This window comes from Vicia villosa, unplaced genomic scaffold, assembly GCF_029867415.1.
Source record: "Vicia villosa cultivar HV-30 ecotype Madison, WI unplaced genomic scaffold, Vvil1.0 ctg.001450F_1_1, whole genome shotgun sequence".
In the NCBI taxonomy this organism is placed as follows: domain Eukaryota; kingdom Viridiplantae; phylum Streptophyta; class Magnoliopsida; order Fabales; family Fabaceae; genus Vicia; species Vicia villosa.
In genome coordinates this window covers 284,050-356,138 of record NW_026705621.1, presented here as the reverse complement: position 1 = coordinate 356,138, position 72,089 = coordinate 284,050, and the positions used below count along the sequence as shown (strand labels likewise).

Genomic DNA, 72,089 nt, shown 5'->3' with positions numbered 1-72,089 from the left:
TTATTTGAATGGTATTGTATATGTTTTGTTGAACTAACTCTTTATGAATAGCAAGCATGAAACATTTATACATATTGATTTAGTTAATCAATTTTGTATTTTTCGAAAGATAAAAATTTAAAATCGAATTAGATCCAGTTTTGTCACTTCCGTTTAAAACCTGAATCAACCATATAGATTTTTTTTGATTGAATTTTGTTAAAATTTTGTATTTAGTCGGTTTTGTCTAAGAGTTTAAAGGTAGAGCACTGTAATTATAAAACTATTTTATACATAAAACTTAAAATCTCACATTTGTCCTGTCATATCCATATTTTAAAAATAAAAATATATTTTATTGTGATACATGTTTTTCATTGGTTGACACTGTTTACAGTATTAATACATTTTTTTTCATTGTCTAATCCATTTACACTCGAACTATGTTTGATTCAAATGTTAAATTAGAACCACTCGTTTAATTAGATGTATACATAATATTAGAGCTTTTGGACGTGAAATGGGCAAACAATAAGAAAATATAGCTATGGAATATTCCTTCATTTTAGTGATTCTTTAATTTCTTTACGAATCTTTGAGTTTGGCCATTCAAATGGGATCAATCTCGACGCAATCATGTCTTGAAAAGTTAGTGCTACAAGATATTGTCTTTGACTGCACAGCAACTTGAGGACTACCATTAATTTTTAATCCTTTATTCTTATTTTACTCCATCCTTGATATATGTTTTTTTATGTGTTGTCGTAGTGGTTATGGAAACATCATAGTTTAGTGATGAGAACGATAATAAGAAGCAACAACGTTGCTATAGTGTTGATAGTAATGATGGTAGTTGCATTTATAGTGTTAACTAATAGCGACATATACTCTTCCTTTTTTTTTTTTTTTTTTACACAAATGACATATATATTGGAAAATTCAAATAAAGTATATGTTGAATAGTGACATATATTCAATTAATTTTGATGATAAGAGAGAAAAAAAATTATCATCTAATAGTTATTTAAGTATGAAAATAAAAAAATTCAAGTGCCCCAAACAAAACCTCTAATTGTTTTATATTTTTGTCATAATCTTAGAAAATATTATATTATAGAATTAGATTTCTTGGTGAATTGATAAGGTGAATTATCGATATCGCGATGTATATCTCAGATGCGGTAGCGTGGGGTGAACTTATAAAGTTAATAATTCAACAGTCAAGTGAGTGAATGTAAAGGGATAATGTGGGGTGGACCTACAAAGTTAGTACTCCAATGGCCAAGTCAATGAGTGAATGTAAAAAAGTAGAATGAATTATGATTAGAATCGTACATTTCACTGCAGATGTTGTGATTTATATATTGCGGGAAGTTGCTGGCTTGTGCAGTATTGCTTTGCGGCTGGTCCAGAATAGTTTTTCCCAAGGCTTGTCATGGCATGACATTCGGGAAGTCGTTCAAGAAACTAGGTCGGACTCTCTATGTCAGAATCGTTATGTGGAGAAGCAGAAGAGATATGGAGAACAAGCGCATTAAATGCTAGTCTCATTTGTGAGAAGTTTTGCAGAATTTCCTTACATGTGGCCCTAGGTTCGTAAGCTAGGGTGTGGCGTTTTCCTAGGATTCTCGAGTGCACTAAAGTGTCATTGTATTTTTAAGGCGAAATCTGACAGTTGTTTTTCATCTTTCCATTTTCTCTCATTCTGGATCATTGATTTATCCACCTTGCTCCACTATATAAAGATTATTTTTCTTTTAAAAAAAAAACTTCGCTCCTTCTTACAATTGAGACTTACCTTTCTTCTCACAAATCATTCCTCCTTCCTTGAGCTTCATTGATCTTTGATTTCGCCACCTTCTCTTTGTATTTGGGTTGTGTGTTTCATGACGCACCATCATCTTTGAGTTTCACTTGTTGTAATACGGTGAACTAACTATTTTTGAAATGTGCGCATAGCAAAAGTTGCCACCGACTTTTATTTTATCCAATTTAAAGAAAGGCTAAAAGAACAGGAAAAAAAACCTTTTTGAAAGAGATTGAGTTCGGGAGGTAAATTATACAAATGGAAAGTGTAAGGCACCCTTTGCATCCATGGTTTTCCATGGGCTCTTAATTGCTTAGCTCACTTTGTTTTCAAAATATTTGAATTGTTTGAAAAGTAGTGTGTGAATAGAAATTTGAATAAGAACTTTAGCTTGTAAATAAGCGTAGTCTTTTTGAAAGGATTCTTTAAAAAGAAGTGGGAAAAGATTTTGATTTTTGAATTTGAAAAAGAGCAAGCAATTAAAAAGCAATTACCCTTAAGTTTAAGAATTTTATTCTTTTAGACTTTAATGGGAAAGGGATATCCATACCATAAAGAGGGTAGGAAGTCCTTTCATTGGATGTTGAAGGGTCATCGAGATATCGTTTGCCATAAAACTGTCCCTACCATGTAGAGGTAGGTAGTCTTTAGGGGGATAGAATAGTCATTAATCTTTTTAGGCATCATGCGAGGATACCTTAGCAATGGGGACAAATAATCATTTACCGAGTCTTTAGGGGGATAGAATAGTCATTAATCTTTTTAGGCATCATGCGAGGATACCTTAGCAATGGGGACAAATCATCATTTACCGAGGCTACATCGAGGGACAAAATTGATGATGAATGAACTGAGGACAACATTTGCTTTAGGTATCCTCAAAATCGAGGGACTTGACTATTTTAAAGGAATAATTAGTAAGGCAACATGCAACAAGAGAGGTTACCATAAAGGTGTATGGGTGCACAATCATGTGGTTTAATTCAATTATATTATCTTATAATTAGTGATTCTAGGTTAATTCAAGGTTTTCACTCCCTATATTACTAACCACAGCAATTAATATTATACAGAATTAAAGGCAGAAATTAAAAGTTCCTACGCTATTACAATAAACACCTGTGGGCAGAAAAATAAAATAAAAGGGCAAAAATTAAAAGGCAAAAATAAACCCTAGTTAAACTATTACATCCTGTGAGCAGTTACATAATATGGTAAAAACTTACTGAAAAATTAAAAGAAATAATTAAGTAGATAATGCACCCTGGCACACAGCAGTAATAATAAAATAAAGACAAGATTATAAACAATAGGGTAAAAATACTAAAGGCAAATAAAAGGCAAAATTATAAGGTTAAAAGGAAATGCAAACCCTAACACTAAACCCCTAAGGTTGATTAAGAAAACTTGTTGTGACCTAAATAAGGTTTGAACAGAGTGCGTTAATGGACAAAGTCTACCTCTTAAGGTTTCTAGAGTTTGTGAACATAAGGTTAAAGACCTAAAATTAATTAGTGGTTAAAATTATTAATAAACATAAAATTAGATTAATAATCCTAAAAATAATTATAAACCTAAAATAACATCAAGGTTGAATTACTAATTAAAATCAAAACCTAATTTTTGTATTTTTATGATTACACTAAATTAATTAAATAAAATAATTATGTGAAAAAAGTGGGTTTAAAAACCTAATCCTAATTACTAAGTTTTATATTTATTTTTCAAAATTAAACTTAATTTTCAAAAGGAAAAATCAATGAGTTATATAAATAAATAAATAAAAATTTAAAAGACCTGGCACCGATTGTGTGTGGAGCGCCCTGGAAAGTCCATGGTAGTCTTGCAGGTTGAGGAGCGTTAGATCTGCTCGCTGGGGGATCCAATGGCAGATGAGTGAGGATGCATTGTAGGTACGCATGGACATGATTCGCTGGAACCGTGGAGCAGCATAGCACAACAAATGAGAAAAAAACTTATATGTAACCCCAGGAATCGAACCCATGTTCATAGGGTTACACACCACAGGCTTGCCAACTGGTCAGTTTTTATATGTTGATAATAATATACATCAGAGATATTAAATAAATAAACGAAACATTAAGTTGGAATTCAAACGCAACAGTCAACGCCGGACCCACGTAATCCTGGATGGGCCAATTACGAGGGGAGAGAAGACTTTGGACCTTTTGACCATCCAATGGGAGTGCCCCACGCGTGGAAGAGGAATCAAGACCTTTGACCAGCGAACCACCACCAGCCACGCGTGCCACTCAAATCCAAACTACTGTTCATCTTCTTCCTTGGGATTACCTGCGGATTTAGCTTTGGAATTTGTTGCGATTTTACCTGCGGAAATTCCTTGGAATTCTGCAAACAACGAAAACGCATTGAATCAATGTTAGCCAAATAAAAAGAGTGCCCAGATCCACATAAAAACTTCCCCTGAGTTCATTGGTGTGGTTGTTTTGTTCATTAGGTGACTGTATCATGCAAACCGAACCCTACAAAATCCATGCCCTAGCCATGGTGTTTCTTACTCCCTGCGTCAAAGCTTGGCTCCATCGATCCAGACCTCTTCTAAATGTCCCCATGAACTCGTATACATACACAAATTACGTTAAAAAGCAGGGGAAAGTGCAATACGAAATTCACAAAATATGAATGAATATGTGAAGATTAGAATACATGTTATTGTTGTTATGGAAGCTTAATAAACATGCATACTTACTCCATGTTACCTTAGAGATTGAATGGAATGGATGGAAAGCCTTGAAACTCTTTGAAACAAAAATTCACGCTTGCACTTGTTTTTTGAGAAATTTTGCCAACTTTGTGAACCCTATTTTCTCTCCTTTTTCCTCTTAATTTCGTGCCCCCTCTGTACTGATGATTGAATATATATATATATATATATATATATATATATATATATATATATATATATATATATATATATATATATATATATATATATATATATATATATATATATATATATATATATATATATATATATATATATATATATATATATATATATATATATATATATATATATGGGAGGATAAATTAGGGTTGAGAGATTGGAAATAAATCAAGCTTTGATGGAAGAAAATTTGATTGGAAATTTGATGTCAATCTTACTAATTTGGTCCGATCTATTTTAAATCCTTTTGCCACAAATCTTCAATCAAATATTATGAGTATATTCTTAATATTTGATCACAAAATAAGCTTAACACAAAATCTTTGATTTTTCATTATTTATTTTAGTTAAAATTGAATTTAAATTAATTAAATCCAACAATAAATAAAATAAATAAAAGGAAATCTTGTGGTTGTGCTTAGAGGTCGTGGATATGCTTAAGGTCATGATTCAAAACCAAAGTTTAGGCCCATGAGTCCAAAACAACAAAATTCATCACTTTGTGTTTCATGCATTTTCTCAAAATTGATCAACTTGTGAAAGCCATAACTCCTTCAATATCTGTCATATGAAGATGTTATAGGACTTTTTGGAAAGCCCAAGATGTCCTCTATAATCCACTTTAGAACATTTTTTGCATTTGAATATTTTATCTAGATGATACGCTTCCTGACAAAAAACAGCTTTTTGCGAGCTTCTAGAAGGACTTGTAATGTTTTGGCTTATATCTCTCAAATGGGGCATTTTTAGCCTTGGCATGTGAGATACAAAGTTGTAGAGAATTCAATTTAATTCAAAATGAGCTTTGGATGGGAAATTTCTGATGTTTCATGTGAGAGTTATGGCTGGTCAAAATTTAGTTGACTTTTAGGTCCAAAACCCTAATTTAGAAAGTTTAAGTTTTGATGATTTTAGAGCTTTCCTTGATGAATCATGATCAATCCTTGATCAAATGATGAATGATACTTCAAAATATTGATGTTGACCAAAAATCAGGAGTTTTGACTGTGATTTGACCATAGTTGACTTTTAGGTCAAACTGGTCGACTGTTAACCATTTGAACTGTTGACTGAGCAATCTTATGGATCAAAGCTTGAAACTTGGCATGAGAATCCTTTGAAGTATATGATAGGCCATGGAGTCCACTTGAGACATTAGAAGTTTATTTCTCCTTGAGAAAAGAGAAAACCCTAGTTGGAGGCTTGTTGCTTAGGAGACAGGTAAGTGAGCCTAATCCTCAGTGCTTGAGAATTTTAAAGTCAGATGGATCGAAATATCTTGAAATATGATGGGCAAATTTTGGGGTATGACACTTGACTTTAACCATTTCTTTGCTTCGCCTATTTATTCAAGTACTATTTCTAGCCCTTTTCCTTACATTATGTTGCTTTATTTTCTTTTCTTTGCCATGGTCAATATAGAAAATATGTCTACGAACAAGATAAACAACCCTAATGGTGGGGATTCTTCATCATGTGTAATATTTAAAAACCAATATATTTTAAATGTTGACCCTTCAGGGTTTGTCGAGGGTTCTATAGAAAATGATGACATACTCTTTAGCGTCTATACTAAGGAGGGTACTGACGAATATTCTAAATAAGATAAAGAGATGAGCTTCGGTAACCTTGATGTGAAGGATGTGGCAGTCTGTCTTTTTTTCTCTATCAGAGCTCTTACAGATTCAAATGTTGTTATAGCAGCTGAAAATAAGCGGTTGACTCGCTATTTTGCTATAACTTTTAGGGTGGTGCTTAGCCGAGATCCTAACGATATAGAAATTAGGGATCACATTAATTTTTGGAGCCAATGTTTAGTATTTTACCAACATTATATTTTTTATAATAATTAGACGAATGTGGCTCGATGGGAGCGTTATTGTTTGGTGGAGCCGACAGATGCTGATCAGTATTGTGATAAGTGTCAAATTATAGTTGTTTTGAGTGTGAATAATTGACACTTGTTGGCTTGATTCTTTGATTTTACTAGTGAAAACCTCGACTTTAGTGTGAATAAGTAGTTGTTTAGCATCAATATAAACATCTAGGTTGTGTCGTATTTGTTTTGAGAACACCACATCCATGAGTATTTAATGAGTGGAGCTTGCATTCTAATCCTAAAGGGCGTGATGTTATAGTGATAGTTACCATGATTAGATAAGAATGTTGTCTTGGGCGTGTAACACCCCAATTTTTTATTTATTTATTTTATTAATTATTATATGATATAGTAATTAATTAATTGTGTGGTTTTGTGAACATATATGTTATGTGTGCTGGGTTATTGGGTGTGGAAATGATTAAATGAGAAATTGGGTCTAATAGTACGTTAGGAAGAGTAAAAGTGGGGAGTAAGAGTTAGTAAGCCCATTAAGAGAGTTACGTTAGTAATGATTTAACAAAACAATAGAAAATAGAAAGTTAGGAAGAGAAGTGAAGAAAAGAGGAAAATAGAAGAAAGGAGAGAAAGGAAGAAAAGAGAAGAACTTCATTTAAGGTAAGGGTAGGTTTTTCATATGATTATGGGGTATATGGTGTATATAATGGGTAGTATCATGTGTAGGATTTGGGGATTTCAATTTCTAGTTTTGACATGTTAGGTTTTGATGTAGAATCCATGAAATTGATGATTGAATTATTTTTTGATGTTATATGATGAATATATGATATTATGCTTTTAATCCATGAACTATGGCTCTTTGGATGTGTTTTGTGGAAGAAAATCGTGGGAAAATAGAATTGTCCCGTAGCAGATTTTTCTGGTTTTTCGTGAGCGGGCATAGCGCGGTCTAGGGCACTTAGCGCGGTCTGACATGAAAAGTTTTATATTTTTATGAACTGAACTGGATCATGTATGCTATTAACTTATCATGAATTTTCTGAATATGTTTGGATGGTTTTTGAGGAAATTCTTTGTATGAACATAATACTTGAATTTTGTGTATATGTATGTTGTGAATTGCAATTAGTTGGGATTAACATTATTGAGTTTGCTTTGCTACATGCTAACTGTGATGTGTTAGATTGGTGAATGTTATGAATGTGTTTCATATGTGATTGATGACGTGATATATGTATGTTTGTGCAAAATGGTGAAGTAATTCATATATGATGAATGGTGAAATATATGCTTGTATGATTAAGATTTGGAGATAGTCTTAATTGCATATAACTGTTGGTGTTTGCACAGGCATTCATTCGGTGTGGAAGAGGCAATGTTTGTTGGTTTCGTGGAAAATAGTGACTTGTCCCAAACCTTGTAGATGGGTTTGAAGCTTAGGGGACGGGCTTATTTTTGGTGGTCATTTGTCTTGGAGATGGACGTGGTGATACCGCTAAGGATAACAATTAGTACCACATGCATATTGCATTGAGTCGCATTGGAGTCTCATGTGTCGATGTGAAATATTATTTTGGCGTCCTTGTGTGATAAATGTTGAGCTATGTTGTACATGTAAACATGTGAATTGTATTTAAAAAATATTGAATACATGAATGTGTGAAGTGTGATAAATTCTATTGATGTATGTTGCTATGCATTACTTGTTATTATATATTTCTATAATGATATGAATTATCACCCTTCTGTTGGAATGATGTTTTGTACAACATCGCTCAGGTACCAAGGAGTAGTGGTGCTTTGCTTGCAAGGATTAGTTGTGGAGCTAGTTCCTTATTTATCGTTATTCTAGGTAGTGAGTCATGCTCTGGTTATGTAAAACAGGGAAAGTTTTGAACTCATGTTTGATGGGAGATGTTTGTTATACTCTCTTTTATATTTTTTTATGTATTTGAGATTTTGTGATGATTGGCCTTGGTGCCTATGCTTTAATGCATGATTTCTATTTTGAGATTTCAATTAATGGTATCGTTTTGAGATGATTAATTATTCCTTTTGAGATGATTAATTATTCCGCTGTGATGTGCATATGAAACATGAATTTAAATTTGTGTTATGAACATGACCAAATGTATATGTGTTGTACTTGTATTTAGTTTTTCAATACATGTGACACTCTCTTTGGTATGCATGTTAATTTACTCTGATTATGCAATATATTTTTCGTGGGGTTTAGAGGATGTTGCAAGGTGCATCCACATGTTCTATATTAGTGTGGTTGTATCTGGATTAGGTGTTCATGAAACTCAGTGTCTTATAGCCTGAAGACATGTCAATCAGACGATCTATATTAGGTAAAGGGTAAGGTTTCTTTAGGAATGCAACACTAAGGTCAATGAAATCGACGCACATTCGCAACTTGCTCGATGTCTTCCTTAACAAGACCATGTTAGCTAGCTAGGATTTATATTTTACCTCTGTTATGATGTTGGTGCTTGTCAGTTTTTGCACTTCCTCATCAATAGCTACCCTTTTTCCTCGTCAACCTTGCGCTTCCTTTGAGATACTAATTTGACAATAGGGTTAATGGTGAGTGGATGGCACACCACACTAGAATCTATGCCTGACATATTTAAAGGTACTCAGGAAAACAAGTCAATGTTCCTCTTGAGCATGGCGGCCACCTTTTGCTCTTCAAACTTAGATAAGGAGTTGCCCTGTTTTGTGACTTGGTGATCCAAAAGGCCAATCTCGTCCTCTTTTGAGTCTTCTGTTGGGGTAACCCTTTCATTTTCTACCCTCAACCTAGGGTACCAACTTGCTATATCAGTGTCACGTGCGTTTGGATAAGGGGTGTCGCCTAGGGACACATGTTCCCTTCTCATTTCTAGACTACTATGATAATATTCCTAGGCGACCTCCTGGTCCTCCCTTACTATGTCGACCTACCCATCAAGTAATGGTTATTTAATGCTTGAATGAAGGGTGGACGAGACTTCCCCTAGTAAGTTTAGGGAAAGTTTTCCCAGGATAGTGTTGTAAGGGGACAAGACGTATACCACGAGATACTTTACTTCAATTGTCTTGGCGCTCACCTTTGATTTGAATGTCATTTTAAGAGTTATTTTTACCTTTACATGTACCAGTTTTCCTAAAAACTCAGTCAAATAACCTTGGAATTCTCAATGATGTCGGGATCAAGTTGGAGCCTCTAGAAGGCGCTCTATAACATGACTTCTTTTGAGCTACCAGGGTCAACTAATACTCACTTTACGTCCCAATTATTATACTGAATTGTGACGACCGTGGGGCCATTGTTGTGAGGAATAACACCAACAACATCTTTACTCAAGAAGGTGATTATGGATTCTCATTCCTTCCCTAGGATTCTGGAAGCATTAGCAAGTATAAAGTTTGCTGTAAAAACTCGTCAGGCATATTTTCTCCGAAAGGAATTAAATCTCTACCGCCGGCGAACCCTTTGACGATGGTGTTGACGGTGATATTTAAGCTTTTCTTACGCTTCCTCATGAGAAGACGGTGAAAGCTACGGTGAGTAACAATGAGTGTGGCCCAGGTCAGTTTTATCGGGTCCCACATTGGACGCCAATTATACTTGCTAAAAATTACAATACGTGACAACCCCTCGTGATTAGGGTTATCAAAGGTTTAAAGGTATGTTTAGGGGTTGAGAGCTACCTCGTGTAGGGGTGAAAAGCTTTGAATATGTGGGTTCTTCTATGAGAGTCAGATTATCCTTCTCAACTCCAATATTGAGGTATTTATAGCGGTCCTGGACCTAGATCCTAGACCCTTTAGGAATAGCAACTACTACTAAGAGGATGCATAAGTGGACGCTTAATCCACTGTTATTTCCAAGAACATGGTCAAATGACCCTTTCTTTATCGTTATGGAATGGGACATGTCATTTCCCCCACTTTCCCGTATTGGATGACTATTCACAAAGGAAGGTGACATGTTCAATAAAAAGGCGCGACACATCTAGTAAACATCTGTTTGAATTAGAAGACGGGCGACTGGAGAAACGCCATGAACTTCACCCATGTCCTTTGTCTCGTCGCCCCTTATGGGCTATTTTTAGATATACCAATACAAATCTTAATTTGACATAAATAAGAACTCCAATCTCTTTAATAAAGGATTCAAAATAGAATCTTTTCTAAATAAACATGTTCTATATGAAATCTTTGATTGAAACAAAAAGAAAATAAATCTTATAAAAGCAAAATTCAATCATTTAAAACATTGCGAGACAGAATGTCTCGCATACAAACAGAGCATCTTATTTAACTTACCATGTTACTTAAAAAAAAATTGTCAACTAATTAAATATAATAACACTAAAAGTATCAGCTTTTGACCATTGAATTAGAACTTGCTGATTATTGTTGATCATTTTTTACCACCCATAGAGCAATTTATAGTACATTAAGATGATTTTCAATCATGTATGTCAATCATTTATTAGTATTAGTATTTGTTATATGTAAAATTTAATTTTTGAATTTGAAGAATAGATGATTCTACCTCCGGTCCCATTTATAAGAAAAGATTCTCTTTCTAGATACATTGAATAAATAATGTATCTAGACAATATGTTGTCCAGATACATTATTTATTCAATGTATCTAAAAAGGAAATCTTTTCTTATAAATAGGACCAAATGGAATACAATGAAAGAGTTTTTTGAGTCAATGACTTCTCATTCGATGATAAGAGTCATAGTGTTTATCTTCTTGAAGATAAGAGGTGACAAAATTTATAAAGCACTTTTTTTTTATCAAAGTTTCAAATTATGTTGATTCTAATCCAAAACGGTTAAGGGAAGTTTATGAATTCAAAAGAAAGTTTTTTAAAAATAAAATCAAAATAATCATATACAAGATGCTTCAAGAGGACAAATAGTCACGTGTCACGCATTTGCAATAGGATAATTATTTAGTAGCTTTTTTATTTTCCTACATATAAAGAAATCTCTCCATTTATATAGAATTTCATTTTTTTATTTCTAAAATTTATTTAAATAGATTGCACATTCTCATATACATGTAAATGATACCAAGATCTCACTGACGATAATTGGAATGATATATGAAACTTCAATTCATTATCAGTAATACAATTTTTTTTTTTTACTTTCTTACTTTTATTACATTCATTTATTAATGTTCTACTATTTTACATTTCATATTCTTAATGGTTATAAGTTAATGGAATACTAAAAACATACAAACTAAAAATTTCAAAAAAGTCTAACTTGATGAATCATAGAATGATTATTTACTTAAGTTGTTGGAAGTGATAAAATTTTCGATATACAATATAATTTACATATTCAATTTATGAATTATAATTTATTTTAACACCTCTAAGATTAAACTAGAGTTACTAGACATTGTTTTTGTTGTCTTCTTTTGTCCTTTTCACACGTGTGCTAGACACTTTCCTGCATGTACGTATCATCAGTCTTGTTCTGAACACCACGTTCCACGTGGGATGTTATTGTACAAGTCATATTCAAATGTCATAAATATTTTTAGAATAGCATAGAAAGAAATTAAAGAAGAAATACAAGAATATATATAAGAATGTATATATGTTATTATTTTAGAATATAATTATTAATTTATTTTAAATTTAGCTTTTTAATTAATTGGGATTATGGGATGGTGGTGATAATAAAAGGTTGAGATTATTTTTGTCTTTCTTTTTTTCACATTTTCTTAATAATAAATATTTTTCATATTTTTAAAGGTTTGGTCGAAATTGAACGCTTTTAAAGAAAAATCAAAATTAATATTGGTTGAATTTATCAAATTATCATAAGGAAATAATTCAAATGTGAGTCTTTATAGTTCTTTAAATTCAAAAGGTCAATTTTCAGCTTTCACGTAAAAACCATTTTTGGTTAGTTTTTCAAATAGGTATGCGAAAGTTTTTAATCTCACAAAATAATTTTATTATTTATTTTTACTATTTATTAAAAAATATATTGTTCATTATCATTTTGCGGAAGTTTTATTTTTTTTATTAATAACCTATGTTATATGTTATATGCTTTGAAAAAAAATTAAAAAATTATCGAAATTATATAATCGCTCAAATGAGAGATTTATTAAAGTCTTTTACCATAAACAGTGCCAATTTTTCAATATTTGATTGTTCGGAACCACGGTTAATTTAGTAGATGTAACCTAAATTCGAGGTCATCAAAAAGCTATAATAAGTGATTTTTGAATTTCCACATCCTAAAGTCTAGGTATACAAAAATTAAGAGACAAACGCTTAATCCAAACACATACTATATTTATCATTAAGGTTTTCAGACATGTGAATGTGTAATAAGAAGGAATTAATAGATCATAAAACAAAGAACCCTTTAGATTGAAGTGGAGTTAATAGAATATAAAAATTGGTTAACATTTAATTTGTTAGTTAAATTATTTTTATAAATTAGTTTGTTTGTTATTGTCTAACTCGATATATAGAATATTTCATATAATCACTTATTATTTTTTTGTTTCTAATTTAGTATAAATTATGAGAACTATCCCTTGGTTTTTACGAATATTTTTGTAAATCGAAAGTCGTGAAAAGAATCTTTTTGTAAAAAATCGTACTTCTTGAATAGTACACTTAACATTATCATTTGTTCCTTTGTTTGTTTGTTTTTTTAGGTTTTGTATTTGAGTAATATTATTCCTACACTAGATTTGACTCCTACACCGTATGTTTGTACGGTTTTATTTCTTTAAAATGTTTAATAATTATTTTTTTCACTTTTTCTAACACATGCAAACAGTTACATATGTTGTATTTTATGTGGTGTAAGTATTTGTGTATGGTTTTTAGTGTAAAGATAGCAGTCCTCTTTGTATTTCAAACTAATATTAAGATTCTTCTTACCATGAGTTTGTGAGAAATTAAAAGAATATAAAAGTTGGCTTATTTTTAAATTTCAAACTTATGTTAAAAATTATCTTACTATGAATTTGTGAGAGGCTAATAGAATATAGAAATTGATTAATATTTAATTGTTAGTTAAAATTTATTATAAATCGATTAGTTTGTTATAAATCGGTTAGTTTGTTACTAGTATCTAACATGCTTTTTATACAGAGCATTTCATATAATTATTTACTATTTTTTTTAATTTTTATTCAACATTATTAGGAGAATTAGGAGAGTAGTGCAAGTTAGGTCATGATATTTTAGCATGAGATGTTTTACGCCATGCATTTGTATATATGTTTAAGATTTTTTAAGTATAGATTATTATGCAGGTGTAAATTGAACTCTCTTTGCATGAGAACTCCATGCATGAATCTCTATAAGTGAGAGTATCTTGTCTTATAAGCTTCAACTTATTAATGCACAATGCTAAATAAAGTTTGCACACATTTAATCATTGTATCATTCACCTTGTTCGATCCTTTCCGTTCTCTAACTAACTCTTATTCGATTGTAACTAATTTTCAATTACAATCTTCACAAGTTCCAAGAACTAAAACTTCATCTTCTTCCTTGCAATCGTTTCCAAGAACTTAATCATCTATAATTGCAACGGTTGAAAGTTTGGCTCAGAAATCTCAAGAAATCACTACAAATACCTCTAATTCATCTTCTTCGCATCATTTTGCTCCAAAACTCTTTATCAAACTTCAAAACGACAATGACCTCATGTGAAATTAGAAAGTTGAAGGAGTCTTCCTCACTCAAAGAGTGCACGAGATATTGATGAATCCTCAAATTTAATAGAAGTCCGAATCAGAACAAGATTGTGTCGAAGATAAAGTGTCTGAAGAATACAAAGCCTGGATTGTGAAGGACCGAGTTATGTTTATCTAGCTTTTATCTGCCATATATGAATTTGTGTTGCCTCGAATATTGTCTTATAAGCATGCATTTGAAGTATGGGACAAGATTCACCCGTATTTCTATGCTCATATAAAGGCGTGAGTTAGGCAACCTTGTGTTTAGTTGAAGTTCGTGAAGAAAGAAAATTGATCCATTATTGAATATGTTTTATGTATTACAGTCATTGCAAATTCATTACTTGTTGTTGGAGATTCAATCCAAGAGCAAGATTAAATTGATTCTATTATGGGTCGGTCAAAGGCCCAATACAGGCGGGACCCAAAAGTTAAATCGAATGATGCAAAGCTTGTTAAAGTTCTCCATCATATATAATTAAAACATGTGAGACATAAGGTACACTTTCTAGTTTGATACTTTCAGTCCATACATCGTGGACTCTATAATTAACTTGGGCGTTGGAGAACTAACCTTGCAAATCCACCCCCGCGCCCTTGTATTGAAGATGCGTACCACTGTATCAGGAGTTCATCATCATCAATCAACCACAATTATGGTCTCATTATGGAACATAATCCATCCTTGATGGCTTACCATAGGAGAATAACTTGTTTGTTATGCAAATGTATGGAAATCCTGAGCCTATAACACTCTTTAATGTTGAAGCACTTTCCTGTATTCAGGAAGAATCTCTTCTCAATGAACTTGCTACGACATTCCATTCTCCTACTCTTCTTTGTGACAACCTAAGTGTAGTGTTTTTGTCACATTACCTAATCCTTCATGCTAGGACAAAGCATATTGAGGTAGACATCCACTTTATTCGTGAAAGAGTGATTGCAAAGACGATGATGGTTCAACATGTTTCTAGTGGTGTGCAAGTAGCAGACACTCTTATAAAATCGTTTGGCACAATTGCTTTTCAAGATCTTCAAACCAATTTCAAGGTCACGACTTACATCCCTCCTTGGTCTTGTGGAGAGTATTCCGAGAGTTATGTAAGTTATGTCATGATGTTTTAGAATTAGATGTATTAGATCGTGCATTTGAATGTTTAAGATTGTGTAAGCATAGATCACCATGAACATATATAGAAGAATGTTGTTGCATGAATCTATAAATATAAATATGAGAGTGTCATGTTTTGTAAATTTTAAATCATTAATACACAATACTAAATGAAGTTTTCACACACATTTTATTAAAAAAAATTAAAAAAATCATTTATATTAAATTCTAAAACCTACTTCTTATATAAAATTGATGTTAACTTTTTTAATGTCCAAATTTATAATAGAAATTAACATTGAAAAACAATTGTAGCGAATTGTGAGGTAAATTGGGGTACCTATCACCAACCATGATTTGTCAATTCCATTCCAAATTTGTTATAAGACATGTCAGCTTCACCCCCACTAATGTCAAAATATACACAACTATACATTCAAAGAACACATCTTGAATATTGGGAATTTCTATATTTTTCAAACTTTTTTTCTTGTAAACGTAGATCACATAACTTAGTCACTACTTTATAAATTATAATAATTCCAATTGTATTTCTTAATTTAATATTGAGAACCCCAATGCATTTTTTAATATGATGATATTCACTAGCATCAATGCATTTCTTTTTATATGTACGGTTTAAAAGTTTAACCGGACACTAATCATTTAATTATACACCAGTGAATTTGCAAATTTAAGACTTATTTGTTTTAATTTTTTTAAAAAAATTAAAACACATTTTATAATATTTTAAAAATTATTAAAAGTTTTAATAATTTTATAAAAAATTTAAAAGTTTTTTTAAACTCATCTTTTATAAATAAATAAATAAATAAATAACTTTAACATCAATTAACATAAATATACATTATTAAAAATTAAACATAATCAAAATCACAAAATTTTAAAAAATATATATTAAAAATGATTTTTATAAAAAGTTTATATATTAAATAGTTTTAAATTTAATTAATTTTAAAAAATGATATTTTAAAAAAGGTAATAATAAAAAGATGAAATATTTAAAATAATATTTTTTTAAAAAAAACTATTAACACTAATTTTTATTTAATTTTTAAAGATGATATATAATATTATAAAATTATTTTTAAAAAAAACTGTAAAAAAGAGGTCTAAAACTAAATGAGATTTGTAAAACTAAAAAATAATTGAGATCTAAAACAACAAAAACAAAAGTTAAATATATAATACTAATTTACATACAATTATGAAAGTTAGGATTTCAACTCTTATCTATCCCAAACAATACTCGCTATCTTTTAAAATAATTGTTATTTAAAATTTTTACATATAGATAAAGAATACAATAATATTGTCCTAAATTGCATTTTAATAAATTAATTTATTAATTTATTAGAATGGGATAATAATTAAATGATACAATTAAAAAATTAAAATCATTTCTATATAAAATAAAAATAACATTTATTTTTAAATAAAAAAATTTAAAAAATGAAAATCGTTGTCAAACGGAGGAGAATCATTTTTATCGATTGAAGTAAAAAAAATTTTTTTTGATTGAAGTAATATTTGATGACAAGAAAAACAGAGTCTTATTTATTACTTAGACTATGTACAATGGTTACATTATTCAACACTCTACTTTTTCACTTTTTATCTTCCACATCATCTTCTCTCTCTTCCACCTAATAATTCAACACTTATTCAATTTTTTTTCACTACAATGGTTTTGTTTAATAAAATTCAACACCCTACCCCACATCATATTCTTATTTTCTTTTAAAGTTTTGTTTTTATGATTATATATTAATATCTATTATCAATTAAAATTAAATTAAAATAATTAATATTTAAACTTTTTTTTTTAAAATTTAATGATTTATTTATTTTTTCTAATTTTCTATTCTTAATTTTTTTTCTTGCAAGTAATAAATAAGAGATGTAAAAATAGTTATTTTTTAAAAAAATAAAATTATAAAAAAACTTAAAAATGCAATAAATACACTAAACACACAACACACTAAAGAAGAAACACACAAAAAATGAAACACACATAATTTAATTAGTACAATAGACTCGGCTCACAAACAATTTATTTAATTATGAAATATTCTGAACTTTTCCCATATGTGTTTGACTAGATCTGCTTGCAATTCGTGATGTACATTTGAATCACGCATCACAGATCTAGCACGCACGTGATACGCAAATGCAGGTAGCACCTCGGTCGAGAATGACTCCGGTGTACTAGACTCACTTGCCTCAGGGTGTTAAAAGGGTTATTGTTGGGATCCATTTCACTACAAGGATGTTTAGAGCTACAAACAATGATTTTTTTAAGGCTAAATAGAAAAAAAAATTGAGAGAAAAAAGTGAATTTTTTTTATGAGTCCAAATCAAATGAACCAAGTCTCTATTTATAGAGGAAAAAAATAATGAATTTTGATAAAAATAAAAATAAATAAAAAATTTATTTACTATGAAATAATTAATTTTAAATGATTAAAAAAAAATAAAATCTAAATAATCACAACAACCAATAAAATTGTGTAAAGTGTTGCATGTGGCCTCACTTTTTTCTCATTCAACATGTTGAATCTTTTCAACACCAATTAATCCACATCACATTAAACACCTCATTCAACAAACCATTGTAGACATTCAACTATTGAATAATTTTTTCAACACCCCATTGTAAATGGTCTTATGACTATGAAATTGAAATTATGTCAAGTATATGTGTACAGTAACGAAAAAACAGTGTTAAATTACATTTAAATTTTCCTTCTTTTCAAAGTTTACATGTTAAATTAACAAAATGGAGGAACCACCGAAGTAGCCTCGTAGCAAAACGGAGCGGCAGGATGCTGCCACTTTTTGAAAACTATCTTTTCCGTCTCAGCGATCTGCCGTCTCTGCTGCTGCTGATTCGGTTTGAGCTCCTCTCTTTTCGCTGCTAGCGGCAGTTGTTGAGGCGGCGGTGACGAATCCACCGGCGACAGAAGAGGAATCGCGACGTTCCAATCGACTGTACGGTTGATCTGGAGTGATGACGGAGCACGGCTTTGCAATCGGTTTGGCTGCCGGTGACCGACAGCGGCGGGACGGGTTCTGTTTCTCTGAGTGTCTGCCATGTGTGTGTGGTGAGTAACGGTGGCGGTGAGGTTGACGGCGAAGAGAGAGAAAGTGACGTAGGGTATGAGTGAGAGAGATGTAGTGAGAGAAAATGAGAATGGTGGGTGTGAGGGATGTTATAAATAGATAAAAGGGGCGTGCGGTGCACACGTTCGGAATCTGAAATGATTAAAGCTGGCTCGGCTCGGCTGAACGGCTTTGAAGTGCAATATTAATGGCTTGGCTCAATATCTCTAGACCTTTTCCATTTTGATATCATGTTATTATGATGTTGCCAAATAAATTAAAAACAGTTAACAAAAACAACGGCTTATGTTACCACAAAAGGTAGTACGTATTAAGAAACTTGTAAATAGAAATTGTGTTAAAAAAATATTTATAATATATTTTTAATAAAATTAGGGTTTAATGGTGATGCACTGACAGTATAAAAAAGTTTTACACTGTCATCCAATGAGAATATATCATTCTGCCATGTCATCTCAGTAATTTAAAAATGACAATATGACTTGGTAGGATATATGGTCGTGATTGGTTGACAGTGTAAAACTTTTTTACACTGTCAGAGCATGACCCCTTTTCTCATAAAATTATTGTATAATTTCTGAGAAAAGATTTTACCATTTATTTTTAATTTGCACGATAATGTAGAAGTTAACATTACCCGTTTAAATTTGAACACTTCTACTATCTACTATCTACTATCTACCCTTTATTATAAGATTGAGCATAGTACCGAAAATGTCCTTTCTTCCAAAAAATATTGCACTAACAATTGCTCATTTTTGTAATTAACAAAATGAACCCTTTCTTCTACTTACTTTTCAGAACAAATTCACCAAGTGTTGCAATATTATTGGTCCAATTTATTTTTCCCTTTTCCCCTCCTTTCAAAATGATATCCTTCTCTGTTCTCCCTCCTCATTATGTATTATGTTCTCTCTCTCTTCTTCTCCACTCTTCTTTTTTTTAAACCCTAAAACCGCCTCGAGTCACCTCTCACCTCACCCCGTGCAATGCTCACCCCTGTAATTGGTGTTGGAACATGGAAAGCTCCTCCCAGTGTTGTTGTTTCTACAATCCAGATAGGGGTGGAAATAGGTCAGGCCGATAACAGGGGCCTACAGACTAGCCTATAAAGGCTCAGGCCAGACTACATATTTTTTATAAATAGAAAAGACCTAGGCTTTTTTATAAGCCTATTTAGTTAAAAAGGCTAGGCCTCAAGCTAAAAAAAACTTTTAAGTCTATCAGGCCGGCCTATTTAAATAAATATGAATAATTTTTGTATCATCATTATGTTATGTTTTGTACTTTGAATTAAAATACATAAATAAAACTTGGTTATCTTAAAGAACTTGTGAAAATAAGATGAAATTACCTAATGAACATTGTTTTCATAAGTTATCTTAAACAAATAATCTCCCAGAACTTATGCTAATAGGTAAGTTAAAATAAGTCGATGCAAATAAATTTTTAGTCTCTTGGTATTTTAGTTAGTTAGTCTATTCAAACATTATTTTAGTTAGTATGTCAAAACAAATAGGCTTTTATGTAGGCTAATAGGCTAACCAGACCTTCGAAAAGGTCAGGCTCAGGCCTAAAAATAAGCCTACGACAGGCCACAGGCCAGGCTTAGGCTTCGATTTTTTTTGATAGGCTAGGCCTAGGCTTGGCAAAGCCTAGCTCGGCCCAGCCTATTTCCACCCCTAAGTCCAGGTAGTCTCTCGGCATTTGTGTGCCCTAATAATGTTTTGATACCAGTAATATTTGAAAATAATGTTTGGGATACTAGATGACATTAACATGTTTTGGATACTAGATGACACCCTTTCGATTTGAATTGTTGGTGATTCTTCGAGGTAATTTTTGCTTTGAATGAATTTTCTTAATGACTTTTTTGTTTTAGTTTCTTCAGGTTTTGATTTCTTTGCGCACTTGCCTTTGGGTCATTCCCTTTTGATAACTCTGCTGCTAAATCGATTGAGTTTAATGACTTTCTGGTTTCGATTTTTTGTTTTTATAGTTGATTTGAGTTGTACACTGCCTAGGTTAATGTAATTTTTTAGTTGATTTGAGTTGTGATACTGATTAGATACTTTTTCAGCCTAGCTTCGTTTGTAGGACATGTTCGCTGCTGGTACTGAAACTTCCTTTGGTGTTAGCTAGCAGGTTAGCACAACTGTTAAAGTGAGTTTGAAACAGTTAGGTATTAGTTGTTAAGACCAAGTCAGTTGCAAGGCAGTAGGTCAATGAAGCTTGGTTACGACTGAACTTGAATGTGGCATAATGTCTTTTTGTGATTTGTCTTGAACATGTTAATTATATTTGGTGTGTGGATGTTAAATGATGTCTATTATGTGATGAATCATTTAACCTTTTGAATGTCTAATGTCTGCAGAGCATCTGCTGAAGAAGCCATTCAGAAGATGCGGGGAAAGATAATAGGTCAATAAGTGATCCGAGTTTCTTGGGGTAAGCCCCTAACAGCCAGACAGGTAATTTTCCTTTAGATATGGTTACTTTCTTGACAAAATAATTATGCTATATAACCTTGGGCATTTGTGTATATCATTCGTTTGAATTTCTGAAACTCTTTCGATGTACTGTAACAGATTACATGTGCCCTTCCCTTAAAAATACACTTAAGTTGTATAAGCAAGGTGAACTTGAAACTCTACTATCTGTACATTTTGTTTTAATGTGTAGTACAGTTCTCAATGAAGTACACTTGCTTTAAGTTTGATGTAGTTTGTGTAACACCCCTATTTACCCCATAAAATAATAAGCATATAATCAGAGAATAAGCATGCATATAACTCAAAGGGCGTCACATCGATGTTTTCAAAAACTGAAAAGCTTTTAAAAACGACAGCATTTATCCACAATATACAATACACCTGGTCATTTCAAATAACACCTTACATATAATCATAATTCATCCAAAATATGCATTAACAGCGGAAAATAATACTCATGTGTTTCATATAAATGATACATGTCCCATACCATGATCATATCTCCATAAATAACTCATAAGATAACCATAATCATAATCATAATATTTGGCTTAAAGCTTCTCAAAATGACAAGTAATCAACAAATAAGTTCACAAGTTATAACAAAATACATGAGCATACAGGAAATGAGTTCAACGTCTAAGCTACCCAGTGTTACATGACCAGAGCATTGACTCGCTACTTAATTACCAAGCAACTCGGAAGAAACTCCGACTAGATCACACGCCAGCTACTAATCGTCAAACCTGCATGTCGCCAAACGAGGCAACATTAAAACAGAAGGGTGAGAATACGAACCATTATGAAGAAAGTATAACGGAATACAATGGTTAGCTCAACACTTCAAGTAATTAATCATACTATGTATAACCATGTAGATAATAGTAATCAACCCATTATTTCACATGTTATCGAGTATACAACAACCTGAATAGTATAATATTTCAATTCTACTATTATATTCTCAATTAAGTACACAATCATATTTATCACATATTCACACATTTTATCAAATATATATTCAAACTTCACTCGTTTCAATTATCAAACTCATACACATATCACAACTACATCGACTTCACATACTCAATTATCGCATAATTTTAATGTGACTCAATGCAAGATATGTGACTCTATGCATGTGGTACCGAATTGTGAACCCAAAGTTTCACCGCTTTCCGATTCAATATCTAGAATCCAAGCCACGCTTCCGATCCGGACAAGACCAAAGCCCACCAAACGTAAACATATAGTTTACCGCTTCCGATTCACTTTAGAATCTAAGCCTCGCTTATGTTTCAAAGCAAACCACCTTTGTTTCAAGGCATCCATGATATGAATGTATGTACAATGTTAATCAAACGTATGCAATTAAGATCATCTCTACCATCTTAATATTTAGCATATCACAATAATTCACCCAATGAATTATTCCACAATATTGTACACAACATTCTCATCACATAAGCATTATTCACGTATAATAATCAACACACAATTCCAATCCAATATTTCAATCAACACTATTAATTAACACTATCATATGCTAACCCACTATTTGTCAATTTCATATGGTTTACTCACTTTCATATTAAACCAACAAGACATTAGTATTTTTATTATCTAGCTATATTTCTAAATTCAACTATTAATTAAATTAACTAATTAATAATTATTTTACATAATTTTCAATTTACTCGATTATTTTCCATTTCAAAACCAATATTTGATATAAGAAATATTCAAATTTACCCAATTTCGGTCGGTTCGTAAAACATCATCATTTCAACAAATAACACTATCATGTTAATCTATTAATTAAACTTAGCTACCACATAAATTTTCATCAAATTCCGGACAACTAATTATACCGCTTAATTCGGCTATTCGGTCAAACAAGACTGTTTGCATTTCATTATAACTACTACTATTACCAATTCAAGTGATTTCATTGCTAACCAAATACTGCTGCTACTGTTTTCTATGTTCTATTAATTAAGTACTGGTTATTATTATGATTAAACATCATTTATATTATCCTCATTATATATATATATATATATATATATATATATATATATATATATATATATATATATATATATATATATATATATATTTACCATGTATTTCTATGTGGTAGTTCATATCTTTTTATTATTTGAATCAAAAGCTAAACACATGACATTCCATCACTAAATGGTGTTTGATTCACTTTCCCATTTTAGCCAAAGAACTGCTACAGTAGCGTGTGAATTAGAGGAAAAGAAGTGGCCACGCTTCTAGTGTAATCACCAAGGAGTTATAGATTTCTTTATGGCCAAAGTAGAGCTACAGTGGCGAGTCCTATCAAATAAGTGTATTGAACTTCACGTTTTCATTTTGTTTTCTATTTGGCCAAGTAAGTTAACAGTAGCGGTTTCTATTCAAACAAAAGTGTGGTTGATACACGGTTTCCTTGACCAATATTAAATTAATAGCAGCATTAATAATAATAAGTATAATATAGAGCATGAAATGGACAGGCATGTACCGAAATATATATTATATGTTTATCAAGTAGTACCACACATGGCTGCTATATTAATTGTAAAAAAAAAAATAAGCTAATAGGAACAGGGCACGCTCTGTATCAACACGGCAACAGTGCCGTCTCTCATGGAGTATTTCACACCAAAAGGAATCAATTTCCAGCTTTAACTAATTAAGTTATCACCATAGTATTTTCATGAATTAAAACCAATAAATCTTAACATGTCAATCTACCCATTATTCCCCATATACTAACCCATAATGATTAGGTATTCTCCCCCTTACCTCTTGATTTCTCCTTCAAAACCCTAGCTCCTCTTCTTGTTCCTCTCCTCCACTTCTAATCTTGAAAACCAGAAAATGAAAATGATGCTTCTACCCCTTACTTCCTCTCTTACTATATTTATTTGTTATATTGGGCTTTAAAATTAATAACACCCCCTAATTGCTTATCACTCCAATAAATAGGCCCAATTGATGAAATAGAGTAGTTCAAATAAATAATTATGCTCCAACAAATAATATTATTACCCTTAATATTATTTTTCCGATTAATCCAATTAAATCCGAATTTATCCCAATTAAATAAAAATACAATAATAATATTATTTCTAATATTATTTCTCAGCATATTCCACTTTATTAATTCTTCGATTAACCGAATAAATTCCAACTTCACTTAATAATCCGAACATGTTTCTCAATAATACGGACGATCCAATTAATTATCAAACTTCTTCCAAATTAAGTAAATAAATCCTTATTTAATTTAATTAGTCAGTTAATTAAATTCGGGCTGTTACAACTCTCCCCCACTTAAAAATATTTTCATCCTCGAAAATTCCGTCGACGCAACCATCTCAACACCAAAACCACATCCACACCCTCTCTCTCTCTCTCTCTCTCTCTCTCTCTCTCTCTATTCATACCGATACAAAAGATTCTACACTTACGACTGCACAAAGCTTCAAAAGATGTCATTCCAATATCTGAAGAAGATATCATGCAAATACACAATCTTTTCGATGCACAACTTAGTGAGTCTCTTCATCGAATAATCCATCTTTATCGGAATAAAACGAGCACATTTCGCCAACTATCCACACTGACCCAACTCACTTCACAATTACTCGATGTTCTCAGCAACCCGAAACAAAATTCATAGAGATACTATCTCACTTCCGCTCGAATAGAATAATTGTTGCACCAACTAAACGATTTCTGACATGTCCAACTCAAATACACGATTCCAGTATATCCCTCTTCATACTTTACCACTTTACATTTCCTCAAATCTCGATACATCATCAACACCATGATTAATACTCAAATCATTATGATGTTCCTCATCCAAGATTCTCTTTGTCCGAATTCAAACCATCAGGAATTACAAACTCGATCACAACATCTCATGACACCATTCTCGACAATCCAAAAGTTACTACTTTTTACTTGATTAATCGATATCATCTTATCATCCAATTGAAAAATCCAATTTCTAACCTTCTCAAATCTTGTCAAAATATTCCAAGTAGGCTTCAACATACCAACTTAACACACAAAGACGTCGCTTCACAACCAAACTCAACCCTCTAAGTCGTTCCAACGATTTCTAATTCTTGAATCCTCAACATAACTTATAAAATTATTTCCTACTCAATGCATCGGCCACAACCTTCACTTTTCCAGGATGGTAATTCAAACCAAAGATTAAAATCCTTCGAAATTCTAATCGTCTTGTTAACCTCATATTCAACTCTTGTGATCACTCAACACATCAAACCTTGATTCACACAAACAATTTCTCTTACATTCCAAAACAAACACAAGGGCAAACAACTCCAATACATACATTGAATAATTCCTCTTATGTACTTTAAGTTACCTTGAAGCATAAGCTACCACTTATCGATATCTGCATCAACACACCTCAACTCGAAATCTCATATCCAAGAAAATTCACTTCTTCCAACCAAAACTCACATTCAGAAAGCTTTACATAACCTTCTCTTTCAGCACCGATAACACAATCCTTAAATGTTCAACATGATCATCGTCGCTCTTAGAATCAAATATCCTCAAGAAACATTACCTCATAGAACCTTCTTTCTTCTTACTCGACGAACAGGGTAACTCTACGACTATACACTCAGATAATGAACCTCTTCTCAAACAATTCCTCAAATCTACTCTCCAATTCCTCCTTAGTTGCTTTACACGTCACTAAGTTAGTAAGGCAAGTCTATCTCGTTCAATACGATATCGCCTCTTATCAACAATAGATTAAGGGTGATCACGTCCTCAATTTGTCAATAGACAGTCGACAATCATAATGAAACATAAACTACCGTTACTAAACTATAATAGTGTTCCTTCAAAACTTGCACTTGAAGTCACATACAACACCGAGATCCTAAATCTCCCTTAAAGTTATAATTACTTGATTCAACTCCAAACAATTCATACCAAAATTCATCCACTTGGTCTAACGGAAAACAACCTAAATCAATTCTCAAAATCTCTACCAAAGATGCTTAACGGATAATTCAAACATGCCAAAAGAAGTAGAACAAAGCCACAACAGTTGTATCAATAACTACACTTCCATGCATAACAGATAAAACATGATCCAATTTTATAGCATAATCCAAAGAATAAAATAATGCGTTGCACCATTATCAATAATAAAGCACGTACCTCAGATTAACTTATCCTTAGTATTAGTCTCAGCACCAGACAACGCAGACACTTTTCCTTTCGCTTGCTTCTTCTTTGGCTTATCGCACATGGCACAATTGTGTCCTTGCTCACCACAACTATAGCAAATCCTACTCGAGCCAACTCCACAATCAACAGTTTTGTGACCCGTCTCGCCACACCTGTAGCACTTAATCCGAGTAGAAGCTCCTCCCCCACTTGGCTTATTTCTAAGACCAGATTGTTCCCTCATGTCATCATACGATTTCTCACGGAACTGTTCTCCCCCTCGTTTCAGCTGTAGAAACCCCACTTCTTTCTTTCCACGCACATCTTCTGGAAAATAGTTTCCAAAAAATGCATCACGGAAAAGAGTCCAAGTAACTTCAATACCTTCTATTTCAAATCTCCGCACAGTATTACTCCACCAAACGTCAGCCTCTTTTGTCAGCATGTGAGTACCAAACTGTACCTTCTGTACATTAGTACAACTCACGACTTGAAAGATCTTCTCAATTTCTCTCATCCATGCGTGCGCTTTCTCCGGTCCATACCTTCCTTCAAAGATCGGTGGGTTACACCTTTGAAAGTCTCCAAAAGCACGGAACTCATCCTTTCCTCCATAACCGACATTCTCTTGCGGCGCTTGTCCAATCGCACCAGTCCACCTCATCATTGCCTCAACATTAATGTCAACATTCCTTCCCGTAGCCATCGTCCTAAACAACCAAACAACCAGACAAAACAGTATCGATCGTGTCAGATACACGAATCAATTACAACAGGATAAAAGACATTAATAACCTTGACCAACTGGTCGACCGTGCTCTGATACCACTAATGTAACACCCCTATTTACCCCATAAAATAATAAGCATATAATCAGAGAATAAGCATGCATATAACTCAAAGGGCGTCACATCGATGTTTTCAAAAACTGAAAAGCTTTTAAAAACGACAGCATTTATCCACAATATACAATACACCTGGTCATTTCAAATAACACCTTACATATAATCATAATTCATCCAAAATATGCATTAACAGCGGAAAATAATACTCATGTGTTTCATATAAATGATACATGTCCCATACCATGATCATATCTCCATAAATAACTCATAAGATAACCATAATCATAATATTTGGCTTAAAGCTTCTCAAAATGACAAGTAATCAACAAATAAGTTCACAAGTTATAACAAAATACATGAGCATACAGGAAATGAGTTCAACGTCTAAGCTACCCAGTGTTACATGACCAGAGCATTGACTCGCTACTTAATTACCAAGCAACTCGGAAGAAACTCCGACTAGATCACACGCCAGCTACTAATCGTCAAACCTGCATGTCGCCAAACGAGGCAACATTAAAACAGAAGGGTGAGAATACGAACCATTATGAAGAAAGTATAACGGAATACAATGGTTAGCTCAACACTTCAAGTAATTAATCATACTATGTATAACCATGTAGATAATAGTAATCAACCCATTATTTCACATGTTATCGAGTATACAACAACCTGAATAGTATAATATTTCAATTCTACTATTATATTCTCAATTAAGTACACAATCATATTTATCACATATTCACATATTTTATCAAATATATATTCAAACTTCACTCGTTTCAATTATCAAACTCATACACATATCACAACTACATCGACTTCACATACTCAATTATCGCATAATTTTAATGTGACTCAATGCAAGATATGTGACTCTATGCATGTGGTACCGAATTGTGAACCCAAAGTTTCACCGCTTTCCGATTCAATATCTAGAATCCAAGCCACGCTTCCGATCCGGACAAGACCAAAGCCCACCAAACGTAAACATATAGTTTACCGCTTCCGATTCACTTTAGAATCTAAGCCTCGCTTATGTTTCAAAGCAAACCACCTTTGTTTCAAGGCATCCATGATATGAATGTATGTACAATGTTAATCAAACGTATGCAATTAAGATCATCTCTACCATCTTAATATTTAGCATATCACAATAATTCACCCAATGAATTATTCCACAATATTGTACACAACATTCTCATCACATAAGCATTATTCACGTATAATAATCAACACACAATTCCAATCCAATATTTCAATCAACACTATTAATTAACACTATCATATGCTAACCCACTATTTGTCAATTTCATATGGTTTACTCACTTTCATATTAAACCAACAAGACATTAGTATTTTTATTATCTAGCTATATTTCTAAATTCAACTATTAATTAAATTAACTAATTAATAATTATTTTACATAATTTTCAATTTACTCGATTATTTTCCATTTCAAAACCAATATTTGATATAAGAAATATTCAAATTTACCCAATTTCGGTCGGTTCGTAAAACATCATCATTTCAACAAATAACACTATCATGTTAATCTATTAATTAAACTTAGCTACCACATAAATTTTCATCAAATTCCGGACAACTAATTATACCGCTTAATTCGGCTATTCGGTCAAACAAGACTGTTTGCATTTCATTATAACTACTACTATTACCAATTCAAGTGATTTCATTGCTAACCAAATACTGCTGCTACTGTTTTCTATGTTCTATTAATTAAGTACTGGTTATTATTATGATTAAACATCATTTATATTATCCTCATTATATATATATATATATATATATATATATATATATATATATATATTTACCATGTATTTCTATGTGGTAGTTCATATCTTTTTATTATTTGAATCAAAAGCTAAACACATGACATTCCATCACTAAATGGTGTTTGATTCACTTTCCCATTTTAGCCAAAGAACTGCTACAGTAGCGTGTGAATTAGAGGAAAAGAAGTGGCCACGCTTCTAGTGTAATCACCAAGGAGTTATAGATTTCTTTATGGCCAAAGTAGAGCTACAGTGGTGAGTCCTATCAAATAAGTGTATTGAACTTCACGTTTTCATTTTGTTTTCTATTTGGCCAAGTAAGTTAACAGTAGCGGTTTCTATTCAAACAAAAGTGTGGTTGATACACGGTTTCCTTGACCAATATTAAATTAATAGCAGCATTAATAATAATAAGTATAATATAGAGCATGAAATGGACAGGCATGTACCGAAATATATATTATATGTTTATCAAGTAGTACCACACATGGCTGCTATATTAATTGTAAAAAAAAAAATAAGCTAATAGGAACAGGGCACGCTCTGTATCAACACGGCAACAGTGCCGTCTCTCATGGAGTATTTCACACCAAAAGGAATCAATTTCCAGCTTTAACTAATTAAGTTATCACCATAGTATTTTCATGAATTAAAACCAATAAATCTTAACATGTCAATCTACCCATTATTCCCCATATACTAACCCATAATGATTAGGTATTCTCCCCCTTACCTCTTGATTTCTCCTTCAAAACCCTAGCTCCTCTTCTTGTTCCTCTCCTCCACTTCTAATCTTGAAAACCAGAAAATGAAAATGATGCTTCTACCCCTTACTTCCTCTCTTACTATATTTATTTGTTATATTGGGCTTTAAAATTAATAACACCCCCTAATTGCTTATCACTCCAATAAATAGGCCCAATTGATGAAATAGAGTAGTTCAAATAAATAATTATGCTCCAACAAATAATATTATTACCCTTAATATTATTTTTCCGATTAATCCAATTAAATCCGAATTTATCCCAATTAAATAAAAATACAATAATAATATTATTTCTAATATTATTTCTCAGCATATTCCACTTTATTAATTCTTCGATTAACCGAATAAATTCCAACTTCACTTAATAATCCGAACATGTTTCTCAATAATACGGACGATCCAATTAATTATCAAACTTCTTCCAAATTAAGTAAATAAATCCTTATTTAATTTAATTAGTCAGTTAATTAAATTCGGGCTGTTACAGTTTGTATGCCTTGAAGGATCAATTAAATAGTAATGTAACAATAATGATTCACAAAAAGGCCAAATGGGATTTGCCTTTGGAAGCAGAGGCATCCAATCAGCCACTGAGTTGCCTGGTGTTTTTCCTTGGCTGGTATGTTTCAGAGAATATAATTTGTCAATATATAAGATGGTACCAAGTACCAACCTGACAGGTTTATTCCTCAAAATTTGTTTGCTCATTTGCCGTGTTTTTTAATCTGACAGCTGGTTTTTCTTTAATTTTATTGGACTGAATGCAGGTATTTGTTATGGTTCATGGTGTGGCTGTTGGATAATTGATACGGTGCAGGTTTTGTGTTAAAGTTGTATTGGGCTGAAAAACTATAATTGAACATGTATTGAACTAGAGTAGATAGAGGGTATTCTACTACTGTTATTTGAAAATCTTTGGTAGATATAACCTATTAGTACTCACATTTTCTTCATCCCTGCCAAATTTAGAATGAAAGAAAGAAAATGGTGACAGTTTATGAGATCCACCAAGAACAGAAGGTTGAAGCACCTACACTGTGTTTGCAATAGGCACTTTTAAACATATGTCATTTGTTTCAAAGTTCCTGAGCAATTCTGATCCACTGTTATTCATTGTTTCAATTCTATTGCGAATTATCGAAAATGTTTAATGGTATGATGGATCCTGATTTGATCAGAATCGCTCACGAACAAATGAGTCGCATGTCTCCTGCTGATATGGCTCGGATCCAACAACAGGATTGTGATTTTGCATGTCGATTCGTTGAATTATGTTAATAAAAACACAATTTAATTGCAAATTCAATATATTTTGTTATTTTGATTTGGAATTTAAATTTGAAGCTGAATGGCTCGGATCTCATGTATTGGTTTTCAATTTCAATATATAATCTATAGATTCTTCCAACAATAATTGAACTCTTTGCCTCCAATGATTGAGCTGTCTGTGTTAGCCTTCTCCAAAATTTAAGTCTATTGTGATGTATTAGTGTGTATGTTGGCTAATACATTGCTTTCACTTTTGAGTTTTCAAACTTTTAATAGATGCTAATCACCATTCTAAAACGTCGAATTGTTAGCTGCTATTTTGCACTGGATTGAAATAGAGCTCCTGGTGGAAGCCACACTCATTTCACATGATTCTTATACTTAAGTCTCAGGCATCATTGCCTTTTACGGAATGAAAGAATTAGATAACTCGAAATGGAGGTGAAAGTTTTTGAAACTTGAAATAGGTGGATTATTTAATGAGCATGTTTAATTTTTCTATTAATTTTAGTTGCATGTTTAAGTTGTAACCATTTAAAGATCTTTTTGTATTTAGAGTATTCACAAACCACTGCTTGATGATTGACGACCAAAGCAAGAGACAATGTAGTAACTAAGTCATTTTCAAACTTCATGATTTACATCTATTGTTGAGTTATTATAGTTTTGTCATACTATTTTGTGTAACTTGAAGTAAATATCATAATTATAAGGTTTTCTTAATTGTTTGATTGTAAGTTTTGAAAACAAAAAGTGTTTATTCTGGGATATATTTATTCAGTGTGTACGGTGACCCAATTACTATTAAGGAGCTTGTTGATCGCGTGGCTAGCTATGCGCACCTTTGTACATTATATTGGTGGCTCAGGTTAGTAAACCTTTTGTCTTGTAGGTGGTTATAACAGAGATGGACCACAATTGTACATTGTTGAACCTTATGGTGTCTCTTATGTGAGTCTACTTTATTTGATAAAAGTATCTAGACTTTTCATTGTTTCCCGACCTACTAATAATTTTTTTGAAGTTACGTGTGATTATTTTTGTACTGATCTGTTTGTATTTGCAATTGTTTTAGAGGTACTTTGTTGTTGCAATTGGAAAGGGCGGGCAGGCTGCGAAATTGTAAGTTGAAAATTAATACAGTTGTGTTTAATACTAAATCGAACAACAATTGTCCTCCTTTTCATTACTGTTTATGCTATGGACAATACATTCTTATTAATTTACTTGCATCCTTTGTTTCCTTTAAATAATATATTTTTTCTCGATAAAACATGTTTCTTGCTATCTTATAACTACTTTGAATTTTTGTTACATGGGTCTGTTTGTAAATTTTTACTATCAGCTGCTGAAGGTTAAGTAAGATTGGAGTAAATCTTGCATGGAACTTCTCTTACTACACATAGCTTATATGTAGACAATTATTAGAATGGTAGATATTAAGCCTTCAAGCCCTTCTGTTGTTCCTTGCAACCATTCATGACTCAACCTGCATGTGTGTTTTGCAAAATACTTAGATGTATGGTTGTTTGGCCTTAGGTTTATGGTCTATTATGTACTATACACATCATTCTATATTTTATGTAAGCACTAGCAATGATTTGAGTAAACCATGTTTTAAAATGTCTACAAACAACTGCATCATGTATTTTAAAATTTAAATAGAATTGTTCTTTTGTAACTATACCAATTTTTCTTTTCGATAGACCACTTGACTTGGTATCTAACCTTCAATTTGCCTTCTAACCTCAGATAAGTTGATCTGGTATACTAGACAAATGTTATCATATAATGCATAAGTTGTGATAAGCCATCAAGATGACTACATCATCACTACATCATAATAAACTGCAATTTTTTATGAGTCATTGATAGTGTAAGATACTTAGACATTTTATATGCTTTTGTCATGATTTATTCAGCTCATTAATTTGAGCCGATGTTTTCATTTGTGAAAAAGTATTAAATACTGTCCTATAGGATATTCCAAGTAATAGCTATAAAAACATTTATAATTTTATAAACAAATTGAATGTTTAACAAATTTTAAATTATTTTTTTTCTCAAATTCTTTTTGTTATTTTTGTTGGCACTAATAATTCTATTAAAGTTTAATATATCATGTTGAAAACAATATTTAATGATCACATCAGTACACGAGGGTTTATATCTATTGATGAGAATAAGGTTTAACTCTTGGAAATTTTATCACTGAAATTTACTATTTTTACGGGTCAATATCACCACATTACCGGGTCACTATCACCACAATACCGTTTTCAATAAAATCAACAAAATACTTATAAATATTTTTATTTATTAGACATATTGAATTTATCATGTTGGCGATTTATTACATATTTATTTTTTAAATATTTTCAGTTAAAATTATTTTATAATAACAATTATATTAACAACAATAAAACCTTATCGAAATGATCTAAGATATGAATAAACTTATCCGTGTTGACTTATCTTAAACTTTTTTTTGTGGATCATTATTTTAACTTAGAACCTAATTTTTATACTACTACTATCTTATTATAATATTTTATTAGTAAAAAAAATTTAAATGGTTAATTTCCATTTGATATATGCAATTTGGTTAAACTTCTTTACTTCACATTTTTCGTATTGTTCATAAAATACTACACCACAAATAGTGCACCCAGGAGACAGCACAGGTCTCTGACTAGTTACTTTATATTGCTCGTTCACTATTCCTGATTTAAACAATTTTAAAAAATAAATAAATATGTCCATTGTTTAAAATATCATTGAATTAGAAATCAGACTTTTGATCAGAAATAAAGTATGTATTTAACATAGTAAGGGTTGAGCCAACCTCAATATTCTAATTCGACTTTCCACAAATTTTACAAGTTAAAGATGCCTTTTGAGAAGAAAAAAAAACATAATTCTTGGAAAGCTCAAAAATAAATAAGATTTCTTAATGACTCAATGCACCACAAGATTCCGTCAGTCACTTGTCGAATTTTTATTTAAGCTTTCTGTTGTTTAGATGTATATACGAAAATACTTTTTTTTTAAAATTTGTTTTTTTTCGTAAATGCATCTACGGAAGCGTAAAACACCATAATAAACGGTGGGAAAATACAATGAATTTCTGTTCAATAATTATTCTGTAGGTATGTCTATCGGAACGTGTTAAAAAAGAGTATTACGTAGTTGTACCTACAGAAGAATTACTTATATATTTTTAAAACTTTTTATAGAATCGAACTCGTGGTGAAATTCTACTTCTAATGGTGTATTCATTTGCTTGAAACACTTAAGAATCATGATTTTTCCATAGTATATCATAGTAGTGTAATGTAAATGTAATGGTATAGTAAACAAAAAGAAAACATCTTATAAATCTTACAAATAGTGTCAAACATAATAAAAATAAAATTACATCAATCTAATAAAAATACAGGCATCAAAAGTGTCTCAAACTGAGACCGATGAGACTAGTAGTTTTAATCCATATTCAAACAAAATAAGGCCCCTAAAAAAGCCTAGCTAACATCAACAGTAAAACATAATTTCGTTGACATTATACAAGATAACTGAACTCTCCCGGAGCATAGTCGACCAACACATTACCATGTGTTGTATGATGAAAATAGATTCAGTGCAGAACAGCTACAAAGTTTTAGTTGTTTTAAATTACGTTTAGCATAAGTTATTAGTAAAACTTTGTAGCTGATCTGCACTGGATCCAATTTCATCATACAACACATGGTAATGTTGGTCGACTATGCTCCGGGAGAGTTCAGTTATCTTGGATAACGTCAAAGAAGTTATGCTTTACTGTTGATGTTGGCTAGACTTTTTGGGGTCTTATTTTGTTTGAATATGAAACTTATGTTTTGCTATTGATGTTGATGCATGTTGTGCAATTCTCCTGGTCGGCCATAATGTCTTCGTAATACAAATAAAATGGAATTAGATACAATTAAATTAGAAAAAAGATTATATATTCCATAGATACATTTCGTAACGTTCATCTCTTCCGTAGATGCCTCTACGGAAGTTTCTGAAACCTCCAAAACTCAATAATGGCGGTGATTCACTGTTGCAGAGGGTTAAAAACCTCATTTTGGTGGCTTGAACGTCATCTTAATACATCAAACAGCACCTACATTGTTTCTAAACTATATTTCTAAAATTATCCAATTATTTCTACACCTAAAAATCGAATTCTAACTCTATATTACAAATACTCTTAAATAACTCGAAAAGTCAAAAACTTACCGATTAAATTGAGTTTTGAACTTGATGGAATATGTTGATAGTTTATGTGGACGTTATCGGCCGAACTCGAGAGAAAGAAAACAAGCTTTGGGGAAGTTTGATTTTTGAGGTTGAGAGAGTATGAGAGTTGAAGAAGAGAAAAGTGAAGAATGGGGAGGAGAAGAGTGTGGTGCAAATATAACATCAAATTCTTCCGTAGATGCATCTACGGAAGCTTTCGTATGTGCATCTACGGAACAAAGCAACATTAAACAAAAAAAAGGTGCTTCCGGAGATGCATCTATGTAAGCACGAGGAAAATTTTTCCAATTCGCAAGAGTGTGAGAGATCCATGGGGTCTAGTTAGAAATTTCCATAAATAAAGGAGATGGAAAAGAGTTTAATAGTGGCTCCCTGCACCGAATAGGAGAAGGTAACTTCAGCCACTATCTAATTAAAAGGTTTTTCTAATTGATTATAATCAAAATGTAATGCATTTAAGGAAGTTGATAATCAATTAAGTGTGTGTTTTGTAAAGCGGTATGCCACTGCTACCACACATTCTATTCTCCTTCGACCGCAATTTTGAGAAGCTACTAGTTGTAGCTTTTGTGAAACGTGCGGTGTTACCGCGATTTCTCTCAAAATCCAAATATAGGCTAAGTGACGTAGTTTTTCAAATTTTCTTATTTTAACTTTGTTAATTGATTAATACATAGGTGTAATTGATTAACTTATTAAAATGGCTCATAGATTGTACAACAATATATCTGTGGAGGGCCTATCCAGGGCGAGGGGACTGTGCCTCCAGTGAGTAGGGGTGGCAAACGGGCATGCCCGCCCCGGTTAGGCCCGACCTGCAAAAGCTCGCGAAAAAACGGAACGGGGCCGGGGGCGGGCATATTTGAAAGTGCGGGTCAAAAACCTTGCCCCGCCCCGCAAAAAAGTGAGGGCGGGGCAGGGAAAGCCTGCGGGCATTGAACATTTTAGGCCTAAAAATAGTAAAATTGCATGAAAATGCTCATGCCCGCAAAAGCCCCCAAAAAACGGGGCGGAGCGGGGCGAGCATATTAAAGATAGCGGGCCTAAAACCTTGCTCCGCCCCGCGAAAAAGTGCGGGTAAAACGGGCTTTGGGATAACTCGCCTTAAACACTCCTCACACCTAGTTTTGGGAAACGTGAACATGACAAGTCTTGGTTAGAGAGAATCTAGAGTCAAGAGACTGAACCACGTCTTACTAGGAAATAGGGATTCAACGGTCCACTACCATGACTAGATGAGCGGTTGTGAATCTCGAGAAACCTTAATTGCAGACCCATTGGTCTCTATAAATATTACATCCCTAGAATAAGGAAAAACAACTTAAATACATGAAATACCCTAAGAGTATGTTTGGATGAGGTAATTAGAAATTTTAAAGGAATTTAAATTTCAAAGTAATTCAAATGATTCAATTGGAATCCATTTATTTTTAAATTATTGTGTTTAGATGGAGTATTAAGATAATTCATTGTTAATTTTTGGGGTCATTTTTTATAAAATTAAAATTTTTTTAATCAAATTAAAAAATTGAAAAGTAGGGACCAATTTACAATTTTAAAAAATTTGAAGGATGAAATTATAAATTTTAAAAATTATTAAGGACCAATTTGCAATTTTTTAAAAAAATTTTAGGTCAATTTTATAATTTTGGAATATATGAGGACCATTTTTCAAAATTTGAAGAAATAATAGTAACAAATACATTCTATGAAATATTAGAGGAATTTCAAATTTGTTATTTTTTTTGTGTCATTTCAAAATAATTAAATTTAACTTAGATAAAATACTCCAGAAATTTTCATCATTTTAACAATTCTTCTTTTTTGTATCCAAACAATAAATTTTGTGTGAATCATTTTAAATTCCCTCAAAACATTACATTACCTCATTAAAATGCTTCATCCAAACACATTTTAAGAATACAAGACTTCTCACCTCAAGTGAGCTTGCTCTCTCCATAGCCAAAACACCATTGAACAGGGTTTCTCACCACTGTGAGAAAGCTCTAAACCATTGAGAATCCTTAAAATCTTTGGCCACCCCTTACAAGCATAGGGGTGCCACGTAATTTTAATTTTTGGCAAGTACAATGGCGCTGGAGGTATTTGAAATCTCCTTAGAAAGGTTTCGCCTGAGGGACTCAATCAAAGTCTGGCTCGAGAGACTTAACCTGGATTTCTTGCCCGAGGGTTTGGACCAAAATCTTTCCCGAGAGACTCAACGCCTCGCTTGAGAGACTTAAATTCTCATCAGACAGGCTCAACATATAATCTCTTTTGAAGCACTAAGAGTGCAATCAAACAGGCTCACCTAAACGCCTCTCATGAGGGATTTAAAGTATCCTCAAAAAGTATCCTGCCTAAGGTCTCGCCTAAAGGACTTGTAAAAAGTTTGGCCCAAGAGACTTGATGCCTCAACTGAGGGTCTCACCTAAAGGTCTCACCTAAAATATTTGCTTGAGGTTTTAGACCGAAGTTTTGCCTTAGAGACTTGATGCCTCAACTGAGGGATTTAGAGTCTTATTAGACAAACTCAATGCCTCGCATGAGGGACTTAGAGTCTCATAATTAGACAAGTTCAACGTATAATCTCTTCTGAAGGACTTAGAGTCTCATCAAATAGGCTCGCCTAAACGCCTCGTCTGATCAGGGACTTGAAGTTTCCTAAAAAAGGATCCACACCACCACCACTCTTATCCAACTCCCAGTTTAAACCACGCCCTAACCCCTTCAACACCCCACCAACTGGAGAGTTTCCCTTATCCAATCTTGCCATATTCACCTTCAAGGAGCAAGATCAAAAGCGATTGTGACTACCAATGCAAGCATCTTTTTCACGGTCTTCACATCTATGAATCGAACAAAATTGAACCTTCTATCATCATTAGCTCTCTTCTTTAGAGCAAAACAATTTACAACATTACCAAACCTATTAAAGAACCTCCATAACTCATTAACCCTAAAGAGCTAATCAATTAGGCGCGACTGAAATACAAAAATCGTACATAAACCTTAGAAGCCTCGAAAAAAATTGTAAAATAAATGAAACATTGATTGCTAAAGCACCAACAAACACCAACCTGCTACCTTAAGAAATCTATAAAACCAAAAGTAAGAACTCTCACCAAAATTTGGATCGTACCGGGAAAAAGAGCTAACATAAAAAAAATAGTATTAGATAAAAAAAATATAAAAAGGGATGTATTCATTTAAGATTTTAAATGATATTAAAAAACTTTTTTGATGAAAAAATTGTGTAATATTCAATTTTGAAGATTTGTATATTTAAATTTTGAAAAGTCTTTTATCAAAGTATGCTTTTTTTTTTCTAAAAATTCTTGTTTCTTTTATATTTTTATATCCTTCTTATATCTTCCTTCTTGCTCACATTATTTATTTATTTTTTATATTTATGTATTTTTCATCTTTCTTATGTTTCTAATCATCTCTCTTTTCTCATTATCTCATCTTTCTTATGTTTCCAATTATCTCTCTTTTCTCATTATCTTTTTTTTTCTCTCTCTCTCCTTTTAATACTTTCATCCTTTGTTTTAAAGTAATAAATTCAATTAATCAAATATTAAAAATTTGTATAGAAAATGGAAAGAGAAATGTTTTTACTAAAATATCATTATTATATAGTATTAATTTATTAACTTTTACTATAAATATAAAATAAAAATTATTGAATTGAAATTTATGCACTTATTATTAATAAAAAATACAGTTAAATTACAATATTTAAAATTGAGAAGATCAATCATTTTAGAATAATTTATTTTACAAATACATTAATTATTTTTTGAACGAGATGGATAATATACTACTCACTTCATCCCAAAATAAGTGTCGTAATTGATAAAATTATGTCACTTTTTATTTTCTATATGTTTTTAATTTTTATCTTTTAATTTTTTATTAAATATTTATATCAAATTGCAATAAGACCTGCGATTTTATACTAGACACAATATTAAGTGATTAAGAATCAACACGGGAATAAAGTATAGTTGAGATAAGGATGCTGCGGTGGTGTGTGGTAAGACTCGACGGGATAAAATTAGAAATGAAAATATTATAAAGAGTGTCGAGGTAGAGTCTATAGTAGAGAAAATGATGGAAAATAGACTTATGTGATTTGAACATGTAGAGATGAGATCTTTATTAAGAAGAATATATTAGATGAAGAAAAAAACAAACAACTCAAGAAAGAGAAAGACCTAATAGTGTAAGAGAAAATCTCAAAATTAATAATTTAAATAAAAACACATTACTTAATAGAACATTTATTACAGAGTAGTATTGTGGTTCCATGGAAAAGAAGATGACCCATGGAGAAGAAGAGAAACTGGCGGTAAACGAAGTTTGAATGTTGAATTGTAAAATTGTGTACACCTAACATATACAACCTAACTATACATCATGGGCTAAAGTACAAGGCCCAATATAACATGAAGTACCTAAAAAGTCCAATAGAAATAATAATATGTAATCTAATAGCCCCCCTAATCTAGGAGTATATGGAAGTTAGGCCTAGCTTAGAAATATTTTTCAAAAAAGGAGTGGTGTCTAATGGTTTGGTGAAGATATTCGCGAGCTGTTGATGAGATGTAACAGGAAGAAGATGAAAGAGTCGTTGTTAAAGCTTTTCCCGTACAAGGTGACAGTCGAGGTCAATATGTTTCGTTCGTTCGTGGAATGAAGAATTATTGGCAATATGTCTAGCGGAAGCATTATCACAATATAAGTTTGTTGGTGTTTGAAAAGGTATTTTAAGGTTTTGAAGAAGAATGGCGATCCATTTATTTCACACACAGTGGTTGCCATTGATTTGTATTCAACTTTTGTTGAGCTACGAGAAATTGTGGGTTGTTTCTTGGACTTCCGTGAGACGAGAGATGGCCCGAGATAGATGCAGTAACCTGTGATGGACCGGCAAGTGTCAGGGCATGTGGCCCAGTCAGAGTCGGAGAATGCTTTGATTTGTAGAGGTTGTGTGCTGGGAAAGAATAATCCTTGAGTTGGTGCAGTCTTGAGATAACGAAGAACCCGTAGAGCAACTTCAAAGTGAAGATTTGTTGGAGAATTCATGTGTTGACTAAGCTGCTGTACAGCATAAGCAATGTCTGGGTGAGTGTTGAGAAGATAGATGAGTTGTCCAACAAGTCGTCTGAACTTGGTAGGATCAGACATGAGTGTGCCATTGTTTGCTGACAATCTTGTGTCTCGTGCCATGGGTGTCTTGGCTGGTTTGTAGGCAAGAACTCCAGCTGTGGAGAGGAGAACAAGTGTGTATTTTCTTTGATTGATGTGGATTCCTATTGTGTTTCTTGCTACTTCGAGTCCCAAGAAATACTTTAGTGGTCCAAGATCTTTCAAGTGGAAATGTTGGTGCAGGAGTTATTTTGTTTGATTGATAATCTAAATATTATTTCCTGCAATCAACAAATCATCAACATAAACCAGAATGAAAGTAAAGGATGATTCACAGTTATGTGTAAAGAGTGAATGATCACAAGTGCATTGTTTGTAGTTATTGTTAAGAAGCACTTTGGACAATTTCTCAAACCACTGCCTGCTGAATTGTTTGAGTCCATATAGAGATTTGAGAAGCCTACAAACCTGATTTGGTTTAGAAGTAGTCATTCCCTTAGGCAAGGTCATGTATACTTCTTCATCCAAGTCACCATGTAGGAATGCATTGTGAACATCCAATGGAAATAAGAAAAGGTTTAAGGAGGCAGCAAGGGCCAAAACGATTCTTACAATGGTGAGCTTTGCAACAGGGGAAAAAGTATTAAAAAAATCTATACCTTCAATTTGTTTGAAGCCTTGTGCAATAAGTCTGGCCTTATGCCTTTCTAAAGTGCCATCAGAGTTAAATTTGGTTTTAAAAACCCATTTACATCCTATAGTTTTCTTACCTGGAGGCAGAGAAGTAAGGATCCATGTTTTGTTCAAAGTAAGGGCTTGAATCTCATCATTCATGGCCTTAGTCCAATGAGGATGAGAACTAGCCTCTTTGTAAGATAATGGATCACATGTAATAGTAATAGCAGAGATATAAGCATGATGTGCAGGTGCAAGATTAGCATATGAAATGTATTTAGAGATGTCATATATAAGTGAGGTATGAGAAATATGACATATGAAGTCCTTTAAATAGGCAAGGGTGGATTTCAATCTAGTAGAATGCCTAATTTCATTGATATCATTGTGATCCTGCTGTTCATTTATCTGAACATTATCCTGAGTATCATCAGTTTATGTAGGTTCCTGATGTGTGTTATCAGAATCAAAGGATTCATGAGAATCATTAGTTAAAGGTGTTATGGTGGGATCATGATTATTCACAAGATAAGGATTAGGCAGCATAGGAGGACGAGATGTATTGAATTCAATGTCAAATATAAAGGGAATAATGGAATTGTCAGTAGTGCAATTGGTTTCTATGTTATGTGTAGGAGAGGGTGTGAAGGGAAAATGATTTTCATAAAAAAATAGTATTCCTAGATGTGAAGATAGATCTAGTTTGAAGGTCAAAGAGTAAATAGCCTTTAATGCCTAATGTGAATCCTAAAAATATGCATTGAGAGGCCCTATGATCAAACTTATCTCTGTTTCTTGTAAGAGTGAAAGCATAAGCTAAGCATCCAAAGGTTTTGAGGTTAATAAAGGAAAGAGGTATTTGAAATAGCAAATCATGAGGTGTTCTGTTTTGTATAGTGGGACTGCAAATTCTGTTTATAAGGTAAGTGGCATGACATAATGCAAATGACCAAAAAGGTTTAGTTAGTTTAGATTGAAAAAGTAAAGATCTAGTTACTTGGAGCAAATGCCTATGCTTTCTTTCCACCAGAGAATTATGTTGAGGTGTCTCAACACAACTTCTCTGATGTTGAATTCCAAGGGAAGCATAATAAGATGCCATAAGGAACTCGGGTCCATTATCAGATCTAATGAGTTTAATAGTGCAGGAGAACTGAGTTTGACAATATGTTATAAAATTTTGGACATGTTGTCTAGTTTCTGATTTAGTATGCATAAGAAATGTCCAGGTATACCTAGAAAAATCATCTACAATAGTCAGGAAGTATTTAAATCCATCTAAAGATGGAACAACAATGGGACCCCAGATATCCATGTGAACTAAGTCAAAACATTTGTTGAATTTAGTATTGCTTGTTGGGAAAGGCAGTTTACATTGTTTGGAGAGATGGCATGTATGACAGGGTGTATGTTTATGAAATGTAATATCTGGAAATGATTTAGACATGTGTAATAACACTTCATTAGAGGGATGTCCCAATCTATGATGCCAAAGTGAAACATGAGTATTATTATCAGAAATATCATAAATAAAATTGTTACAAAAGGTCTGATATTTAGCAGCAGACATAGTTGTGCTATACAAAATGTACAAGCTGTTAAGAGGGATGACTTGGCCAATCTTCTGCTTGGTAGACACATCCTGTATGTAACAGGAGTTGTGTAAGAAAGTCACACTATAAGCAGAATTTTGGCAAAGTTTGGAAATGGATATTAGGCTGAACTTAAACTGAGGTATGTAATACACATGTTTTAGACTAAGAGAATGATTAATATGCACAGTTCCAGAAAAGTGAGCAGTCATGTCAGTATCATTAGGTAAGTTAATATGCACAGGATTAATATAATGAATTTCAAAAAAACAAGTGATGTAGGGACAGACATGATGAGATGCACCCGAATCTAAAATCCATATAGAAGGACTAGAAAGAGCACTACCTGTATGATTCATACCTAATATGGCAGCTTTATCATCTTTAGGAGTGTCTTTCTTGGATTGTTGTAGAAGCTGCAACAGGTGTTGATAGTCCTTCTTGGATATAGTGGGTAGTGTCTCTGTAGTAGCCTGTGTTTTCTACTCAGAGGTGTTCTTAGAGTTCTTATTGCAATAGCCTGAGGGAAAGCCATGTTTGAAGTAACAGGTTTCAATGGTATGGTTAGTTTTACTGCAATTGGTGCATACCATTGAATTTTTGCCTGAGCCACGACCTCTACCTTTGGAGTTGTTGTTGTTAGCATAAAGAATTGTGAAATTGGATGTGAAAGAGACCTTCTGCACGAAATTCACTCTATTCAGCAGAGTGATCGTTCTCTATCAACATACTTCACGGATTTATACCAAAAATTGATCCAATAATCAAAAGGGATAAGGCTTAGTTAATTTTGTAATTGTACTACCTAATTCATACTATCAATTTATTATTCTCAATATATATATATATATATATATATATATATATATATATATATATATATATATATATATATATATATATATATATATATATATATATATATATATATATATATATATATATATATATATATATATATATATATATATATGATAACTCAAATATTTCGATAAATAAAGTTATAGCTTTCATGATAATTTAAGAGGCTTATGCTAACTCATTTAGGTGGGAAAGGATTTGCTACCCTGTTGCATTACTTAGATACCTTTGTAGTAAAAGCAATGTCACATGTGTATAAATAATTAGTAAGATAATTAATTTTAGTGAGAGAGAATGGTGGAGTAGAGAGAGATAGACTCAAAGGTAGGCAGAGGCATATGGCTCAAAGGTAGCCAATTCTTTCCCCTCATTTAGATGGTTAGCCTTTTGTAGTTTCTTTTAGTATATAAAAATAGGAGTAGATCACATATTTGATCGGTTAATAAAGTTAACTTTTTCAAGAACAATGATCATTCATTAAAGATGGGCTCCATTTGCAAAACCAGACAAAAGTACCTACTTTTATTTCAACTGTTAGTGCCGCCAAATTTACAAAACAGATATGTTTTTTCCAGAGTCTGGACTATATCATAACATAAAAAAGGCACACAAAAGATAACAAAGCCATTCGGTAGAACGCTACCACCTATACAGTGCGAGCTTCATCCTAGATCTAAGACTAAATAAAACTTAAATAAATAAAAAGACTAAGTGAGAGATCAGCTTCATGATAAATTATCCTATGAGAATAGTATTTTGAGGTCTTGAATCCTGGAAGTCCGAACGTCATCATCAGTGAGTGCACCAGATATCATCTTCTGTTTCTTGGCTTGCACTTGTTGCAAACGATCTTCCACTGTGTTCTATTCACAATAACAACGACAGTGTCAATTAGTTAACAAATAAAATTAGTGTAAGTCAACTAAACATTTTTGGTATGCTTTTGAGAACATGTGACCCCAAAAAAGGATGCGGGAGATTGCTTATGGAAAACGTGATCAAAGTAAGAAAATGCATTTTTCTATACAATTTCACAAGCTAAAGATACTCATAAAATATTAAATAATGAGAAATGGATAAAATTTGGCTGCTCAATTCAAAAGTCAAGATAAGCAGCAAAAATAATCAAAGGGGCCACTCATCCATGTCGGCTGATAGGAAAACTAGTAAAATATGTGAACTATGTTCAATTCGGGAACATTTGACCCATGATTAGGATGCCGGTGACATACCTTATAGGAAAACTAGTAAAACATGTAAACTAATGCTTAACAACATGTTCAACCCGGAAAATTTGACTAGTGATTAAGATGTTGGTGATATGGGTGTTTTGCTTTTGAGCATGTGCAGATGTGCATAAGATTATTGCATGTGCAGATGTGCATAAGATTATTGCATGTGCCAACAGTTCTTAGAAAGTTGGGAAAATGAATTAGCTAACCTTCACAATGAATCTTCTTACAGTAACCCTTCGCTTTTGCCCAATACGATGAATCCTCATTATAGCTTGCTCCTCAACTGCAGGATTCCACCATGGATCCTACATTTTCATTACAAAAAATTCAGAAAATTACAGTTCCACAACACAGCCACAAGTTGCCAATTAGATAAAAGGCTATACATACCATTAGGAAAACATTTGAGGCTGCAGTCAAGTTTAAGCCCACACCACCAGCTTTTAGTGACATCAACAAAACCTAAAACAGAACAATTGGGAAAAGTGAAAAGATCAGACTCGGGTGATGTTAAAGTTCATTGAAAACAATAAAGAGTTATATTTAGATTTAACTTACCCTTTTCTCTTTTGTGTTGTTAAATTCTTTCAGAACTTTTTCCCTCTGCTTCTGAGTCAATTTTCCATCAAATCTCAAGAATCCTATCCCTCTCCTCCTCAATGGATTTTCTAACAGATCAAAAAATGAAGTCCATTGACTAAAAACAATACTTTTTTCATCAGAATATTTCTGAATATATTCTAAGAAATCAAACAGCTTTGAAACTTTTGAAGACTCCGTCAAATTGTTCTCAGTATCAACCTTGAATGGACTTTCTGATGGAAGTACAATAAGATCATTTTTCTTGAGTAATTGACGACAGATTGGACACTTGCCACCCATTGAGGTACCCCAGCAATTGAATAGACATTCTCTACAAAACTGATGTGCACATGGTGTAAAAACAGGATCTTCTGGTGATTCCAAACATATAGAGCATTCTACAACTTCACCCTTTTGAATATGACCCAAAACCTCATCAATGTAACCATGAGATTGGATAGAACGGGAAGCAGAAATAGAATTCTGTAGGAAAGTACTAGCGAGTTTGTTCAGTTTTGCATTTTGCTGTGTATCATTTTCACAGCGCATATCAGATGATTCAGTATGAGAATCAAGAAATTTTCTTGCAAGTCTGCTCAAGTCTGCATACTTCGAAGGATCACTTCCACTGCACACATTGCAAATCTTTTTAATATTGATAGAAGAAATAGGAATGGGAAGAACAACTAAATGTGCCTGCCATACTTACCTCATGACCAATAATGGATGGTTGCAGCACCGTCTTAACTGCATTAGTAGGTCAAGGATATTTGCATAGTGGTTAAGAATCTTTCCTTGTGCAACATATTGCTCAAATTGGACCTGTTTGAAATGAATGAAACAGTTTATATCTCAAACACAAATAGTTACCTCATGCAACCCAGTAACTGAGAGGAGAACAAGTTTCTAGTAAAGCAACATTAGAGGGTAATTTCAGTTACCAAAATTACCACTTTTATGAAAAGATGACAAGTGTGAAACAAGTTGCTGTTCCAAATATTTACAGATAACAAGCTATGGACAACTTACTTTAGATCTCAGGAAGAGAGCATCATAGAAGTCCCGTTCAGATTCTGACTGTTCACACTCAATCAATTGAATATCAGTTGGTGGTAGAACAAGTATAGGCCTGAAAAAAGATAGCATAATTGATATTTATCATTCTAAATATAGAAATTCACTCATGCATATTGAAAGATCCAATTGACATTAAGTGAGAATGACTACCTTCCTTCTTTATCCTTTGTTTCCTTGGTTCTTCTTAACATCAATGTCCTTAAAATTCCCTTGACCAATTTCAGGGCTCTTTGATCACCCTGCTCATAGGGCTTTTGAATCAACTTAGTCCACCTATATTACAAAGCAAATTAAAAAAAAAAAGTAACAGAGAACTATGAAGTACAGGTCTTGAAAAAAAAATTCAAAACACTGATCAAATTTACACTAGCTACAAGTTAGCCTAATATTTGACATACCACTGCCAGCTGCACCAAGGTTCAACGCGCAAGAAAGACAAGAGACTGAATAGATCTTCCAAACTATTCTGGAAGAGAGAGCATCACAATTCAGAAAGAGAGATATAGACAATAAACTCTTTTGCTTAATAACTATAAGATCATTATAGTAAAAAACTAATTATTACCTAAATGCTGATAAAAGAAACATTTACAGATTGTATGGGAGGAGTACTTTTCTACTAGCAAGACTATAAATTAAACATAATTTTTTCAACAACTAACCTGAAGCGGTGTTCCAGTTAGACACCAGCGGCAGTGTGAGGACAGGGCAATAGTAGCCTGGGCAACCTGACTTTTATGGGCTTTAATATGATGAGCTTCGTCTAACACCACTCTGAACCATTGGACCCTGTGGTAGATGCTATTCCCTCCATCCTGGTTTCAAAAATTTAGCGAATCCAAAAATAAGGAAGATTATCTATGCATATTGACAAAAATAAAATACAAATAAACATTTCCTTACATTTTTAAATGAAGCTGATAGGACACCATATGTTGTCAAGACAACATCGTACTCTAACAACAAATTGACATTATCAGTTCTACCCCCACCATAGTGAACGAATACGGATATACTGCCTGGTTTTGAATGTGTTTCAAGCTCATCCTGAATAGTACAAATCCTTGTAAATTGCCTTTCACAGAAATATTGAAATATATAAAAGAACAATCTTGCTTTTTTAGTTGGCTTAATTAGAGAAGAATCTCACCTTCCACTGACCCAATAATGCCATGGGACAAACAATCAGAGTGCCACCCTCTACATTGTTAATATTCCTCCTCTTAGTTGAGAAAATGTTGTCATATGTGCTCTCTGCATCACTGTCTTCTGACTTCACCCTGCCTGGATTACTTAATATCAAAGCAATTGTCATAACAGTCTTTCCAAGTCCCATTGCATCCGCCAGAATCTACAATAAACAAATACAAAATTGCAATAAGACAAACGGTTCAAAGTATATGTCACATCTGGAGTTTCAAAATTGATGGCTTGAAACAAACTCACTCCTCCTCTTGCTCTCTGTGTTGCTTGTGGAAATTTCTTTGCCGCCTCCCCAGTAAATATGTTCACATAAATTGTCCTTCTGATAAAAAGTATGCCAGGTTAAATTGTATACTGATATTGAGGTACAAATTATATTTTGTTTGAGGACCCATGTACTGTTAGTACTTACCCATTGCATATATTGTAGGCTGACCAGCAAGGATGTAGATTTCTATCAGCATTTTCATCTTCAGTTCCCTTCTCAATTTCTGTCATCCAATACAGAGCTTGACTCTGGTAAGGCTTTAGACTACACATCAGGGTTTTTGGTGCTTCCTTCTCCTAAAGATACATAAGACATAAATGGGTTGGTCACACACAAGAGAGAGTGATAGAAGTTGAAGACTATCAATTGAAATTGGAACACAATTTATACACCTGTAGGTCAAAGACTTCAGCAGCTCCAATAAGTTTATTCAAAGCTGACTCTGAAAGAGCTTGTTCATTCTCGTTTGGCTCTGGAAGTGGCTCACTGATGCCTTTTCTTCGCTTATTAACAGGCAAAACTGAAGCTTCATCTGAATCAAGCTGGTAATATGAACAGAAGAATTAGGCATCTAGCATGCATAACAACGATAAAATCCAATTCAATTTAAACTATAATATCACTAAAGCCATAAAAGGAGGGAAAAGAATGAAAATAGTTGAACATACTTTAAGAACCCGCTTCCGAGCCTTCATTTCCTCAGGGGTGAAATCAGCCTAGTTAAAAACAAAAACAACCCATTACAAATGCAACATTAAAAAAGCAAACTGACAAAGCAAAGCAATTAAAAAATATAATGATTCATTACCTTCCTATAAGGCTCAATATCTAGCATGTTCAACAGTGTAAGGAGCGGGTAAGAAGCAGAGTTAATGTGGCCACAAGCCTCAAGCCTCCAAGAGGTATCAACAGACTCAGAGAATACAGATTGATGAACATAAAAACTGTCCATAGAACAATCTATTAGATTCATCCACCAATAAATTCAACATCATATGCAAGTGAAATAGACAAGTTAACAAGCACAAAACTAGATAAAAAGGAAACATTTAAACTAAACTAACCGAAAGGCCCAAGAACTTATCCATACCTCACTAACAACATTATTTCTTGCATCATTTCCAATTTATGTGGTGTGGCAACACATCGGCCTCGAACCCTAACATTTCCAGATTGCACGAGAGGCATGACAGATTTTGCCCATTCCATTGGCAGCCTCCCAACCTAAAGTGTTAAATACAACAACATAACCAAAATATATGACCTCCGATTCCTTCCCACAAAAGCATCAAATCAATCAACATTTCAGGGCAATTACACACAATATAATACTTTAAATCGTAAGAATTGCAATCAATTGAAATTATTATTACCACTCCAGAACGTTTGGTTGAGACGCGAACAATCCATTGGAACTTGTAAGAGGTATTTGGGTCAGGAAAATTGAAATAAACAATCTCATTATCCACCAACCTCCTCAGTCCTCTAGCTGTAGAAGTAGCAACCTCAATCTTCCTTCCCAACAATGACCACCCAGGTTCAACAGGAAACTCGCCATCCTCAAGATTCGGAATCTTCTCTTCCACTGCCTCTTTCTTCACCACCTTTGAAACCCTCACTTCATCATTAACAGCTTGTTTCCCTTTCACTACCTTCAACACCTCCAATTCATCACTATCAGTTCCCTTCTCCTTGGAAGCCTCTTCATTTGGTTGAACCCGCGTTGGTTCTTTAATCGGATCAACGGTTACCGATTCCTGAGCCTCAAAAACCACATTGACATTGACAGCTTCTTCCTTAGTCCTCATAGGTGGTTCAACTTCCATTGATTTCAGCGATTCATCTACCAATTCAGCCTTAACCAAACCCTGCGTCTTCGTTTGAATCGTTGATTCAACTTCCATTGATTTCATCGATTCCTCGACAGTGGCAACTTGTGTATTCGTAGCCTTTAAAAAATCATCGAACAAGAGCATTGAACGTGGCTCCACAGAAACATTCGCCGCAGATTGAGAGCATAAAGTGAAAGGTTTGACATCTTCTTGAGGCTCGTCCTTCACTTTGATCATCGGCGATTCGCGTGCTTCGAACTGATCGGAGTTAGGGTTCAGACTCGGCGGCGTTGCAAGAACGCGACCGCCGCCGTTGCTAGTTAGGGCACGGACAACGGTGAGGGGCTGAGCGACGAGAACTGGGTTGCCGTTTCTGAAAACGACATTGTCGTTTTCCATTGTTCGGAAAACCTTTTCTTTTTGAGAACGTTCCGTCATGGATACAGAAATATCGGAAAATAACTTAACTGAGAAATGAAAGTGGAAAACATGAAGAAAGTGACGTGAGTTTATAAACGCTGAAAAGAAGCGCGCCTTTTACAGTGAGAATGGCGCGAAATTGGTTTGTGTTTACGCGCTATGTTTTTTGATTTTGCTGTTTTGGTAACTGTAATAAGGAGTAATAATTAGTAATTAGAAATAATTAGTAATGTAAATTTCCCTCCAAATTAATATCATTGTCATTATTATTTTTAAAATGAAATAATTTTGATTTAATATACAAATCACCGTGAATGATGCTATGGATGAATTCTTCTGATCTCTTCCATGAAAAAAATATCTAATCTTGCTTAACATGCTACTCCTATTTCATCTGACTCAATTAAAATTAAACTTTACAACCTTGAATAAAAATAGTGTAAAGCGATTTGCATCTTAAATGTAAATTGATTAATTATATAATTAGTAGAGGTGGAAATAGGCTAGGCTAGGCTAGGCTTTAGAAGGCCTGAGCCTGGGCTACGATAAACTTAAAAGGCCTAAGTCTGGCCTACGGCCTATCATAGGCTCAGTTTTTTGGCCTGGCCTGACCTTTTTAAAAGTCTGGCCTGACCTGAAAGCCTATTTAAAAAGTCTGTCTCTCATTAAAGATTTCAATTAATCTATATAACTTAAGAAGTCTTGTAGGTCATATATAAGTGAACCTATTTAGCATTTGTTATATATATATATATATATATATATATATATATATATATATATATATATATATATATATATATATATATATATATATATATATATATATATATATGGTAGCCTATTTAGTTTTTTTTAATATATATACATACATGAACCAACTTATTTAACATATTTCTACTATATATAAAAATATAGGCCGGCCTATAAGGCTTCATAGGCTTTTATAATAGCCTAAGTCTGGCCTATTTAATAAAATAGACTTTTAAAAAAGCCTAAGCCTGGTCTCTTTATTAAATAGTCTTGGCCTGACCTAGGCCTATGTAGGCTAGGCCGTAGGCCCCTGTAGGCCGGCCTTGCCTATTCCCACCCCTAATAATTAGTTAGATTTTAATTATTATTTTGGTACCATCAAATATGTCTTCTATTTTTATTATATTTGAGATTTAAGTATTATCGTGTTTTCATTTTTTTTAAGTGTTATTGTATTTGTATGTGACAAAAAGAGTAATATTGTATTTAATAAATAATAATAATGATAATATATAATTAATGTTTGTAGTTGTGTGTAGAGCTTGACAACGGTCTGAGTTGGACGGTTTTGGGTCCAAAAGTCTCAACTGATCTAATTTGTGGTTGAGTCATTTAAATTCATTTTTGGTCGTAATCTTAATGGATTTAAACGGGTTAGGTTATGATGGATAGTGGGTTAATACAAATAGTTTAACCGGGTTACTTGACTGATTTTATTTTTGAGCCCAATAATACATTTTGAGTTTTTTTTTTTAAATTATTAAGTTCTAATCAAATCAAATAAGATTGACTTAAACACATTTTTTTAGATGATTCATTCAATACTTAAGTTCAAATCACATATTTCAAGCATCAAAGACTTTAAATTATATATGAATAGTGTTATCAACTACTATTAATGGCCTATCACTAATTTAAATAACAAATATTAAATTTAATCCAAATTACTACAACATTGAAGTACAATTTACATATCCCTTTCAAGAATAGCATCAACAGTTGTACTTCTTACAACTCTTGTTAAACCAATGAAAGTAGTATCGAATAAATTGGCGTCAAATGTAATTATAACAGCGTAACATCTCAAGAATTCTGACCGAATTGGTCTTTTGAAGAAAACAACCTCAATGATAAACAGTCATTGACATCTCAAGAGTTCTGACTAATCTGGTCTCTCGAGGAAAACAACCATTCTTGGTTAAAATAAATTTTTGTTTATAAGAATGCTTCTTAGTTAAGCAGATACACAAAATTACATTCAAGGTCAACACAATGGAAAGATATGAAGAATTTAAGCTTTGAAGGATTTCTTCTTTTTATCATTGTTGTTGCAGAAATATTCTTCTTTGTAGAGTTCTTGCATTCTTTCTATCTAGTGACCATTGTCCTGGATTTTCAACTTGATCACTTGAAGAAGACTAAGGTTTTCATATGGTATTCTCACTTTCAACATTTTCCTTGTCTCTCGTTTTCTTTTGCATAGCTTCTTACGATTGTCTCTACTATTGCTTGTGTACCAGTGGCATTATCCTACTCTTCCTTACTTTCATCTTTATGAATCTTAACATATCTTCATTGAATATCCTTACTGATTTCCTTCAATCTGATTTCCATTCATTTCACATCCTTATATGTTTTTGCATGCATATTCTCTTCTTTTTGTGTGCATAATCCTCTTGTGCAGCTATATACTCTTTTCTTCTTCTTCAACTTTCCTTCACTTTCTGCATTAACGTTTGTAAGTGTTCCTTTCTACAACCTTTTTGTTCTTCTCACTCTCTTGTGTATACTTGCTCTCTTGTTATTTAATCTTCTGATTTATCTTTAGACAGATAAAGAAAATATATCCATTGGAGAAAGTGAAATTGAGTATCCATACAATAAATAGTTATTGGAGACGTTAGCTAGTAGCCAAGAGAGTGGCGCTTGCAGCACTAGGATAGATGATGGGACGTGTGAGAGTAATAATGGTACAGTGTACAATCCTCTATCCAGTCTCATAGGGTAGTGGATAGGATGTTATACTGCATTCGCGTGATCATGTAATTGTATAATATTTCCACATAAATTCCATTCACATTTAACTTCATGATTGAGAGGCTTCTAATAGAATTAGATGAAGTTTGATCAGAGGTCGTAGTCACTATTTTTATTCACGTCTAACTACTTGAGTTAGAGGCTTATAATAGGTTATGATGAAGCTTGATCAGAGTAATGGAGCTTAAAGATATTAGAGTCACAAAGAGTTAGAGTTTATCTCATATATCTTCTGGATAGATTCACGTGGAGCATTAACGTGATAACCCAAATGTTTGATTTGATTTACTGCTTCTTCAAGATATTCTTTTAGACGTTTTACATTTGAATCAAAGGCTTCATACAAATAGCGATGAAGCTTGTTTAGAGTTCAAAGTCATTATTTTACATTGGAGTATGCTTGCTTGTGAAATCTTCAGACGTCTTCAGTCTTCAGATTATGCTGATCTATAAATACGGTGTGTGCTCAGCATCTGTTATATTCAATATTGACTTTTTCAGAGTCAAAATTGCTTTCTTTTAGATCTGCACACTTAACAACAGTTAGATTACAAATTTGTTCTACGTATAAGAGTACTTGTTATAATCAATACTGCAAGGATTAGTTGACAAACCAGACTTGTTCCAACAAGGCTATGTTGAAAATATTTTTTTTTAATGTTGATATCACTCACGGTGTCATAGTATAATGTTATGACATCACGTATAACATTGTACTCTTTTAGCATTTGCTTCATCCATAAAAGTTGAGTGCAACTGTTTCATACATCAATGTACTTTACCTCTGCAGTGAATAGAGAGACACAATTATGTTTTTTTTTCAAAAAAGAATATGATATTTTTTCATATGAAGAAACATACACTATAAGGGCTTTTTTATTTCCTTATCATTACTTACCCAGTCAGCATCACAACAACGTACCAAAAAAGGAGTCAATATCTGAAGAGTACAAAAGACCATGGTCAGATGCTCTACTTATGTACTTAATTTACGTAATATGATTCATTTTAGGACTGGCTCGATAACAAGCACACACACCAACAGATAAATTGATGTTATGACGCCTGATAGTGAGATACAATAAACTACCAATCATGCTCTTATAGAGGAATGGATCAATAATCCATCCTTGATTATCTTAAGTGAGCTTTGCGTAAGTGGCATCAAGGGTACATTTATGCCTAACATTATCCTCCCTAAATTTCATCACTATATTTCTAGCATACTTTCCCTAAGATACAAGGATACCATCATTCATTTTCTTCACTTTAAAACCAAGAAAGCATGTGAGTTCGTTCACCAGCCAAGCTCGTCTCAAATTCTGATTGCATTTGTTGAACAAAATGTTTTACCATTTTGCTTGACATTCCACCAAACGCAATATCATTAATGTAGATATAGGATATCATGAGATTCCTTTCATCTTTCCTTACAAACATAGGTTTTTCAATCCCTCCCCCCCCCCCCCCCCCCCCACAAACATATCCATGCCTAGTGAGAATTCTATGAGTTTCTCGAACCAAGCTTTGGGAGCTTGTTTTAACCCATATATAGCAGTATTAAGTTTGTAGACATGATTTAGAAGAAATGGATCAATGAACCCTTTTGTGTGTTCAACAAAAAATTCCTCTTCCAAATATCCATTAAGGAATACACTTTTCACATCCATTTGGTAAACTTTGAACTTCATAAGACAATATACTCAAACTAACAATATGATGGCTTTTAGAAGGGAAATTTGAGATCAAAGTCAACTTTTCCAATTTGCGTATATCCTTGAGCCACAAGTTGTGCTTTGTTTCTTGTAACATTCCCATTCTCACCACACTAGTTCTTGTGAATCACTTAGTGTCAATGATATCGGCAGAGTTAGATATAGGGATGAGTTCACATACCCCACTCTTTAAAATCTAACAAGTTCTTCCTACATTTAGCTGAGTCAGTATTCCTCATTGAGGACTTCTTTCACATTTTTGGGCTCATTTTTTTGAGATAAAGCACATATTACATATCATTTCTCTATAATTGAAAATTTCTTTTGATCAAGTTGTAACTCATTTACTCAAATCTCCAGTTATGTTTTTGATGGGATGATTATTATGTATCCTTTATGTCAATCCTCTATTTTTTAGAGCATTGATTTCATCATTTTTTGAGTTATCATCTACTACTTGAAGAAGGATGTTAGTATTATTGTCTAGAACATTTGGCATAACATGTTGCTCTAGAATAGCCGAATCTTTATTTATCAGTGCATTTTTATGCACCTCCTTCCACGTTTGTACTCAAGCATTTTCTTGGTTTGTTTTGATTATTTTTATGTTTTAATGTGTTTTCATAATTTATTTTATTTTTACCTTTATTTGTTTTTCGTATTTAATTTTCAGCTTTAGCAGCTTTCGCGAGAAAAATCATAACTGGAGCTTGGAGTATCAGATTGAGGTGTGCTACCAGTCGTTGGAAATCTAAGAGAAAGAGCTGTGACTTTCATGAAGAAGTCAGAAGCTAATTCGGACTGTAACAAGGTCAGAAAATTCGTTGAAGCTGCTGCATTATTTTTATATTTTGTTTGGGTTAGTTGTATTGGGCATGGATCGTACATTCGACCCGGTTAAGTTGTGAAACGGGTTTGTGTGTTTTTACCTAGGTTAGGCAGCCGAAAATACTGTCACTTTTTACTTTTCACAAAAAAAATACGCTTGGCATGTACGATAACGAGGAACTAATTTCCTAAGAATCAATCTGCTGTGACTCGGATTCCACTTTGAGGTTTTTATAAATTTCATGTCAATTTGTTTCCTTTGAATTCTTCCTATAATTCCAATTATTTGCTTAATTTGATTGTTGCTATAGGATATAATTCTTAAATTCGATTGCCGATTGATGATCCTGAGTCAATTTTGTGTTAACATTGCTTTTATATTATCACGAACGATCAAAGTTGCGTTTGCTTAATTCGTAACAGTTTTAATCCGTTTGCTTAATCTGGAATCCAGTAACATCTTTCGTATAATTTCTTTTGCGCTTTTCAGTGGTTGTTATAATCGAATAGGAACGAACTTGTTAAGGAATTGGAATTTTCTAAGAATTGATGATAAGTTTGAAGCCGATGTAGTAGGTTGATTCGTTTTAGCTTAATTATTAATCACTTATTTTATACTATGAATTATTTGAACAATACCGAACCAACCCCCCCCCCCCAATTCGACTTTACATTTAGTTGATAAACAAGAATCCTTGAGAACGATACTCGAGTTGTCGTTACCGTAACTATATTTCAAAATCACTTATTTTTGAGCCGTGTGCGACAGCGGGTCAAATTGGCGCCATTGCCGGGGATTCTTGTCGTTATTAACTGATATTAGAGTCATAGGTTTAGCGTTTAGGCCGTAGTTTCCTCACGGTTTTGGCCAATCTGCGTTAAGAGTTGAAAAATTCAGTTTTTGGAAAAATTGTGTTCCATTGTAAAACATTTTTGCCTACTGGAAGTAAAAAAATCGTGCGATCAATACTGTTTGTTAAAAAATCGACCCCAAATTTCTCTTTTTTCTATTTTTAAATAATTTTTTTACTGTTTTCTCAGTTTCGAAAAAATCCAAAAAAATTCCCAAAATTCTTATTTGTCTTAATTAGATGAAAATTTGTGTTTTTATATTTTTCTCAGTTTAATTTAATCGTTTTCCTTCTTTCTATTTGTTTCTGCCTGTTTGGGACATAATTGGTATTTCTGTATTTGTTGAAACCATGGCTGAACAAAGAACTTGACGCAATTGGTTGTCCCTAATGTGAATTATAATGGTTTATGTATTGACTATCCTGATTGGAATAAGGTTTAACACATTTGTTGTCTAGGTTTAATGGTTTTGCAGGTGAGGATCCGCATAAGCATTTGAATGAATTATAGGTTGTATGCTCTGCACCTTCTGAACCTTCACTAGAGAACCTTGTCAACCAAATGGCTGCAAATAATCTCCAGTATCAACAACAAATAGAATATACTCTTCATACTTTGCAAACACAAATTGGACATCTTGCCACTTTGATGAATCCCATGCAGCAAGCTTAAGGATCAAACCAACAACCCTTAGAAGAGCATTCTATTTTTCAAATAGAGTTGCTTTCTGAAAATGTTGATGATACTTGTAATGACTTGCTTGCATCTGATTTTCCATCACTGTCTGATTTTGATGATGTTTACTCATGTTCTGATTGTACTGACACTAACATTTATGTTGTATGTGCTGAGATTGATGTTGCCTTGCAGGGTAACATATTTACTACAGGTGAAATTCTTATCGGCGAAGGTGTTCATGCAGCTGATACTCTTGACATCCCGGCTGCCCCAAGCACTCCTTCCATTGAGCAGCCACCTTCTCCCGAGCTAAAGCAGCTTCATGCAAATTTGAAATACGCTTATTTAGAGTAATGAAAAACTCCCGGTTATAATTTCTTCTAACCTTGATGTTGATCAAGAAAATAAGCTGTTGCAGGTTTTGAAGAAGCATAAGAAGGTGATTGGATGGACTTTGTCTGAAATTTCTAATATTAGCCCATCTACGATTTTGCATAGGAACTCATTTGAAGGGGAAGATGAAACAAAAGTAGTGAGGCAGCCCCTCAATCTTTTGATTTTTGATGTTGTGGAAAAGAAGATCACGTGCCCATTCGACACTTTTATTTATCGAAGATTCTTCTTTGATCCTGGAATAAAAGACGAATGGACTAATAAACATTTCAAGTTCAATGGACATTACCCAAAGCTACGCCATGAGAGCCCCACTCTGGAAGAAGAGAATGTAGAAGATCTCTCTTTAAGAAAGGCTGCTTATGTGATCACTTATCCTCCTTGACTATTTGGGTGTGTTCTTTCCTCCCTCTCTTATTTTATAATTATATTCTTTCATTGAGGACAATGTATGTCTTAAGTGTGGGGGAGGGAATCAATTATTTGTTTTGTTTTCTTTCAATTTTTTTTGTTTTTGTTTTTGTTTTTAGTTCTTAAGAAAAAAATGTTTTTTTTGAAAGTTTTAGGCTATAGATTAATTTGTGGTTAGTTGTGGAGACTTGGGAAAAGTTCACAAGATCGGTATCGTATTAACACCATAAGTCTCCTGCATATGGAAGTTAATTTGAATACTTATTATGACATAACCTTGAATTCTCACTCTTCTCTTGAGTAATTTATCTTTGCAGTCGGCACCATCTCACACATGCTCTACGCAAGGAAGCCGATGAAAATAAGTGAGTGATCCAAGTTTTATTTGAAAAAAAAAAAGAAAAGAGGAATGCACCTTCTAAGTTTGGTGACCCTCACCCGGTCATTAACCCAACGGTTGTAGTACCTAGAAAAAATGATTTTAAGACCCATTGTTAGTTGGTTCAGAGGTTTCTGGTGCTGAACTTGGTAGGGCGAATTACGGTCCGATTCCCCGCAACTACAATCGGGTAAGCAAAGGGTTATACCACTTAGGTACCAGAACCCCATGCAAAAAAAGAATCAGAGTCACAAACCGGTAGCCTTAATATGAGTGTATGGAGATAACGAGCTTAATGTGATTGCGCCAGAACGAAAAAGAGTAAAAAGGAGAATGATTAAGTCAAGTTTTGGCATAATAACATGATTCGAAGTGGTTTGTGTGTTCAGGAGGCTTACGACCGCACAATTGCGTATTTGTGTTCCTACAATATCCTTAGTGTGCAAGATTAGTACCTATTGATGCAACCTTAACCGCATAAGAGTTTGTAGCCCAGAATGAGTAAATGTTGTTGTGTGTTTTTTTTTAGTTTTGATTTTATTTTGCTTGGAGTGCAAAAGTTCAAGTGTGGGGGAATTTGATCAGTGCATTTGAATGCACATTCTTTTATGTTTGTTCTTAAGCATTTCTTTGATTTTCTTTGTTTACTTTTGTGTTTTATAATGTTTTTCTAATTTAGTTTATTTTTGTTTAATTTGATTTTGCACTTTATTTTCAGTATTAGCAGTATGCACTAAAATGATCATAACTGGAGCTGCGGAAATCCGATTGAGGCGTTCTAATAATCGTCGGAAAGCTAAGAGGAAGAGCTACAACTTTCGTGTTGGAGTCAAAGTCATATTCGGAGCACATATTTTCCAGAATTTCGTTGAAGCTGCTGCATCAATCTCAACACACACAACCTGTAATGCAGCATCAATCTCAGCACACACAACACAAAGGTTAGTGTCAGTAGTCAGTACAATCAGAACACACAACTTTTAATGCCATGTTTTTAGCATCCATCAATCATAGCATCCACTTTGAATGCCATGTTTTTACTCTTTTTCTTATATTTGTCATCTATAGCCATTTCAAATTTGAGTAGGGAATTAATTAGCTCATCAACTTTTATTTTGGAAATGTGTTGAGCTTCTTCAATGGTTGTGGCCTTTATATCAAACCTCTTTAGAAGAGATCTAAAGATACTTCTTAGAAGATGTTTTTCATACATCATTTCACCAAGGAAAAAAATTTGTTAGCAATGTCACGGAGTCGGACATTGAATTCAGATATAGTTTCGTCGTTTCATTTTTAGGTTTTCAAATTTGTTGTGAGAAGTTGAAGACTTGACATGTTGACTTTGGATGTACCTTTATGAGAAAATTCAAGAGTTTCCAAAGCTTCCTTATCACTAGTGCAAGTATTGGTGATTTTGAATATATTCTTATCAACTCCATTGTGGACAACATTCAAAACACGATAACTTATAACCACTTCTTAATCTTCAACAGCTATCTAATCCTTCACAGTTTTAGAGTTGTCTTCACCTATAATCTTTAGAGGAGTCCATTATTGTGTGACTGTTTCCAAGTCTGGTTGTTATTTGACTTGAGAAAGACAACCATACGAGCCTTCCAATAATTTTAGTTTGCACAATCTATAATTGGTTTTTGATTCACATATCTTCCTTCTTTGGCATTGTCCACTGTGAACAAAATATAGATGAAACCATATAGTTCACCCAACCACAATACGAGGATCAGTAACAAGATGTCACGCACAATATTGATACAATATACAGGACAATATAATGAAGTAAAAGAAAAAAGAAAATAAGAAGAAAAAAAATAACACAAGTAATTGTTAAACCATTTTGGTGCAATGTCACCTACATGTGGAGGACATCTGTCTAATGAAAAGAAATTCATTAATCAGTAATCGATAATGTATTGTCCAAATAGTACGCCTGTGTGTGTTTCCCTTACAAGGGCAGAGATACTTAGAGACCTCAGTATGTAATTACACAATGGGGGTGAGGACTAGCTCACGGCGGCGAGTAGCCATGTACGATGGTTTTTTAGGCTATTTATGGGATCAGGCCACGTGAGGTGAGAGGCTCTGTTGGTGTTTGAGGAGAAGAGGCACATATAGCATTTAATGCACTTCGTGTTGATATTTCTCGGGAAGACAAATCAGTCTCCCATGTTTACCCGCGACATTCAGACGTGGAGACTTTCTCGCTTCTAGAGCCAGTCTATTCGGTGAACGTGTGAGTTTGTTTCTTGGACTCCAAAAAATGCCTAAACTAGCTTAAGCAATTTTCTCTGAAAATGGCGGATTGCCGATTTTGACGAGTCGCAGTGACGCGTGAACTGATTAACCTTCTTAATAGTAACAAAAATAATTAGTATTATGGTTCTATTACTTCTTATGACTAGAATGACCCGAACCTATGCAAATTAGAACTTCCATTATCGATACAAGTTGTACAATTTAGGATATTGAAAAGAAAACCATTGATATGCAATTGATTGTACATCATAAAGAGGTTTACGTAATAACTTGGAGGTGATGTTGGTGTTTTCTCTTCAATTTCAGTTGATGGTTCTGTTACGGTTTAGATTTACACGATAAGAAACATTAGACTATAATTTACGAGAGTTATGAGACATATACACCGTTAGTTAGGTTTGGTTGGAATAAATTAAAATGACATGAATAATAATTTAAATGATTTTTAATGTTTTTAATATAATAATATATATTAAGGATTAAAGTAAAAAGATGACTTGGTAAATAAAAAACAAAACGGTTTCATGTCATGTCATAAAAATTGTGTCACATATTAAAAAAATACACTTTAGTATTTGTTGGAGTAAAATTAAAGATGAAGGAGAAAAACTATTTAAAAACAAAATAAAATGATTGATTTCACGAGGAGGATAAAATAGGAAGACTAAACTGTAATTTAGTCAAAATAATATGTGGTTTTAGCTTTATATGAAGACATATTGTCTTGGTTTAATCCCATATTAAATATTATTTTTATGCTTGTTTTTAACTTATTCAATGATATAAATAAATAGGGTGAAAATAGAGCGTATCAATTAACAAGAACACATGATTTAACTTGTATAGGTCAAAGCTAGACCATTTTTTTAAAAAAAATTAAATAAAAAATACTTAGGTCTTTCTATAAATTTATTTAGTAAAAGATGTTAGATCATATGTCATAATTTTTTTTTTTAAAATCTACTAGACACTTATCTATTTATGTAAATATAAATAATTTCATTATCATAATCATATTGTATTTTTGAAATTTTGAATTTTCCTATAGAGATAGTAAAGAGATGCATTGCAATTATGATTACGTCATCCCTTTTTTCCACACTACAAGAAATAGTTGAATTTGCCAGGGAATTTAGCCAGGGGTAAAACACTTCACAAATATTTAACGTTGCTTGGGGTAAAGCCCCTCGCAAAGCGCAATTCAGAAAAGCAGAAAGAAAAAAATATTAGCTTGGGGTAACCCCTCGCAAGCTAGAAAGAGGGAAATTTTAAAATTTGAAAAAAGCTTTTTCCGAGGGGCATCCTCTGGCAAACGGAATTGGCGCTAAAAAGTCAAATCTGAGGCAGAGATTAGCGAGGGGTCACTCCTCCCAAAAAACCAGTAGGAAATTAGCGAGGGGCTACCCCACGCAAATTGACCCACTCCTGCTCTTGTCCCCAAGCAAAAAAATTTATCCTGCATTTTGCGAGGGGCTAATCCCCAAGCAAAATATCTGACACAGTCTGCCCATGTGCAGACTGCTAGCTGGTGCCTATTGCTGTAGCCTGCAGAGCAGATTTTTGAGTTTGCATTTAGCGAGGGGGGTAACCCCTGGCAAATTAGCGAAGTGTTTATCCCCTCGGTAATGGATTTGCGACCCCCTGTTTTGCTAGGGAAGTTGTCCCCTCGCAAATTGTGCATTTGTGAGGGGTTTTTGCCTTTAGTGAGGGGTTTAACCCCTGGCAAAATGCAGTATTTCTTGTAGTGCCATCAGTATTTTATGGGCAAAACTTTTGCATGTGTGAAAGAATTTCTCATTTCTATTTCAACAAAACAATTCTAAATATTACTCTTTCAAAGGATAATGGTATACATCACGAATGTAATGTTCGTTAAACTCACGCGAATGAGGTGGCAACACACTCTTCATTAGATTTTATAAATTCTCTCTCTTGATATTAATTTATTTATTTTTAAGCCAAGGGGGATAAATCCCACCACAAAAAATATTAAAAAAGAAGAGAGAAGTTACAGAGCAAGAAATGCCAGGGGAGACCAAACCAAAACCCCTTAATGAGAAATTCTATAATTAGGAAGGCCAATATAGTTTTTGGCAAACTGCATTAGAATCTCCCTATGAACAACATCCCACCAAACAAAATCTTGTATATGTAAACCTATGTTAGCAAGCCTATCAGCACAATGATTTCCCTCCCTATATTTGTGAGTGGTCAAAAAGTTAATGGATCTAGTATGATGTAGGACATTCTCCCATCTATTCCAAATAGTCCAAGGGACAATTTCGGGCTTGGAAAAAGCGAGAACCACCAGCTTTGAACCAGATTCCAGCCATAAATTTGTCCAATTATTTTGCCTAGCAATCTCGATAGCCAAAATGGCGCCAGATAATTCAGCCTAGAATGCATTACCCGAACCTAAGAATTTGGAGAAACTGCCATGATGCTTTCCGGTATGATCTCTAAAGATACCACCGCAATCCGCTCGTTGAGGCACCCCTGTAGCCGCACCATCAGTGTTACATTTTAACCAATTGAGAACAGGAGGATGCCACGAGAATTCTTTAACAATAAAAGCTTTCGGAGGATTGACTTTAACATTGAAACTTTTGAGGAATTGAAAGTCCAAAACCGAGTTTGAACCAACTTTCGGAGTAGTGTTTCCCGCATACTCAGCATCCCTCTTGACCTCTTTGAAAAAAAAAGACCAAGTGGTGCTCTTGTCCTCGAACTGGCTTACGTTACGAGCTATCCAAATCATAGAAATAACACTGACCACCGCAGCCTGCAACACTACCTTACTTTGAGCAGAATGGAGCTTGTTGTATGCAGACCAAATATCCGGAACAGCCGAGAAATTATGAGCCAAAGAAGTCGAAAGAAAATTCCATAATTTAGCAGCAAAAGAGCAAGAGAAGAATAAATGTTCAACATTTTCACCCTTAGCACCGCAAAGATTGCAAACCGAAGGAAGATGGAACCCCCAAATGGCCATGTTGTCGTCTGTCGGAACTTTATTGTGGAGCAGCCTCCAGAAAAGTAAAGATGAAGAGGCTGGAATTTGCGCATTCCAAATGAGCTTTCCCCAATCAACAATGTTATTAATGCAGGATTTGAAATCATAAGTTGTTTTCAAAGTAAGGATGTCGTCTGTTGCTGAATTCCAAACAAAGAGGTCCTCTTTTTGGACAACAGAAAGATGAACATTAGAGAGGAGATTAGCAAGATTAGGAAACCGAACCGTAATATCCGTAGGCAAATTCCACTTGCAATTTTGAATATATGCAGCCGCCTTGTCTTTGAGGAAAGGGTGAGAACCTCCGGTAGCGTTTAGGGATTCGAGAACAGCTGAACCATTCCAATTATCAGACCAAAATTTAATTCTGTTACCATTACCAATCAGCCAGCTAGAATTGCCTTTAACATCCTTCAAAGAAGCTCTCATGCTGCTCCACAAAGATGGAAAAATATGGTATGAAATCTCTTTTCCATCTCGCAAGACTCTAGCTTTTAGAAGACAGGCCCACTGCTCCTTTGAATTGGAAAGGTCCCAACACAATTTCAAGTTGGCAGCCTCATTTAACTTGACCAAAGATCTAAGCCCCAAACCACCCTCCTCAAAAGGCCGGCAGCAATCATCCCAAGCCACCGTAACAATTTTGTGAGATTCAATCTCCCCACTCCAGATAAAATTTCTAGCCCATCTATTAATGTTTTTCAGAACCGAAATAGGCCAAGAGTAAATCAGCAATGTGTAAATCAACATGCTCTGAATAACTAATTTAACAAGAACCAGTATGCCCGCAATAGAGAGTAAGCTAGCTTTCCAAGCCGAAAGTTTGGTTCGAATTCTATCCACAATTCCTTGAAAATGAATTGGTTTAGGTCTTCCCCGGAAAATGGGAGCCCCCAAAGTAAGTGAAAGGTGTTAGACCTGTGTTGAAACCAAGGCAGGAAGCAATCTGAAGGTGTTTTTGGCTAGAAATAGACCCTGCATAAATAATTGATTTAGAAGGATTCACAAGTTGACCCGAGGCTTTAGCATACCTTAGAAAAATAGCTGTTAGAGCCTCGATGGATCCTTTGTCGCATTCGCAAAAAACCATAATGTCGTCGGCATATAGGACATGCGAAGGCACATAGGAATCCCTTGAAGCTTTAATCAATTTCACCTTTTTGTTCTCCACTAACTTAGTCAGACCTCTACTCAAAACATCTTCACCTAAACAAAACAGAAGAGGTGATAACGGATCGCCTTGACGCACCCCACTCTTACAAGTGAAAAAACCAGCCTGCAATCCATTCACTGAAACAGACATAACAGCCGAGTGAAGAATAGCAGAAATCCAGCTGCAGAATTTTTTGTCAAAACCAAAAGCTTTGAGGACCGTGAGCAAGAAATCCCAGTTAAGGGTGTCGAATGCTTTGGAGATGTCTACTTTGATGGCAAGGTTGTCGTGCTTGCAACGGTTTTGGAGGAGATTAATCGCTTCAGAGGTAATGCAAACACAGTCTTTGATATTTCTTCCCTTGATAAAAGCTCTTTACTCTGTAGAAATAAGAAAAGGCATTAATAAGGATAATTTGTCCGCAAGAATCTTGGTAATGGTTTTATGCTTGAAATTTGCAAGAGCGATGGGCCTGAATTGATCAATTGAGTCTGCATTGGGAACTTTGGGAATCAAAACTAAGGTGTTGGTGTTATAGTTAGGCATTATCCAACCCTCTTTGAAAAATTGCAAAACTGCACCAAAGACGTCTTCTTTTATAATGCTCCAGTACTTTTGATAAAAGAAACCGCTGAAACCGTCTGGGCCAGGGGCACTCTCGTTGTCCAAACTCATAACCGCCTCATAAACCTCCTCCAAAACCGGCAGCTTGGTGAGAGCCGAGTTGTACTCCTCAATCATTAAGTGAGGAATAACTTCACCAATTAGACTCGTATCCTGCAACACAAAAAACTTGTTAAAAAGGTTAGTGTAAAATGAAACCACATGTTTAGCAATCTGTCCCCGGTCCGTAATTAAGTTTCCATCCACTTTCAGACAAGAAATTCGCTTGGTAACTTGTTTGATCTTAGCGATTCTGTGGAAAAATTGTGTATTTCTGTCCCCTTCAGCTTTCCATTTAACACGGGCCTTTTCCTTCCAAAAAATTTCTTCCCTTTGAAGGGCAAGGTCAAGCTGATCTTGGGCATTCCTTTCTATGACATCCAAAGCATCCAAAGTACCCTCCTTCACAATCTTGTCTTGTATTTCTTTAAGGTTATCTTCAGCTGTTTTGACATTATCATGTACATTCCCAAAAGTGGATTTATTCCAATCTTTGAGTCTAGATTTCAGAATCTTAAGCTTTCTTTGAAGAATGAACATAGGGCATCCCACCACCCTAGTTTTCCAAGTATCAGCAATAAGATATTCACAACTATGATGAGAGGCCCACGTTCTCAAAAATCTAAAAACAGAGGAAGATTTATCATCACTTAAAAAGAATTCGAAGAGAAGAGGAAAGTGGTCATATTTGTTCCGAGGTAAGGTTCTGCAGGAATTGTTAAACCAAAGATCTAACCAACCTTGATTGCAAATAGTTCTATCGAGGCGCCTCTTAATATGCATATTACCTTTTCTACCATTTTTCCACGTGAAAAGGGCTCCAGCAGTCAGAAGGTGCACAAGGGAATTCTGGTTTGTCCAATTGTTGAAGTCCTCTATCGGAGGTCTAGCCGGAGTCCTAATACCACAGTGTTCATGAGCTCCTAAAATGCAGTTGAAATCTCCAATGAAAGCCCAAGGAAGGTTGAACTGAGTTTGGAGATGAGAAAGGTTATGCCAAAGCACTCTGTGAGTCACTATGTTTGTAGAAGCATATACTGCTGAAATACCAAAAGATTTCTCATGGATCTTTAAGAGAAAAAAGACCTGCTGGCTATCAGCAGCAACTACCTGAGGCTCTAATTCCATGCGACAGCAGCACCAAAGATTAGGATCTAAGCCATCCTTATTGTTGATAGCAAAAAGCTTAAGACCTAATCTATGGAGCCATCTAATAAGAGCATCCTTCACCTCCATCCACGGTTCAAAAATGAAAACAAAATCCGGTTTATTTACACGAATAAGTCTTTTGAGAGCTAATTTTGTAGGAGAATTAGCTAAACCCCGCACATTCCAATATAGGCAAGTCATGGGAAAGATATAGCAGGTCATGCTTGAGACCTAGAAACCCGTTTCGTTTTGCTTCTTACTGCTTGTTTCTTTTTTAGAATTGATACCGCATTCGTAAAAGCTCCATCATTATCCACTTGTTCTTCCTCTAAGTCAGCTAGATCCGCCCAAGAGTTTTAGAGAAAAGGACCATCATTGGCTTGTGATGATTCTACAACAGCAGTTGAATCAACAAAGACAAAAGGTTATGATCCTGAATCTTCCGGAGGTTGAGACATGAAGTTTAGAGGATTAGGTAAAATAATTGGATCAGTTTGAGAATTATCCTTCAGCTGTTGAACCTCCTTGGCTATGTTTTCATTTCTGTCTGCCACATCCTCAGGATGTTTGGTGTTTTGTTTCTGGACATATGTGGTTTTGTGTCTTGTAGTTGGCTGAGCAGATTTCTTCTGCAGAAATTTACAATCTTGTCTATCATACCCCAATTTTCTGCAATGGTCACAAAACTGAGGGATGTTTTCATATTCTATATCTGCAAAGAAAGCGAACCCTGTTCTTTCTACCAGGACGTTGTGATTAAGAGGTTTTGTTAAATCCATGTCTATAAGAACACGAACATATTGTCCAAAAGTTAGATCTATTCTCGACCGGGACGACGCTGCATCAATACAGATTGGCGTACCAACGCAGCTAGCTATGGCAAAAACGATTCTAGGTCTCCAATATTCCTGCGATAACCCAAAGAAACGAACCCATACCTGTGTCAAAATATTACTTGTTAGAACAAGATTTGTTCTGATCAATATTCTTAGTTTTGATGATAACAAGGATATGAATTTTGTGTGAGATAATGTGGTACTCTAATACATTGCAATTTCCCTTTCAGGAAATATATAAAGAGTATGCACAAATCAGCGCTCAGAAGCTTTGTCTCAGAAGGTTCAGCATGCAACATCAGAACATGGTCTGGCAAGACATCAGAAGATGGTCAAGGCAGAATCAGAACATGGGTCTATGGAAGCATCAGAAGAACTTGAGATCAGAAGCAGAAGCACTGAAGTTCTCATGGTATCACGCTCAGAAGCACTTCAAGGTCAGAAGACAAGAAGATGCTATGCACCAAGCTGTTCGACTCTGATGATATTCAAACGTTTTATTCACAAACATCAGATCAGAAGAAAGTACAGGTGGCAGGCTACGCTGACTGACAAAAGGAACGTTGGAAGCTATTAAAGGTAACGTCAGTAGACACAGCGTGAACAAGGCTCGAGGTAGTTGACAAAAGCGTAAAACATTAAATGCAATGCTGTACGGAACACGCAAAGCATTAAATGCTCCCAACGGTCATCTTCTCAAGTGCCTATAAATATGAAGTTCTGATGAGAAGCAAGGTTGACGATTTTGCAAACATTTAAACTTGCTGAAACGCTGTTCAAACTCAAAGCTCAGAAACTTCATCTTCATCAAAGCTCACTACATTGCTGTTGTAATATATTAGTGAGATTAAGCTTAAATGTTAAGAGAAATATCACTGTTGTGATTATAGCTTTTCAGAAGCATTGTAAAACTCTTATTTGATTACATTAATTTGTAAGTAACTAGAGTGATCAAGTGTTGATCAGGATACTCTAGGAAGTCTTAGCTTGTGCCTAAGCAGTTGTAATTAGAGTGATCACGTGGTGGTCAGGATACTCTAAGAAAGTCTTAGCTTGTGTCTAAGCATTTGTTCCTAGAGTGATCAGGATACTCTAGAAGACTTAGTCGTGGGCTAAGTGGAAAACCATTGTAATCTGTTGCGATTAGTGGATTAAATCCTCAGGTGAGGTAAATCACTCCGTGGGGGTGGACTGGAGTAGTTTAGTTAACAACGAACCAGGATAAAAATAACTGTGCAATTTGTTTTTATCGTTCAAGTTTTAAAGACTACACTTATTCCCGACACATGACGGGAAGAAGGTCTACATTCCAAGACCTGGTGCTTAAACCAGGTGGAGAAGTCAAGTTTGGAGGAGATCAGAAGGGCAAAATCATTGGCTCCGGAACCATAAGTCTTGGTAACTCTCCTTCCATAACTAATGTACTTCTTGTTGAAGGATTAACGCATAACTTATTGTCCATAAGTCAATTAAGTGACAATGGTTATGATATAATCTTCAATCAAAAGTCTTGCAAGGCTGTAAGTCAGAAGGATGGCTCAATCCTATTTACAGGCAAGAGAAAGAACAACATTTATAAGATTGATCTTTCTGATCTTGAGAAGCAGAAGGTGACATGTCTTATGTCTGTTTCTGAGGAGCAATGGGTCTGGCACAGAAGATTAGGTCATGCTAGTTTGAGAAAGATTTCTCAGATTAACAAACTAAATCTGGTCAGAGGACTCCCAAATCTGAAATTCAAATCAGATGCTCTTTGTGAAGCATGTCAGAAGGGCAAGTTCTCCAGACCTGCATTCAAGTCTAAGAATGTTGTTTCTACCTCAAGGCCGTTAGAACTCTTGCACATTGATCTGTTTGGCCCAGTCAAAACAGCATCTGTCAGAGGGAAGAAATATGGATTAGTCATCATTGATGATTATAGCCGCTGGACATGGGTAAAGTTCTTGAAACACAAGGATGAGTCTCATTCAGTGTTCTTTGAATTCTGCACTCAGATCCAATCTGAGAAAGAGTGTAAAATCCTAAAGGTTAGAAGTGATCATGGTGGTGAATTTGAGAACAAATTCTTTGAGGAGTTCTTCAAAGAAAATGGTATTACCCATGATTTCTCTTGCCCTAGAACTCCACAGCAAAATGGAGTTGTAGAGCGAAAGAATAGGACTCTACAAGAAATGGCCAGAACCATGATTAATGAAACCAATATGGCTAAGCATTTCTGGGCAGAAGCAATAAACACTGCGTGTTATATTCAGAATAGAATCTCTATAAGACCTATTCTAAATAAGACTCCTTATGAATTGTGGAAGAACAGAAAGCCCAACATTTCATATTTCCATCCTTTTGGATGTGTATGCTATATTCTGAATACTAAAGATCATCTTGGTAAGTTTGATTCTAAAGCACAAAAGTGTTTCCTTCTTGGATATTCTGAACGCTCTAAAGGCTACAGAGTATACAATACTAAAACATTGATTGTAGAAGAATCAATCAATATCAGGTTTGATGATAAGCTTGGTCTTGAAAAACCAAAGCAGTTTGAGAATTTTGCAGATTGTGATATTGATATATCAGAAGCAGTAGAACCAAGAAGCAAAGTTGCAGAAGCAGATAGTCTCAGAAGCAATGGATCAGAAGATCAAGTTGCTGCATCTTTAGAGAATCTCAGGATTTCTGAAGAGCCAACAGTCAGAAGATCACCTAGACTTGCTTCAGCTCATTCAGAAGATGTGATCCTTGGGAAGAAAGATGATCCCATCAGAACAAGGGCATTCCTTAAGAACAATGCAGAATGTCAATTAGGTCTTGTTTCTTTGATCGAGCCAACTTCTGTTGATCAAGCTCTAGAAGATCCAGACTGGATAATTGCCATGCAAGAAGAACTAAATCAGTTTACAAGGAATGACGTATGGGACTTGGTTCCTAGACCAAAAGGATTTAACATCATCGGCACTAAGTGGGTGTTCAGAAACAAGCTAAGCGAGAAGGGAGAAGTGGTAAGAAACAAAGCCAGACTGGTTGCTCAAGGTTATAGTCAGCAAGAAGGGATTGACTACACAGAAACCTTTGCACCAGTGGCCAGGTTAGAATCTATTCGTCTATTAATTTCTTTTGCCACTCAACATAACATCACTCTTTATCAGATGGATGTCAAGAGTGCCTTCTTAAATGGTTATATAGATGAAGAAGTTTATGTCCATCAACCTCCTGGTTTTGAAGACTCCATGTCTCCAAATCATGTTTTTAAATTAAAGAAATCATTATACGGATTGAAACAAGCTCCTAGAGCTTGGTATGAACGTTTGAGTTCTTTCCTTCTGGAAAATGGTTTCACTAGAGGAAAAGTGGACACTACTCTCTTTTGTAAAACATTTAAAAAGGATATTTTAATTTGTCAAATATATGTTGATGATATTATCTTTGGAACATCTAATGCTACACTTGGAAAGGAGTTTGCTGAGTCTATGTAGGCTGAATTTGAAATGAGCATGATGGGAGAACTCAAGTATTTCCTTGGGATTCAAATCAACCAAACTTCTGATGGAACCTATGTTCATCAAACGAAGTATGTGAAAGAACTTCTGAAGAAGTTTAATCTTTCTGAAAGCAAAGAAGCCAAAACTCCTATGCATCCAACATGTGTCTTAGGTAAGGATGAGGTAAGTAAGAAGGTAGATCAGAAGTTGTACAGAGGTATGATTGGATCTCTTCGATACCTAACTGCTTCTAGACCTGACATTCTCTTCAGTGTTTGTTTGTGTGCTAGATTCCAATCAGATCCGAGAGAATCTCATTTAACTGCGGTTAAGAGAATTCTGAGGTATCTGAAAGGTACTACTAATGTTGGTTTAGTTTACAGAAGATCCAAAGAATACAACTTAGTAGGATTCTGTGATGCTGACTATGCTGGAGATAGAATTGAAAGGAAGAGCACTTCTGGAAGTTGTCAATTTCTTGGAAGTCACCTGATCTCATGGTACAGCAAGAAGCAAGCTACAATTTCCCTCTCAACAACAGAAGCAGAATATGTTGCTGCTGCTGGATGTAGCACACAAATGCTCTGGATGAGAAGTCAGCTAGAAGATTATCAGATATATGAGAGTAACATTCCTATTTTCTGTGATAATACTTCTGTTATATGTTTATCTAAGAATCCTATCTTACATTCAAAAGCTAAACATATTGAGATTAAACATCATTTCATAAGGGACTATGTTCAGAAGGGTGTTATATCTTTAAACTTTGTGGATACAGACCATCAATGGGCTGATATCTTTACAAAACCCCTTGCTGAAGATAGGTTTAAGTTCATTATGAAGAATATCAGTATGGATTTATGCCCAGAATGAGAAGATGAGAAGATCTTATGTATGAGTATCTTCTGAAATGAGATTGGAGTAGTCTTTTATAAGAAGTTCTGATTGTGATCAATTAGAAGTAGTGATTCTGTTATTACTAACGTTTCATTGTCTAAGTTGACTCAGAATCTCTTTAAAAGTAAAACAGCTATAACTGGCTATCCAGATGGTAAACACGTGTTCACTATTTCTGGACAAACGTGCGTGCAGTTGAGGGGACGCCTACTTAGGTAACAGTGCTAATCACTTCTTTTGTCATTATTATCTCTCCTCACGTCATGTAACATTAAATGCCATTCATCATTTCAGTTTCTTTTTATACTCTTCAAACGTTTCTTTTCCCTCTTATAATTCTCTTTCTTGCATTTAGTTTCCTTTTTGCTATCTCTCTCTCTCTCTCTCTCTCTCTCTCTCTCTCTCTCTCTCTCTCTCTCTCTCTCTCTCTCTCTCTCTCTCTCTCTCTCTCT

The 72,089-nt window shown here is 33.9% G+C and overlaps 4 protein-coding genes and 1 long non-coding RNA gene across 6 annotated transcripts; 1 reads left to right on the top strand and 4 right to left on the bottom strand.

The window, feature by feature from the left end:
* Nucleotides 1-17,927: 17,927 nt before the first annotated feature.
* Nucleotides 17,928-18,619, bottom strand: LOC131635229 (uncharacterized protein At4g14450, chloroplastic-like). The gene has a single exon (XM_058905834.1). The coding sequence runs from the start codon at nucleotides 18,514-18,516 to the stop codon at nucleotides 18,193-18,195; it is 324 nt and encodes a 107-aa protein (XP_058761817.1). The 5' UTR covers nucleotides 18,517-18,619; the 3' UTR covers nucleotides 17,928-18,192.
* Nucleotides 18,620-21,297: 2,678 nt separating this feature from the next.
* LOC131635233 (uncharacterized) lies at nucleotides 21,298-30,148 on the bottom strand. The gene is made up of 3 exons (XM_058905838.1): nucleotides 29,652-30,148; nucleotides 26,266-27,610; nucleotides 21,298-21,782 (listed from the first exon to the last, which is right to left on the bottom strand). The coding sequence occupies exon 2, from the start codon at nucleotides 26,978-26,980 to the stop codon at nucleotides 26,267-26,269; it is 714 nt and encodes a 237-aa protein (XP_058761821.1). The 5' UTR covers nucleotides 26,981-27,610; nucleotides 29,652-30,148; the 3' UTR covers nucleotides 21,298-21,782; nucleotide 26,266.
* On the top strand, nucleotides 30,096-33,872 carry LOC131635234 (uncharacterized). Of its 2 annotated transcripts, none has more exons than XR_009293760.1 (3): nucleotides 30,096-31,904; nucleotides 32,029-32,075; nucleotides 32,299-33,872. It is a non-coding gene; the product is annotated as an uncharacterized LOC131635234 (long non-coding RNA). The 2 variants fall into 2 exon arrangements; XR_009293761.1 differs by having other exon boundaries at nucleotides 30,097-31,821.
* Nucleotides 33,873-44,011: 10,139 nt separating this feature from the next.
* Nucleotides 44,012-50,193, bottom strand: LOC131635231 (DNA repair protein RAD5B-like). The gene is made up of 18 exons (XM_058905836.1): nucleotides 49,255-50,193; nucleotides 48,972-49,105; nucleotides 48,690-48,825; nucleotides 48,550-48,597; nucleotides 48,274-48,423; nucleotides 48,026-48,177; nucleotides 47,857-47,935; nucleotides 47,561-47,761; nucleotides 47,314-47,457; nucleotides 47,073-47,225; nucleotides 46,809-46,876; nucleotides 46,561-46,683; nucleotides 46,363-46,462; nucleotides 46,043-46,155; nucleotides 45,310-45,961; nucleotides 45,142-45,213; nucleotides 44,958-45,056; nucleotides 44,012-44,379 (listed from the first exon to the last, which is right to left on the bottom strand). The coding sequence occupies exons 1-18, from the start codon at nucleotides 50,149-50,151 to the stop codon at nucleotides 44,257-44,259; spliced, it is 3,444 nt and encodes a 1,147-aa protein (XP_058761819.1). The 5' UTR covers nucleotides 50,152-50,193; the 3' UTR covers nucleotides 44,012-44,256.
* A 12,310-nt stretch (nucleotides 50,194-62,503) lies between these two features.
* On the bottom strand, nucleotides 62,504-66,632 carry LOC131635226 (uncharacterized). Its single transcript, XM_058905830.1, has 4 exons — nucleotides 64,999-66,632; nucleotides 64,498-64,800; nucleotides 62,948-64,154; nucleotides 62,504-62,848 (listed from the first exon to the last, which is right to left on the bottom strand). Exons 1-4 carry the CDS (start codon nucleotides 66,630-66,632, stop codon nucleotides 62,504-62,506), a joined length of 3,489 nt encoding a protein of 1,162 aa, XP_058761813.1.
* Between the last annotated feature and the right edge of the window lie 5,457 nt (nucleotides 66,633-72,089).

Bases quoted from the DNA above. Each gene is read 5' to 3' on its own strand.
- LOC131635229 (XM_058905834.1), bottom strand. From the start codon at position 18,516: ATGGCAGACACTCAGAGAAACAGAACCCGTCCCGCCGCTGTCGGTCAC.
- LOC131635233 (XM_058905838.1), bottom strand. From the start codon at position 26,980: ATGGCTACGGGAAGGAATGTTGACATTAATGTTGAGGCAATGATGAGG.
- LOC131635231 (XM_058905836.1), bottom strand. From the start codon at position 50,151: ATGACGGAACGTTCTCAAAAAGAAAAGGTTTTCCGAACAATGGAAAAC. The intron at 48,826-48,971 runs GTATGGATAAGT...TTCTATGGACAG, and splicing joins GAAATAATGTTGTTAGTGAG to TTTTTATGTTCATCAATCTG. The intron at 48,424-48,549 runs GTATGTTCAACT...TCATATTACCAG, and splicing joins CTCGGAAGCGGGTTCTTAAA to CTTGATTCAGATGAAGCTTC.
- LOC131635226 (XM_058905830.1), bottom strand. From the start codon at position 66,632: ATGACTTGCCTATATTGGAATGTGCGGGGTTTAGCTAATTCTCCTACA. The intron at 64,801-64,998 runs GTAAAGAGCTTT...AAAATTCTGCAG, and splicing joins CCTTTTCTTATTTCTACAGA to CTGGATTTCTGCTATTCTTC. The intron at 62,849-62,947 runs GTGCCTCAACGA...AATGCATTCTAG, and splicing joins CTGATGGTGCGGCTACAGGG to GCTGAATTATCTGGCGCCAT.